At 40.0% G+C, this 72,089-nt stretch overlaps 1 pseudogene across 1 annotated transcript; it reads right to left on the bottom strand.

The window, feature by feature from the left end:
• Positions 1-14,332: 14,332 nt before the first annotated feature.
• Positions 14,333-47,902, bottom strand: LOC307114123 (protein SET-like; annotated as a pseudogene). The gene is made up of 3 exons: positions 47,849-47,902; positions 14,875-15,547; positions 14,333-14,677 (listed from the first exon to the last, which is right to left on the bottom strand). The product of its transcript is annotated as a protein SET-like (transcript).
• Positions 47,903-72,089: the final 24,187 nt, after the last annotated feature.

Here is a 72,089-nt window from a genome sequence, read left to right as displayed (position 1 = left end):
TTAATCTAAGAGAGTTCATCATTTTTACATGTTTTATGCCAAAGAAGAACATGATTGCTCTTCAGTGTGTAGAGCTAACGTGCTGACACCTGAAGTCACAAATAATGCTTATGTTTTGCCTGTTCATTTTCCTTTGGATAAAAATATTGAGTCCAGGCCTAGGGATATTGGACTAAATTCCTTAAAGTCAGAAATGGACTATCCTAGAATGTAAGGTTCTCAGACTTCCAAAGCAGGACTCCCTAATTTATCCATTAAGTTAAACCTACTAGAAATGTAACTCATTTGCCTGAAAGAAAAATAGATTGGTTGAAATCTAAGTCCAACAGACTCTACTAGAAAAAAAGGATCATGTCTAGAAAACCTTTAACAGTTATCTTGCCCCATTTTCACTGGCCAGTATGGTGATAACAAGCTGTCAAATCTGGTCAGTGTGCCCTAACAGAAGACATCCTACCAACTTCCCTCTGCAAATAACTACCATTAAACAATCACTTTAATTATAGGTAAATATGTATAAAATATATATAAAATATAAAATATTAATAATAAGATATAATTAGTTATTATACTCTTTACAAAAATTGGACAAAATCATTGTTTGTTGGGACCACCAAAACACACTGTAAGGAGAACATAGGAATACCACATGTGGGTGTCAGGAAATTGGTAGGAGTTGAGAAAAGAGGAGCCTCCTGCATTCACGGAGAATGGCATTTGCTAGGACACATTGCAAACATCATCTCATAAAACTCTCAACACAAATCGTAGAAACAAGAAATATCATGTCATTCTACAAATTAGATAAATGAGAATCTGGGCAAATACATTTTCAAGTGTATTTGAGCTCTTCAACCTTCAGCCACACAACACTACTTCTTGTTAAAATATCAATTTACAGCTTAGGTGGTTTTTATCTCAAGAAGAGTGAAAGCTTCAGCTTAATTATCAGCTCCTTACCCTGGCTCCATTGTCAAACGAAAATGGGGAATCGCTATGACTGAATTTGGAATTAGCACTATTATCATGTTCTTATTCCCCCCAAAATGCAGAGGACTTATTATTCTACTTCCTAAATAAGTCATTAGTAAGTTCTCGTTCTATGTTACCACAGACTTTGGATTAGATTTTTCTCTAATAATTGTTTAGATACCACTGGCTTGAATTATATTTCTTTTTTATTTCTCATTACATTTGACTGTTACCATAAACAGAAATTTTATTTTGTGTGTTTTGCCAATGGAATAAGAAATATAAAGTGAAAAATGTTTTCTGAGTATTACGTTCTCTAATGCTTCACTCCGGCTGAGAAACCCCTATTGCTTACTCAGGGGTAATTTGCTTACAGCTTGTAGAGCACTGTGCTGGACAGTCCCTCCAGGTTGCTTGTGTCCCAGTAATTAAATATTAATATTTTAGCTCTGCTATAGTGACAGACAGCCATGAACCCTTAAAATGGAAATATTACTTCATATATGTTTGCAAAAAATTAAAACCATGTACATATAAGGATTTGAGTCTTGCATAAAAATCACTGGATACTGATAAACTTCTTTGACACTGAATTCTATTTATTTGCATGAATTCCCACCCCAGTTCTGCTACCCTAGCTCTCTGAGCAGACTTGTATTTTAATATAGGTACTGGCTCCATTATGTTAAAAGCTTCTATTTACTTACATTTATTGTCTCCTGCTTTTGAATACAAGTCCCTTTGGAGTGAAGACTATTTTACATTTCTTTGTGTCACTAACGTTTAGTCAAATACCTTGTAGTCACATTGCGAGCACTCCAAAACTATGTTACAAGATTGATTAAGTGGATGAATGAATGATTATAATACCAGGAATTAGCATTTTGTATAAAAACTATGACCTAGAAAAGCACAGTCATTGATGCTAAGCACAGGGGACATTAAACCACAACTATTATACTAGTGACATGAATTTACTGTGACTTTGATTTCACTGCTGCTTTCCTTTTGCAACTCAGTCTTACTGGACCCTTGAGCTGCCTTCATTCTTCTTATAAAGTGGCACCAGTCAAGAGAAATTCTGGAAGTTTTATTTTTCATCACTTACATCTTAGTAAAATGAATATTCATTCTGAGTCCCCTCCCCTCGTTGCCTACTACAAAGGAGAATCCACTTCTTTTCAGCCTATTTAGTGCCCTGCACTAATCCCAATTCTATGCTTTTAAAGGAAAGTTCTACTCACTCCACTCCTAAATGACAGGGTAGGATTTGAAGGGTTTAGGAGGATCCTGGACTGTTCTGATAGAGCATTGTCCCCAAGTCTGAATGTTTCATGGGCAGTGACTTAGCATCCAGGCAAGCCCAACCCCACTCCTGCAATTTGTCAAACAGCTGTCAGACAAGTTTTCCATGCAAAGGCAGATTAAGAATATATTATGCAAATAACATATTAAAATAATCTTATTTTTACTGTTGGCTTGAATTAGGGTTTCTTCTAATTGAGCATTTCTTAGCTCTTCTCTTTTTGTACTCAGATAAGATTTCTACTCTGTTTAACTCACATTGGTACTTACTACCTCTTCCCCTTAAGAGTTTCATTAGTTAGCCACTTGCTATAATTTGAGTAATATTATATTATAAATCCTAGAAAACAATTTTATCATATTTTCTGTTTCTTCCATATACAGAGAAACAAGGTAGAGATTTTGTTAAGAAAGTGGCATCCCATGGTGAAAATACAGTTCAGATCAATGAGCTCAGCAACACTTTTACATCTTGAAATTGAGTTTCCTGCAGAGTAGTTTTCCATCAGTTTTGTGCATCAGCATTAAGCTCCTTGAAAATTTCTGCAGTGTTTCAAACTCTAAAGAAGTTTTATCATTTGGGGAACTAAGTCACTCATTGATCATATTTGAAAAACAACTCAAGCCATGAACAGACATTCAAGAAATTACCCAGCCCTAGCCGGTTTGGCTCTGTAGATAAAGCATTGGCCTGTGGACCAAAAGATCCAGGGTTCCATTCTGGTCAAGATCACATACCTAGGTTGCAGGCTTCTCCCAAGCCTAGGCCCTGGTCAGGGCATATGCAGGAGGCAACCAATCTATGTGTTTGTCTCATATTGATTTTTCTCTCTGTCTTTCCCTTTCTCTTCCACTCTCCTTAAAAATAAATGAAAATATAACCTTGGGTGAGAATTAACAAAACAAAACAAAAAAAACAACAAAAAAAGAAATTACCCATTGTGGATAATTTCTGAGGGCTGAGCATGTACTTAAATTCATATCTAAAACAATTTATAACACTTTAAAATGGTTATATACTTTAAATATTTTGTATTGATATATAATATTTATTGTCTATCCTATCTAATAAAAGAGAAACATGCAAATTGACTGTACCTCCGCTACATCCACAAGCCATGCCCACCATCCAATCAGGAGAGAGTATGCAAATTAACCCAACAAATATAGCGGCGGCCATGGAGCTGGAGAAAGCAGGAGGCTTGGGTTGCCACTGGCGATGGAGAAAGCCAAGCATCCCGCTCGCCCTGGCCAACGCTGGCCTCCCCTCAAGGTTACAAAGTTTTAATTATAGAAGATAAATAAACCCCATATACCAGGGCCTCCACTTGGGTCGCCGGAGGGGTGTGGCTGGCCTGCAAACCACCACAGGCCCCTCGCCCAGGCTGCCTCACTCCCCAAGGGAACCCGCACCCTGATCTGGGACACACTTCAGGGCAAACCAGCTGCCCGCCACCCATGCACCAGGCCTCTATCCTATGTAATAAAAGAGTGATATGCAAATTGACCATCACTCCAACACACAAGATGGCTGCCCCCATGTGGAAACAAGATGTGCCGCCACAAGATGGCCATCAGGGGAAGGCAGTTGGGAGGGACCAGGCCTGCAAGGGAGGGCAGTTGTGGGCAATTAGGCCAGTGGGGGGGGGAGGGCAGTTGGGAGGGACCAGGCCTGCAAGGGAGGGCAGTTGTGGGTGATCAAGCCTGCAATGGAGGGCAGATAGGGGTGACCAGGCCAGCAGAGAAGGGAAGTTGGGAGGGACTGGGTCTGCAGGGGAGGGCAATTAAGGGTGACCAGACCTGCAGGGGAGGGCAGTTAGGGGCAATTAGGCTGGCAGGGGAGCAGTTAGGTATCAATCAGGCTGGCAGGGGAGTGGTTAGAGGGTGATCAGGCTGGCAGGCAGATGCGGTTAGGGGCGATCAGGAAGGCAGGCAGGCGAGCAGTTGGGAGCCAGCAGTCCTGGATTGTGAGAGGGATGTTCATGGTGTATTTTTACACCAATATGTTGAACATCCCTCGAGGGGTCCCAGATTGGAGAGGGTGCAGGCTGCGCTGAGGGACACACACCCCCGTGCACAAATTTCTTGCACTGGGCCTCTAGTTTTTAAATAAAAATCTTAGCTTTAAAATGATATTACATGCAAATCACTGCACTAATTGCTTTATTTATTTGGCAAGGTAGTGTGTGTGTGTGTGTGTGTGTGTGTGTGTGTGTGTGTGTGTGTTCATGTGCACATGTGTGAAGTTTATCAACAAAGGCTCAATCCTGTAGAATTACTACATGGAATATGATTTAGCAATTCATGGCAGAGGGAACCATGGAGACACTTTCATCATGGGAAATACAGGAGATGTGATGAAAAAAGTGATCATAATAGGATAATAGGGAAACTCTTCCTTCTACTCAATACAGCAAGGAGAGACATGGAAAAGTGGGCAAGGGGTGGGAACCAAAAGCAAAGAGAACAAGTAACTAACAAGGACTCACAAGGAGGTAATAGAGGAAAGACAGGTTCCAAATAGCCTACCATGAAAGATTTACATCTGCTGAGACCAAGAGCCAAAAGTGAGAAGACAAAACCAATAGAAGGTCTCCTAATGCCAATAAATAATCCATTCATTGACCCTCTGGTTGACTCAGTACAGTTTGGAAGAAACTATTGAAACCTAATACTAGTATAAACTGCATGCATTCTATCTTACTCCACATATGTGCTTGCTAGTAAAATTTTTAAATACTAGACAGGGCCCCTCTCTCCTGAGATATCAGCATAAAAGCAATGCAAAAATCATCTCATTCCCCACTGCTGACAATATAAAGAACTGAGCTTTTCATTACACAGATGAGAAAATTGAAGCTGTTAATTAGAACAGGAAATTGAACTCAACTCTCTCTGGTTCAAAGACATGCCTTTCAAAAGTGATATTTTCTGTTTAATTTTTTGGCTAGGCATGTAGCTTCACTACACTGAGCTTTAGGAAAACAGGAATTGTGCCTATGTATTAGCTTTATGGGACTAAAATAAATGAACACAGACTTAGTGGCTTACAACAAGAGAATATTATTCTCCAGTAATTCTCGAGGCCAGAAGTATAAAATCAAGGTGTCAGCAGGGCCCTGTTCCTCTAGGGGAGAATCCTTCCTTGGCTTTTCCAGCTCTTGCTGATCGGATGGGCCTTGGTATGGGTGTGTGATTCCAGTTTCTACTTCTTTCTCCGTATTGCCTCGTCACCCCTCTGTCTGTCTTCTCTCTTCTTTCTGTGCAACTCTCCCCTTGTCTTTCCCTTATGCAGTCACTATGCTCTGCCAATCCTGGATGGCTTCACCTGGAGATACTTCCTTTAGTTACATCTTCAAAGACCTTTTCCAGATATGGTTCCACACATAGATTCCAGGAGTTAGAAAGTGGACGTATATTTTTGGGGTGCCACCTTTCAGGCTATGATGCACTCACTGGGTAGTACGGGCACAGATGGAAGGGCCATTACAAACTCTCACATTGTCACTGAAATGGTAACACACTAGAGGCCTGGTGAACAAAATTTGTGCATGGGGATAGGGGGTACTTCAGCTCGGCCTGCACCCTCTCTCAATCTGGGACCCCTTGGGGCAGTCGGACATCCCTCTCGCAATCCAGGACCGTTGGCTCCTAACTGCTCTCCTGCCTGCCTACCTGATCGCCCCTAACCGCCTCTGCCTTCCTGCCTGATTGCCTCTAACCACTCTGCCTGCCTGTCTGATCACCCCTAACCACTCTGCCTGCCTGCCTGATTGCCCCTAACCACCTCTGCCTTGGCCCCCGCCACCACAGCTTCATCCAGAAGGACGTCCAGAATGATGTCCAGAAGGTCGTTTGGCTGTCCAGTCTAATTAGCATATTACTCTTTTATTATTATAGATGACAAATTCCTACTTCATCACATTGGTGTCAGGCTTGGTGTAGTTGTACCTTCAATGCCATGGTGTATTTTTACACCAATATGTAGGAGTCATAGTGACTTGATATATATTTTTATATAGTTATTACGATGAAATGTATCAGAATAACTACATCAAGATGGAGAAAACCGGTGGTTATGGAGAATTGGATTTTACTTAATTTAATGTCAAACACCCTGAAATTGTTTGCTTTGTAGAAACAATAAAACTTTTTATAATAATAAAAAGATGCTTATTATAATAGTGACATGATTATTATTAATGATGATCAGTATCATTAACATCATAATTAGTTCTTTAATCTTTATGTGTGAAGGAACTCCACAAGCATAGCACCCAATACTTCACCACAGTAATGTTTCCAGGTAGGTCTTTGCTCAGTTTCCCTTAAAATTAAGTTGGGGGGTCATGTGACTTATTTCTGCCAATGAATTCTGAAACATAAGCTACTTTATAATGTAACCTTGAAAGCAGCCTTGCACTCACTACTCCTAGCCTCCTTTCTCCTTCCCAGTGACCTCACAATTATGGCTTCCTTATTGCATCACTACTTCATGGAAAGAGACACTATTGTTAGATTTCTAGAAGAGCCAAAGATGGTGTTTTGTATTCCTCTGTTTGTGGCATGCATGACAGATACATTTTTTGTTGCTGTAAGCTACTAAGATATTGGGATTTCTTTATTGCTATATATAATCTCACCTATGTTTATTAAAGGAAATACTTCAATAGAAAACTGCTTGAAAGTATATAGGAGTAACTCACAATAGACCACTGATCCAAAGTATGTCTAGCCTATATTAACATCTCTCATTCCCATTTAGAAAGCTTTATAATTTGTATTTTTAATTGATTATGTTCCCCTTCTTTGTCCATGAGGATTAAAATCCATGAGGGCTAGATGCATTCTCATCTTGTTTACCAGTATATTCCCAACACTTTAAAAAATTCATTTATTAAAGCCACCATATGCCTTCATCATGTAAGGGGGAAAAAGGCTTGAATACCAGTTTGCAGGGTAATAAAACATACCTCTGGGAAGAACTATAGATTAACCACATTGAATTTTAAAATGCAGAAGGGCTGCAAAGTGCTGAATCTTTAATCAAAATATGCTTCTTGCAAAGGTTTGCTCTTATTAACACCAATGGGGAAATAAAATATTAACTCCTGCCAGAGAAGTGAATTATTGTGATCACAATTCAAAGGAAATGAAAACCAGGCAATACCAGTTGCACAAGCATAGGAAAAATTACTCAGGTGAATTCCAAGAATATCTGGAGGCATACAGGCATTTGGATCCTTAAAAGAAACGTGTGATGCAAACATTAAATGTTAGGAGCTGCTGTGGATTCAGACCATGACAGACAAGAGTTTTCACATGTTATTTAGACGTATTAATTACTACATGCAATAAAGACTTCTCCTTTTTTCTCCTCTGGCAAATGAACTTTTATCCTACTTTTTACATAGTCTTTCAATTAATGCTCATTATTGAGTTTTTGCAGTGTGCAGTAAGTTAGTTTCTCTTTTCACTATAATGTCACATAAAATTACAAAGTTACCAATATTGATAATACTTCAATATTTTAAATGTATCATTAACTCTCAAAAGAAAGGGTTATGGTATGCTTTTGAAAGCTACTCAAGACCTAAATTCAATATATACATATCAGACAAAATATGGAAATGTGGGCTTCAATATATTTTCAAATTCCCTTTGAAAATAAATTTATCCAGTGATCCTCAGTATCTGCTTCTGGGTCCCAAAATAAAAGTTTCAATAGTTATCAAGATAATAACATCTACAGAAAAGATATAATATGTACAAAAAGGTACACATCAAAATTATTTTTATTGAATTTAATCTGTATGTTTTAAGTCTATCAGTCTCCAAATTCTGTAATGAAACTGCCATGCATCCAATTGCTCAGAAAAGAACTCCAGTCATTCTGGATTACTTTCATTCTTCATCCACATATGCAATGCACCAATAATCACAGTTGCCTTTATTTACAAAATACAACCCTAACCACTTCTCACCATATACACTTTTCCCCACGATTCAACACCAACATGAATTTTCATTTCTCCAATAAAAAACACTCTGCTAATTGGTCTCCCCTCTTCCCCAATCACATTACAATCCACTCTCCACATACCAGAATAGGCAGCATGGTCTTCAAAATAAAACCTTAAAAGCACGTAAGATCATTTCACTCCTATGTTAAATATTTCAATAAATGGTTTCCAAAGTTATAATAAAACTAGTAGCCCGGTGCACGAAATTTGTGCACATTGAAAGGGAATTAATTAGATGAAATATTTTAATATTGCTATTTGCCCTTTCTCTATAATAAAAGTGTGAGAGATAAAAGGAAATGAGTACAATGCATAGGAAAATAATACATAATTTTATTAATAACTAAACAATAACAAAATGATATAACAACAATAACAAACTCATAATATAAAAACAACATTGATGCAAATAATGACTGATAAAGTGATTAAACTTATTCTAATATCTCCCTGTATACCACATTAAGAGTAAAAACACTTTCAGAGTGCTTGACTAATTTCCCTTGAGATAAAGTATTTACAACTTTAACTTTAACATAACATGCTCTTTGAACTCAAGAGAAAGCAACAGCCATAACTGGTTTGGCTCAGTGGATAGAGCGTCGCCCTGTGGACTGAAAGGTCCCAGGTTCGATTCCAGTCAAGGGCATGTACCTTGGTTGCTGGCACATCCCCCATAGGAGGTGTGCAGGAGGCAGCTGATCGATGTTTCTCTCTCATCGATGTTTCTAACTCTCTGTCCCTCTCCCTTCTTCTCTGTAAAAAAATCAATAAAATATTTTTTAAAAATACTTAAAAAAGAGAGAGAGAGAGAGAAAGCAACATTAACTGACCATGTCCAAAAATGGGTTCAGGTAGGAATATTCCTACTCTGTCTAGAGTTTGTCCTTGTGATTTATTAATAGTCATCACAAATGCTGGCATAACGGGAAACTATCTTTGAATTAATTTAAATGGGTGGCCAGTGTCAGATGGGGACAAATCAATTCTTGGAATCAGAACAATCTCTCCCTCTGCAGATCCTGTTAATATTTCAGCTTTGATAATGTTAGGTCGCAATCTTTTGATAATAAATCTGGTACCATTACAAAGACCCCATTTACTATTAAGATTTCTCAATAGCATGATGATTGCACCCACTTTAAATTTTAATTTATGACATGGCATTCCAGAAGGAGTAATACTATTAAGAAATTCAATAGGAAAATTTTCCTTTTCAGCATCATCTGTTGAGTCAATGGAATCATCACTCAAATAGGTGTGAAAATCTCCATCAAGTATATCCAAAATTTCTTCATTTAATTTTTGAACGTGCTCATTTCTTGAACAAAGAATTGCACGTTTAGATATATTTTTAATATTATCTATAGATATACTATTTCCAAAGGTGGCTTTAATAATAGATCCATTAAAAATCATTTCATGGGGAATTTCAATAATATCCATTCCTAAATGAAAACTGCTATCAAGTTTGCCATCTCCAAGTTTTACTAACCATTCACTATAAGCAGAATCCTCTGATCTCATATTTGTTTTAAGAGACAACTGTCTGAAACATCCCCAAACACTACAGTACTTTAAAACTTATTTGTACTATGGCCAATCGTATAGCATGGTGGCACAAAAATCCCCTCTGAAAAGAACTTTCCCACCAAATGCAACATTCAAAGTAGCGCCAGCGAAAGCTTTATATGTATGGCACGTGTGCGAATCAAAGTTTATTTTTAAATTTCCAGTGTGCGTCATATGTACTGGTTGGTCAGACAGATGGACAAATGTCGGTCACTTAGCCTTTTATCTATACAGATTATGAGTCATGATTTTACCTTTTTAAAAAATTATCCTTTAATACCTCCAAAGCACAATGAATAAGAATCTGAAGGTTTATGTGGCTTCTATTTGGTTTCTAGGACAAAGTTCTTTCCTTTACCCACCACTCACTTCTCTCCTTTTATTCTTGAATGTTAATTCCAACATAATTTTTGTAACACCTCTTGAAAAGGATCCCACCAAGTTTTTGATAGTCCACATGCTAAAACTTACAGAAAAATACAGCATGAGACTTTCATTCTCTCACTAACTTCTTCATATAACTGTAATTCCTCAGTCTCTATAGAATGAAAAAGGAAAATAAAAGTGCCTTCTCTCATTCCAAGGCCTTTCTCAGTCAGGAAACCACAAAAAGAATGAGCCTACAATTCATGCCATGTAATCTCTATCAGGCATAATTCAAATCAAATCCCATTAGGCAAAGTCTGGGATAATTAAAATGTATAAGAGAACAGTGGTGACCTAGGGGAGAACTTATGAAACCTTGTCTCCTGCTTTTGCTGAATATTATTTTTGTTATGCTAGACTCCAAGTCCCTATCGGGGACCTGGTCAGGCAGCTTCCGGTGCTAATCCACGCCGCCTGCCCTGGTCTGTCATCCATGATCATGGAGCTGGTCAGGCGGCTGCGGGCGCTAACCCACGCAGCCTGCCCTGGTCAGTGATCCGTGATGGCGGACCTGGGCAGGCGGCTGCCGGAGCTAACCCACGCCGCCTGCCCTGGTCCGTGATCCGTGATCGTGGACCTGGGCAGGCGGCTACAGGCGCTAACCCACGCCGCCTGCCCTGGTCCGTGGTCCATGATGGCGGACCTGGGCAGGCGGCTGCCGGCACTAATCCATGCCGCCTGCTCTGGTCTGTGATCCATGATCGTGGACCTGGGCAGGTGGCTGCCGGCGCTAACCCACACTGCCTGTCCTGGTCAGTGATCCCTGATCGGGGCTTCGAGTCAGCCGCCACCAGCCCAGGTCCGCCATCGAAGCCCCTATCCAGGACTTGGTCAGCCAGCTGCCGGCACTAACCGCCTGCCCCAGTCTACCATCATGGCTTGGATCCTACCGGCAGCGGGCACTGCCCCCTCCCCGCGCCATCTTTGCTGGTTTAATGTGTATATTTGGTCCTGATTGGCTTGTGGGCATGGCTGGTGGGTGTGGCTTATGGGTGTAGCGAAGGTATGGTCAATTTGCATATTACTGTTTTATTAGGTAGGATTCATATTTTTATAATGACCCTACGGGACTCAACAATCTATTGCCTGCTTGTCTCTCCAGCCTCATTTCTTATTATTCTCCCCATTTCAATCAAGATACTCCCACCAGCTGTGTGTTTTCCTTCTGTTCCAGAATGACAGCCCCTTTGCAGCCTTCATCCCTTCAGCAAGGGCTGGTCCCTGGGGTTCTGCATGGTTCCAGGATTATGTGTATCTGATCTCAAAGACCATGTCTTCACCAGAGTTTCATCTGATTGCCATAACTAAAGGAGCAGTAATGTCACCCTTCATAGGGATTCATATGAAAGCCACTCTTGCAATCTGAAAGGATGATATTTCTGTTTTTATTTTTACTATATCTTTTCTCCTCCATGGGGAATTGCATAGTTTATCACTGTATTTCTCAAGTGTAAAACAACCTGCGTGTTGTCAACATTTAACAGCTGTCTATTGAATGAATGAATTTGCTAATGGAAGTATCTTAAATGCTAATGAACTTCTCTATGATTAGTAAACACATAAGTTGACATTATTATTCTTGTGAAAATTGATTCAAACAAATAGGCAGATTTTGTGCCAATCCAGGCAGATCTCTACTGTCTACGCACATGGATGAGCTCAGTGTTCAGGAGACAGACTAAATGAATAATCAGTATGTGTAGAATTGCCTTAACTTGACTTTAGTCTTAGAACACATTGTTTTTATCTTGTAATTTATTGTGCTTTATTATCCTATTTTATGTCTTTGTCACAAGTCAAAACTATGTCACAAAACTATGTCAAAACCAATGATGATATGTTACTAATAACCAAAGCCTCTACCTCTTTATTTTTTATTTTAACAGACTTCTGTTTTTTTAAATATATTTTTATTGATTTCAGAGAGGAAGGGAAAGGGAGAAAGAGACAGAAACATCAGTGATGAGAGAGCATCATTGATCTGCTATCTCTTGCATGCCCCACACTGGGGATCGAGCCCACATGCCCTGACAGGGAAACAAACAGTGACATCCTGGTTCATAGGTCAATGCTCAACCACTGAGCAACACCAGCCAGACAGACTCTCTGTTTTTAACAGAAATCAGAAAGAAACAATTGATATAAATAGGTCACATCTTAAAAGTTGAAAGGAACGGGTATAAATGTTTCCTTGAAGCACACGCATTTCCTGAATGGGAGGTTAAGGAAGTAGGTGCTCCCCATCTGTGCTGCTTCACAGTTCTGAGCAACAATAAGGAAACATATAACAGGGAATGCAATGTGTCTGTCAATCCCATGAGGATTTATCTTCATAACAGAAAACAATAAAGGCTCCACATGACACTCTCAGAGAAACCCAACACTATCATTTTTGTCTCTACTGTCTACTAACAAGGATGAGCATTAATATCTGACCTTGAACTATAGAGTTTGCCATTTTAATTTCCTCCTTTGGAAAGTCTACTGATTGTTAGGCATCAGAAATGACAATGACTTTAATCAGTCAGACGTAAACTCAGAAAAAACTCCACTAGAAAGGGAAGAGAAATAAATAAGGAGGAGAAGAGGGCAAAGAAACAGAGCATAAATTCAAAGGAAGAAATAGAAATCCAACGAAAAAAGAAGGCTATGATGAATTAGGGTTAGTCTTGTGATAATTAAAATTAGATCATTAAGTATATAAGTGCATTCTCATCTTCAAATTAAAGAATTATTTGAAGATGTGGATTCAAAGAGCTACATAAATATCATTCAGTATTACTCATTCAACAACAATTTACTAAACACTCTGATGTTCACTCTTCTAGATTCTGGGGACACAAGGGTGAACAGACTTGGGACAATATCCTGTTTGGATAGAACTTATACTTTATTGGGATGAGACAGATAAAAACAAACAAAATAATTCCTGATAATAAATCTTCAGGGAAAATAGTATATACAAGCTGCTACAGTTGATAATAACCGTGATTTCTATAGTTTGGCTGAGTACTGCTTTTGTTAATCAATAATCCTATCAGTGTTTAATACTTCAAGCAAACATAATGGTAATAATAATAATAATATATGAACAACCTGAACAAATTATCATGAGCAGCAATATGACAGATATTCAACCAAACAGTCTATGAAAGTTGATCCTAAACTATGGCCATAAAATACATCTTCTATTTTATTTTTATTTTTTTGTGCGTGTGTGTACACATTTAGTTTTATTGTAACAAAGCAACTTGTACACTTTTAACATTTACAACTGAGCATCATCTTTTCTTTCCAGTGAAACAAAAAGAAATTTTAAAATAAACAAGAACAAAAATTGAGAACAATAGAGAAATGTCAATTCTGAATAAGAACCTACAGGTTCTGCTTATTCTTCCATCCAGTGGCAGGGCTCACTCATCATTAGGAGAGAATCTTATTTTAAAAGTTTCATCTTAGACTGCAAGGATGTCTGTTAAACATCACAATTAAACATGCCAAGGGAGGAGCCATGTTGTCAAAATGCCCACTTAACCCAAGCAAACAACTCAAATATAGCCTTTGCTGACCTTCTATACCCCCCTTTTTAAGTTTTTTATTTCTTTTTGAAACAAGAGAAAGTAGACAGATACATGTTGGTAAATTCTATCTGTCCATATTCACATAGAGACACAGTATAATCACTGAGACCAATATAAAGAGAAAGGAGGATAAAGCTAGACTTCTATGTACTCCTACACAGAGGCCTAGCAGCCTCCAGCTCCCAGCTAAGGGAGCAGGCTGTTCTTTTTCCCCACAGAACACAGTGGTGTTGACTCCATAAAGTTTTTCTTGAGACAGGAATGGATAAAAATGAATTTGGAACAGAAAGATTCTACTCTAGGTATACCCATCCCTCCAATAAGGTGAGAACAACGATGTAAAGGAGAGACCTCAAAAATAGGGTGACTGAGTACAAGTGGGGAAAAAAAAAACTGCAACTTGCTCCCAGGGACTGGGGAAAATTTAAAAAGGTTGGAATCTATCAGTGTTCATTAGTCATCTTCTCTTTCATCTTCCTCTCCTTCTTCCCCCTCATCATCATGTTCATCTTCTTCACCTTCCTCCTCATCCCCTTCTTCATCAATATCTTCCAACTTTTCCTCCTCTCCTTCTCCTTCTCCTCCTTCTCCTTCTCCTTCTCCTTCTCCTTCTCCTTCTCCTTCTCCTTCTCCTTCTCCTTCTCCTTCTCCTTCTCCTTCTCCTTCTCCTTCTCCTATTCCTACTTCTGCTTCTTCTGCTTCCCCTTCTTCATCATCCATCTCAGGAACCAAGTAGTATGTAATGGATTTGGCCAAATCTCATCTTTAATGACTTCTCCTAACTCCGTGGTCAGCAAACTGTGGCTCGCGAGCCACAAGTGGCTCTTTGGCCCCTTGAGTGTGGCTCTTCCACAAAATACCACGGCCTGGGCGAGTCTATTTTGAAGAAGTGGCATTAGAACAAGTTTAAGTTTAAAAAATTTGGCTCTCAAAAGAAACTTCAATCTTTGTACTGTTGATATTTGGCTCTGTTGACTAATGAGTTTGCCGACCACTGTCCTAACTCATCTGCACCTGCATCAGAATGGTCAGTAAGCCAGGTAAAGAAGCTCTCTGATTCCTCATGCTCTCTTCCTGCTGCCTTTGTTCTGTTTTGTTTTTGTTTGTTGGTTTGTTGGTTTTACTTGAATGTTTCCTCAAATCCTTTCCAGATTTCCATTTGATTTTAATAGACTTTGAAGATAGAGCACCACTCTCATTCCGATGAAATTCTTTGGAGAGAACTTTATTTTTGAAGTAAGAGTTTTCATCGAAATAAAAATGTATTCTGTAATCTGACTTAATATCTTAAAATTCTGTCCCTTCAACTCTTGTCAAATAATGCAGTGCCTTTTTATCCTCCTCCCCAAGCAATGCAAACACTTGTGGATGGTTGATAAATGTTGTTACCCAAAAATGTGAGATTTTGGTGATCAACTCTGACCTCTTCTGAAAAAATGGTTGGTGGAGTTTGTTATATTTCTGTTCTACTTTAAAAATCTCCTCACTGGCCTGTTCATTAAGTCTGTCTATTTAATTTTGTACTTCATCAATATGTTCAATTGCTTCTTGCTGTTCTTTTCCTCCTTTGGCAAGTCCCGAGGGATTGACTTCCCTGACTAAGGGACAGGAGGTAATTTTGGTTTCTTCACTTGAAGTGGGAGCAAAAGCTGGCTTTCGGGGGCCATGCTGTGAGGAAAGTCAGAGTCTCTGACTGAAGGGAAGTAGCTGGGCTAGAAGGCACTCTGAGAACTGATGTTGTCTTCTGTTTTCTAACCACAGCACAATTAAGTTAGAAAGTAGCACTCACCTCGAAACTAGAAAAATTCTCATGTTTTATGAATTAGTAAATATACTATTAACCCACAAACTAAATAAGCAATCATAATAGAAATATAAAACTACTTAAAATGAAATAACACCACTCATACTTCCTATCAAAATATAATGGAATTAAACAAAATACAAATATAAAATTGAAAGAATGGGTAAAAATATAAAAGTAATTCCTTGAAAAATCAAAACTTAACAAGTTTTTGATGACAGTATGAGTAAGAAGAACAGAGAGAAAGCTCAAATAAAATGAAATTATAAATGAAAATACAGAAATATCTAGAGTTGTCACAGAGATAAAACTATGACAATATAAGTTGAAAAGTTTTCTGGCAACATAATTTTTAAATAATCTATATGTAGATACATTACTAGAAAATATATTTTCACACTCACTGAAATAGTAACACACATAAACGGCCCCAAACTTAAATTAATAAGTCAATCATTTTAACAGAGTCATAATAACTCAAATTATTAAATACCTTGAAGGTTCAATAGTAAAGCTACTTCAAGCATCTAGGTCAATCAAATTTAGTTTCATATTTCAGCTTTTCAGGTTTTCCAGATGTGTAAGATCTTATAAAAATTATGCCATTTTTCTGCACCTGTTTTCTGTCCTCAAGATGTCAATAATATAAATACATCACAAAATAGCTCTTCAGCCTAACTGTGAAAATATAAGTAAACACATAATCCAGAACATGCAGTAGCCCCATGATAAACACTATACTGTTCATAACTCTTCCCTTACACCCTACTCATACAACTAATTATACGTAGGAGACCTTTAAAGGTATTTCGTATATAAAAAGGAAATATACTTTTTATTAGAAATTACTAGGTTTGAATCTGAGATCCCTGTTTTCCATTAATGGTCAAACACATAATTTAGTTTTCATATTTGAAACTCACTATGGCCATCTTCAGAAGAACAGCAATAGTTAGCACCTAGAGTTGTCATTAGATAAATGAGATAATAAATATACAGTACTTAGCACATAATAAGTGTTTAAAAATAATGTAATAGTTCTATGCTATGGTATTTAGAATGCCAATGTCTACAAGAGACTTAAGGAAAACTTTCAAAATTCAGTCATCAACTTCATCTCAGAAGGAGAGAAAAATCAGTCTTAGGTCGTCAGGAAGAATCACCCACTAAAAATAAAGCTGCAAGTTTCACTAGACTGATTGGCCTGGCTTTGGTTACCTTTTTGTTTGTTAGTCTGTTCTAATTAAGGTCATAACTGATTAACTGTGCTAATCCCAAATTAGAGATGTATGCAGTTGTAATGCAGCACGCATAGTTCCCTGTTCACTGAGATCCCTGGTTTAAATTATGCCATCGGATTGGATGAGTTGGCTTTGGGAAATGTCACAGGTTGGGAAATACATCCTGGTTTACATGTTGGAATTACCACTTCCTACTGTGTGAGCTGCAGAAGCAGCTTTACTTCCCTAAGCCTGTTTCCTGAAATAGAAATGAACTTTTCAGATCATTTTGAGAAAAGAGTGAGCTAGTGTTGTGAACAATTAGTTTAGTGTTTGGAATACTTAGTGATTGGAACGATAGTAAGAAGGTGATATTTTCAAGAGCATTACAATATGAGAAGTGAAGTTCTTTGCTACACTGCTACTCATTTTATCAGCAGAGTTACAAAAGCAGGTATTACCAATAGAAAAATAAAATGTGACCTCTATTTCCAGAGTGGGGTATGTTATATATTCCAATCTTCCCACAATCATATCCTCTCACCCCAAAAGTTAAGGAGTACTGCTGGAATCACATTACATAAACATTTTGATTTTTAGATGAGCTGCTATGGAACAAAAGCTTAAATGGGTCCCACAGCCAGGTTAATGATACACCTTCCTATCTGTCCCAGCTGGGTACTAGAAATATTAGGGGAAACACTTTGGAAAGTGTATGATTGTCTAATCACTATGCTGTACATCTAATACAAAATAATCCTGATGTAAACTGTAATTCAAAAACATTTTAAATTAAAAATGTAAAAAAATAACCCTATACACACAAACACACACACACACACACACACACACACACACACACACACACACACAGAAAGAGTATGTGCCCGTCCAACTTACTTGCCATTATTCTAAACTCCTCCTGTTTTTCTACTATTTCTAATGTTTATCATTAATGTTCATAGTCCAATTATTCTTTGCATATTCAAAAGCTACTCTGAGGAAAAAAAAATGCTATGTATGGAATATTTGCTTCTTATTCTCAATTTCCCTCTGGCTTCCTGTGTCTTCCTTGCCTGGGAAGAGAGGTGTTCCCACTCTCCCAGCTGCAGAAACGATGTTCTCTGTGGGCTGATTCCATGGAGTTGCACTGTTTAATAATACTGTTTACTTCAAGGTGTTTCTTTGGAAAACCTCCTAGGAGTTTCCTGGCAGCCTTTGATTACACTGTTATCTACTTAGGAATATAATCACGTTCCTGGAGTTTTAATAGAGAATATGCATTTAGGTGAGCTCTGAGTAATGAAAACTCATAGCTGTCTCCAGACAACTAATCTGGTTTCCCTTGTCAGCTGTAAAGAGATATTGTTCTATGGTAGGAAGGCCAGTAAAACCCATTAAGACTAATGACTTTCATCACAGTTGAGATAAAAATTTCTTGCAGTAAAAATGCTTTCAAATAAAAAAAAATACACATATTGTAAACACATTGATATTGCACATTGAAGACTCAGAGAAGGTTCCAAAAATGTTTAGAAGTTAAACATTTATCCAATTTGGAAAAAAAATATTTTTAAAACTACCAGAATGAAGTCTGTAGAAGATGGCATGTAATCTAACCAAATATTTACACTCACAATGGACATCATTTATTATGGGAGAAGTTAAAGTATTTATTTAAAATATTAGATATATATTTTTAAAGGTCTAAAATAGTTTAAATTCCATATGTCATCATATATTGAACATTGTCAAGAATTCTGTATCAACTAGAACAAACTTCATTCCAATATCCGAAGTGAATCCATTGAAAGAATTAAGAGATAAACATTTACTAAAGTTTATGGCAAGGTCAAAGGAAATGAAAAATGTCAGTTTTGTCTCTGAGCCTCTTATATAAGCCTCTTAGGAATTATGAAAAGGACAAATCTTGAAGCAACAGAAAAAGGAAATATTCATTTACACAAAATACAACCATGAGAATTTATGCAAAGAAATGTAATAAATAAAGAATGCATCTGCTATGAATGTCCTGATCACATGTATATGAACATTTTTTCAAACAAGTTTCTATTTATTTTGTACTTATATCTGCTTTATCTCAGTTAATTCTAATGAGTATAGGGCTAACAACACCATTTTAGAAAGGAGAAAAATATTAACACTTTTTTTATAAACATAAAAATATTAACATTTTTTAAGTCTCTTTTATAAGAGACTTAAAAAATGTCATTAGTTCACTAAATATTTCAAATATTAATTCATATAAAAATTCAAAATAACATGCTGAAGTAGCTATAATTTCTTTCTTCATATTGGGGATGAGAAAATGATATTCAGAACATTTACATAACTGGTTCATCTTCCATGGGTGAGCTGGCCATCTCTGTTCTTAGCACTTCTAATTCTCTGCCTCTCACAATTTAACCTTTAGGGAAGGACCACACCCAAGATTACACTAATGGCTAAACGGTGGTCAGCAAACCGGTTCGAGAGCCACATGCGACTCTTTGGCCCCTTGAGTGTGGCTCTTCCACAAAATACCACGGCCTGGTGGAGTCTATTTTGAAGAAGTGGCGTTAGAAGAAGTTTAAGTTTAAAATATTTGGCTCTCAAAAGAAATTTTAATCGTTGTACTGTTGATATTTGGCTCTCTTGACTAATGAGTTTGCCGACCACTGGGCTAAGACATAGATCAAGAATTCAAAAGTAATATCTGAAACCTGGGTACTATTGCCTCTGGATTTAATATCTTATCTATTTTCTATCTACATCAACCTTGGGTAACCCCATTCTGTACCATGACTAGATCCAGAGTTTCATTTGTAGCTCAAACATTTCCCTTGAAATCAAGAAACATATACCCAACATCCTACAGAGTGTCAGTGCTTGGATGTATATGGTATCCAGTAACATTGAGTTTGGTGGTTTTTAAGGGTAGATTTATAAATAACTAGTGGGAATACGAATTGAAGCTTCACTCTGTGTGCTTAGAAATTATGTTGGACAATGTAGTTAGACTTGCTAAATATCAGTTTTCTCATCTGTAAAACCTTAAAAATAGCATCTCTCTCTTAATATTATGTGGCTTAAATAGATTCATATATGAACAATTTTTTTTAAAAAATGTATTTTAAACCTTGAAGAGAGAATAACAATAACAACAAACATAAACAAACAAACAAAAAAGGAAAGAGAAAGCCAAAAAAAGAGAATGAGAGAGAACACAGACAGAAGAGAGAGAAGCATCAGGGAAGCAAGGAAGGACTGCTAATGTGGATTCGGGTTGGATTATGGGTGTTAACCTAAGGAGTCTATTTTGTGTGTTAGACACAGTAAACTGCTACAACGCTTGTGTGTCATAGAGTGAAGGTTGTGACCAGAAGTGCACTGGGGAAGTTTAATGCAGAGGCTGTGTAAGAACGGGCATGGGCAGGAATGAGGAGGTCCCTGGTCATTGAACACATGCTTGGATCTGTGTGCCCTGTGTGTTGGGGGGTGCTGTTTTTTTAAAAATATATTTTATTGATTTTTCACAGAGAGGAGGAGAGAGGGATAGAGAGTCAGAAACATCGATGAGAGAGAAACATCGATCAGCCGCCTCCTGCCCGCAGCCAAGGTACATGCCCTTGACCGGAATCGAACCCGGGACCCTTGAGTCCGCAGGCTGACACTCTATCCACTGAGCTAAACCGGTTTCAATGGGGGGTGCTGTTTTGATCTAGGATGTTATCATGGAGACTGCAGGCTAGAACTGTTACAGGCTCTCTCTCTCCAGTGTTTGTTTTGCCCCCCTGACCCTCGCTCACCTGCCCATCTCCCTGCCCTCTCACCATGCCTTATTCCCTCCGAATACCAGGCATGGATCTGGGACAGGGAAGGAATTTTCTATTTTTCTAAATATATATATATATATATATATATATATATATATATATATATATCTTTCTAAATAGAACCTTACATCTAAAACCTAGGGTCTGATTTGAAAACAAAAAACATTTGGAGTAAGAGGAAATTGAACGGCAGGAAGACATTCAGCAAATATCCATTGGTTTGCTCCTCTTCTATGATAGATGCCCAGGGAGACTTCCAGACACAATAAATTTGGAAAGACTACAGTTTCTAAATTTGCTGCCGAGGGGAGGTAAGTGCAGTTGGTAATTCATCGATTCTCTCCCGAGTTCCCTTGATCCCTGGTTCAGTCTCCCTCTGAGCAACCTTCGTCTTACATCTTTGAAGAGCTGCCTCATCCTGGCACAGGTAATCAGAAGAGCAGCAGGCAAGCCGTCCAGCCAGTAGGTGGTCACAGGTCCCCTGCCTATTCCTGCAAACATCCTCTTTCAAAAGGCCACCTGGCCATGATGAGCACTGGAGCAGGGAGGAGAAGTGAAAAAGCGGTGCTGAAAGGAATAAAGGCGAGACAGGGCGAGTCTCTGTTACGGGAATATGTGTTTAAGTGGTGGTGTGTTTAAATGGATTGAACTGATAGGAAAGGGAAGGGGAGGTTCAAGGGCAAAAGATCCTCACGTCCAGGCACATGAAAGAGTGTCCGCAGGTGTGGTGAGAACTGGGGACTACCGCCCTCCAACTCCTAATGGTTCCAGGAGAAACCAAGTGGCAAGTCGATTATAACGCTCCTGGCACTCTGGCTGCAGAAGTTTAAGGCATCTGGCACCCTGCTCAGCAGAGAAAGTGGGAACCACAGCAGAGGAAGGAAATAAAATGTCTTCGCTGTGTTTACTAAACCCGGGAGGCAGGGGGAGTGGAGACACAAAACACGGCGTCTCATAGAAAAACAGGGTACTCTCCATCACCAGGACACAGCCTTCAGGCGCTATGATATCTCTGGCCTTCCACACTGCTACTGATGCTACGTTCTCTTGCTAATGAGAGATGGAGAGTATGGGCGCCCTGACTTTCCCATCTGCCCCGAGCCTGGGTATCAGTGGGTTCCTACACTACGGATGGAGATACTCAGATATGATTAAGGCTGGGGCCAGCAGCATTCCAAACTCCGGAGGAAAAGATGGGTGGGCAAGGTGGGTGCAGAGGTCCCAGGCAAGGTGGCCACTCCCATTCATCCCACCCAACTTCTGTGCCAAGACAGGAAGGTACGGATGCGGAAGGGTTTGGACAGCAGTCATAGGGCTTGAAAAGCACACTCTCTACCATCAGTAATGATAGTCATAGCTACTGAAGATGCACTATGAACAAGGCACTGGGCTAATTAGTTTATTCACTTCATTGTATTTAGTGTTAAAATGTACATATCAAGTAAGAACTATTATCCTGCAAACAGGGCCACTGATGATCAAAGAGGAAATGTCCTAAAACTGGCACTCAAACCCAGGCAGTTGGACTTTCATGGTTTAAAACACTTTGTTAGTCTGATCAAATGAGTGTGGATCCTTTACATTATTGTACTAAAACTAGGCCACAGTTCTGCAATCGTGCTGTTTATTTTCTCTATTTTATGATGTCCTGGCATTTTAGGACTCCCTACATCCAGGGAGGGACTTATTCTCTCAGACTTAGTGAATTCAATTTTGTAGATAGAAAATAGTTTGCTTGTGAGTAAGGCTTTGATAAGCAGCTATCCCTAGCCCATTCTCCCACCTGCAGGTGAGAGCACTGGCCTGAGTTACCAAGGCCCGGCACTGAACACTGAGGGAAAAACACTGTAGAGCATAGAAGGCTGCAGTTATTGAAATCAGCTTGCTCACTCTCATGCATTCCACAACACACAAGTAACCCCACATTCATGCTATCCTTCATTCCTGTCACCTCCTGACCTTCCCTGGGGCCTCTCCAGGGGCCCTGTGTGGTGTGAGACACCCATCCCTCCTCCTTTTTTTTAAAGGGCAGTTGTCTCCTGATCTAATTGCTTCACTGTCCCTGATACATTTCAAAACATACAGATAGATGATGTGAAGATAAATTTTAGACTTTTTAAAATCAGTTTGCCACACACCATCCTCCTGTCCTTGTCTCTCTTCTAACCCACAATGATGGTTATGGCAATAATAAGAGAAGAACACTCAGCCAGGATTTTAGTACTTTAAATTACCTCACTTCTTTCTTACAACAATCCTATCATTTAGGTAATCTATATATATAAAAGCCCAATGACCGGAATGGTGGAACGACCAGAACGACTGGGACAACTGGTGGCTATGACATGCACTGTGGCAGCCAACAGGTGTGATCCAGGCCCCAATCGTAGTGCCCCCCAGGCTGGCTCCACCCCCAACCGGCCCCCAACACCCTGATGGGGGGGGGCAGCTGGCCAACCACCTGCAGCCCCTCCCCTCACCAGCCTGGCACAATGGGCCCCCATCAGGGAGGGCTGGCCGGACCCCACCCATGCACAAATTCATGCACCAGACCTCTAGTAGTATAATATGACAGTATCCCAGTTTTAAAATATTTTAAGAGACATTATCATTCCTTTGAGACTTTTAAACTTGAAGGCACTCTTTTGCTTATTGTCATTGATGAAGCAAGTCGTTATGTTGGAAGGCCCTCCTGGCAAGGAACTGAGGGTGTCTGCCAGCCAACAGCTCACTAGAAACTAGCCTACAAGGACCTCATTCCAATGGCCCTATAGGAACAACAATCCTGTTCACACTATCCTTCTTCAGTCAAGCCTTCAGGTGAGACCCATCCCTGGTCAACCCTCATTTCATCTGCGTAAAGATGCTGAGGATGCAGAACCAGCTAAGCCACTTTTGGTTTCCTAACTGCAGTAGCTACGAGATAAACACGTGTTTTTTAAGCTGTTATGTTTGTGGTAATTTGTTATTCAACAACAAATTACAAATACAGGACCTAACACAGGAAAGCTCACCTTTATCTGTACAGCCCCATTATGCCATCATAATGATGGAAGGTACTGCGTTCCATAGGCCTGTGTTGGTAAGTGCTAGCATTGCCCAGGAAAGTGACTGAAATGGAGACAAACCAGTAGTCAAAAGAGTTCATGCCTCATGCTGTATCTAAGCTCGACCAAGTTGTGCATACCAAAGAGCAAACAAATAAAACAAAACAAAACTAGGATATAATTATAGAGGGGTGTTATTGTTATGTCAAGATATATCATTGGTTCTATACTTTGCAACTGGACTATAACAGGCCCAGTCCTCAAAGAATACTGGCCACAGAAATGTCCAGAGAACTCAGATAGCCGATGCCCAGTTCTGTTTCGGTGAATGTCTCATGTTACCTCACAAAACTGTTTCCCCGGAGCTGTGGTTTCTGTCCCTAGGAAGCTCCTCTAACCACATCACCCATGAAGATGCACAACTCCAAAGCTCACAAACACAGACTCCCGGAAACAAAAGCCCAGCTGCAGGTGCCTCTTCCCAGTGGAAGGGCCTGCACAGGGCTGCTCAGAGCTGAGATGCACTGGACCACGCCAGGCAGGCCAGGCAGACCTTCCTCAAGGCTATGGCAACAGGGAGAGAGGCAGCGCTGAGTCGGACTCAACTCTGCTGACTGAAAGCAGGAGGGCTTCTAAAGAAAGGAGTGAGAGGCAGTTTTTGTTTTTGTGTTTTAGATATTTTTAGGAGTTAGCAGGACTCTGAATTATTTCTATTGCTGCACTGCAGTCCCTCATCCTTGTCACCGAGACTCATGTCACCTCTTCCTAAGCGTTCTTCCCACCAGTGTAAACAACAAAATGTTTACGGTTCACCCAGGATGGAAACTTAGGGACTAACCTCCCCCATAACGTTTCATCTTCCCACATTAGTTTCCTGCATGACAGGGTTTGACGTGAGGTTTTCCACGGGGAGAAATGGGTTATGAGTTCAAAGGGGAAGTAGAGGGTGATTTTTTACCTGCCCTAAGTCTTTTAGCAAATGGTTGTCTTTTGGTTGATATGTTAGAAAGCTGTTATTTGAAGAGGGTAGGATACCAAGGTGGGGAGTTTTAGGGAGAAACAGAGGATAATATTCAGTCCAGGAAAATGATGCCTTTGAAGGATGTTTGCTGAAGAAAAGCAATATTAATAATGGGACATAAACTACATTTGGAAGAGTAGGAAGGATAGTTATAAGCACACACATGCCCTGTGTGTGTGTGTGTGTGTGTGTGTGCACGCACACGTGCGCATATGTGTGTCTTACTTCAAATTTTAGCAGTCAATAAGCATTTGTTGAGCCTGGGATATTACAGGTACGAAACTAACCATTTATTCAATAATGGTTAATTAATGAATAACTAAACAATACCAGGGCCATTAACAATGAATTCATGTAACAACTATATTACATTGTGCACTTCCACTTAGGAGGCTAAACCAGGATCAAGTACTTTTTAACGGATCTCTATTCTGTTTCTGAGTGGACAAAACGCACACCTGGGAGAAAAATCACAAAGATGTGTCAGTTATTGAAGGCCTACTATGCACCCAGATTATGCTAACTGCTCAGACGCCAGGCCAGGCGCATCTAGGTTTGAATTCCCCTTTTTACACTGTCTAGATGTGTGAATGGAACAATTTCTTTCTTTCTGCTGAAATTACCAGATATTTTTGAGTATCTAACTATTATTGGAATTTAGAAAAATCAAGGTATTCTGATAATGCTAAAGAGTCACTATCACTAACACCCTGTTTCTGACCTGAGAGGCTTATAAAACCTATGGGTTCACATTTCAAATGCATCTAAAATTTCATTAGTAGTTACTACTTGAAAAATGGCTCATTTGTGTTCACAAGATTTTTATAATTAATGCAATGAACACCATGAGAGTTCTTTAATTTTAAAAATGATGCGAAACAGAAAAATGCATTTTAATAAATTTTTAAAAAAGTATTACACACCTGTCACCTATTTGTTTAAACCATGTGCCCACTCCTAGATTTGCAAACATTTTATAGATACATCTGTCATTATTATAATTATGTAGTCACAGTTTATGTAGGTTTAGAGCCAAACAACTTCTAATCTGGTTAAATATGTTAGTGGGCTGCATATCTGCAGTTGAATATAATCCTCCATATCTGCTGAGAAAATCAATTTCTTTCCCACAGCAGGGATGGAGAGCCACTTCTCCTCCGAAGCTTACACAGACCCCTGCTTCTCCTTGCCACACAAGGAGAGATACTCACATTCAGTGATCCCATCATTTCAAGTAGATTTACTGTACAAAATATTCTAGGCCCTAACATTTCCATCCTCAGATAGCGAGGATTTAGATAGCAAATGTGACAATTATACTAGGGTCCAGCTTTTAAACCTGATGTTAGTCTAACACTCAGTGTTAAAGAATAAAAAATATAGTGTACAACACCCCTGATCCATGACTGTCTCTGTAATCAGGCATTCTCCCAGTATCCACACCTGCCGCCAAAGGGCACCTGAGGAAGAATCGGGATAGTGTGAGGAATTCTAGCAGAGCCCCGTTTTCAAAGGGTAATTGTTTCTGTTGTATTTCATAGCCATGTGGCTCTTCATCTAAATCAGGGTTCCTCAAACTTTTTAAACAGGGGGCCAGTTCACTGCCCCTCAGACCGTTGGAGGGCCGGACTATAGTTTAAAAAAAAAAAACTATGAACAAATTCCTATGCACACTGCACATATCTTATTTTGAAGTAAAAAAACAAAACTGCAAAAACACCCGCATGTGGCTCGCGGGCCTTAGTTTGAGGACGCCTGATCTAAATGATTGACAATTAGGGGGTTGCATATTGAGTAATTTCTACAGACTTACTGCTACTGAGAGTTGGATCATCTGAAACTCTAATGATCTTGTCCAGTTACCTGGGGATTACGAGGAATTCGTTAAATAGACCAAGAAGGCCCCATCAGTGAGAATGTCTGCTCCTTGAGTAATAAGTTATCAACTTCAGTGAAACAGCCTGAACCCCTTTTTAAAAGTAATTGGAATGCCTGGTCTTTCTGATTCATGACAAGGGAGGAAACACTGTCTTATGTAAGAAGAATAACGAAGTCCCATCTTAGCCCCCTAACAGTGTCCTAGTTATTTATTGTTGGTTAATCTTATACTAAAAAATATTATCTCTAAATTTTTAGCTTTCACTTTTATCCTCATTAAGAGTCAAGATGGCTTTTTGAGTTTGGGTTAAAGAAGTAAGGACACACTTTTTCACAGAAAGGAAGTTTGAAAAGAATCCCAAAATGAATTGGAATTTATTCAAAGCTCTTTGGATTAAAAACTGCTGTGAAAAAGTTCAAACTTCCACCCTAGCCGTTTTTGCTCAGTGGTTAGAGTGTCAGCCTTCAGATTGGAGGGTCGTAGGCTACAGGGTCAAGGGAACATACCTGGGTTGCAGGCTTGATCCCCGGCCCCAGGCTGGGGTGCCTGAGGGAGGCAACCAATCCATGTGTCTCTCACATGGATGTTTTTCTTTGTCTCTCCAGCTCCTTTCCACTCTCTCTAAAAACCAATGGGGGAAAAAATATCCTCCAGTGAAGATTAACAAAAATTAGTTCAAACTTTTAAGTTACACATTGAAGTTCCAAGTTTCTCCTATTTAATCTCAGCTAAAAATGGTATCATAGAAACTACTGAAAGATATAGACATAAACCAACAATAGAGGGCAAAATATTCAATTAAATTTTGGAAACCCAAATGTGAGCTAAATTTGGGGAGCCAGACTTGAATTAGATATCAGAAGCAACTTGAAATTTTCTCTAAATAGCTTTCAGAATCAAGATTGTTATTCACTTTATTCATTAAAAAAAAATAAATAAACACAGAGAGAGAGAGAGAACATACTTTATTTTGAACTTTAACCCAGAAATAAAAATAATGAATAATGTTATTTTTGTCACTATCTATAAGCCTATATGAAGTAACTGTTATGGAAGTAATATGAACAATTTCAAATGAGGAGTTTCTGTGTTAAATAACTAGTATACATTAGTTTTCCCAAGTATCTTTAAAAGTATTTGAAATATCATTAACCAACAAGCAGTAACTGACCATAAATTTATCTCAGAAAATAAGCAAAATATAAGTGATTTTTTAAAATATGCAGAAAATTATACCTATAGAATTTCTTCTGTAAAAGCTTCCTTGTTATGAGATAATCACTTATTTTTTAAAAATTATCCCTAAATCAAATAAATGTAAATATGTTATAGTTATCTTGATTAATAGTTTTTCCTTAATACTTGTTATGGCTATATGGAAGCTACAGAAAATAAAAAGAAAATGAAAAAAAAAGATAAAAGGATATGCTTAGAAATTTTAGAAATTCAAAGAGAACCATGGCTGGGTGGCTCAGTTGGTTGGAATGTTGTCCCATGCACCAAAAGGTCTCGGGTTCCATTCCGGGTCAGAGCACATACCCAGGCTGCAAGTTTGATCCCGGTCAGAGCGTGTGCAGGATGCAGCTGATGGGTCTGTTTCTCTCACATGGATGTTTCTCTCTGTCTTTCTCTCTCCTCTTCACTCTCTAAAATCGGTAACAAAACAAACAAACAAACAAAAAAAATCCAAGGAGATAGGACTTCTGCAATATGCAGAAGGATTCAAACACAAAATGTTTATTTGATAAAATAAACATTAGATAAAAATCAATACACCTTGTAGATAAAAATCAACACAACATTGGCCAACATATTAATCATTTCCAGAATTAGATGTCAAACAATTGTATCTGTAAGGTAAAAAACAAAGTATCATAAAAATGTTATTTATAACTTTCATATTATATTTATTTAAGTAGTAATTAAACATATCTCTCAACTTAAATAAATAAAAAACAAACACAAATATTTAAAAGCTACCTAACATACTATTTTAATGACCAATTATTGATTATAACTACTTTTTTATTCTATCAAAGTTTCTTTTTTTGTCAACCAAAGCATTTACTTACTGAAGCATTTGTTTTTGTTTTCCCTGAACTTTCACAGCCTCGTGTATAGTTCACGTCATTGTCCTTGACATCAGGAATTTATATTTTAAATGGATTTCTGTGATTTCAGAAGTCAGAATCTTAGGTTTCAAAAACTTTCAAGAAACTTACCTTGAAGAATCTGAAAAATATGGAGGACCTTCTAACTTTCCAATGGTGTCTGAAAGGTGACTTGGTAGCTACAGGATAAAATGGGAAATAAAAGTTTGCAATTGATTATAGATGGAATGCTTTATGTTTTTCTTACTATATACATTTTCTTTTATTTTTACGATTTATCAGGTATGTATATTATGTGCATGTCGTCAAAATTATTAACTATTAAGCAATATATATCTCTTTGGAAGAAAAAAGTATAAGACAAAATCCTTGTATTCAATGAACTTTAGTTGCACTCCACAAGTAAACACCTCTAAGCCATTAATAACATTTTTTTTCATATCACATAAATAAAGGTTTATGCAGTAGTGTTTTTTTCCAAGGAATTTTAATTTTGATCCAATATCAGGAATTAAGCGAACCTTCTAAAGACCTGCTGTGTGTATTTATTCTTCATTTTCTGGTTAAAAGTAACTTTGTAGTTTTCCAGATTATGAGGTATTAAGTTGTAATTAAAAGGGCCATATCTTTATAAGCCACTGTTAAGAGAACCACTGTCTGTTTCTAATAACAATGAGGCAGTGATATGCTTTCAGCTTAATATAAGTACAGAGGAACAACAATACCTGTTTTATCAACATTTCCAATTTTAAAAATATATCACTCAATATGCATTATCAAATATACATGCCCCGCAAAATGCCAACAATGTCACTGAAACTCAATATTTTATTCTTATAGCTTCACCAGACATTTCAAATATGCAGCACAAACTGGTTTGCAATTCTTTATTCATATTACAGGAACCTAAATAGTAAAGTTCATCCTATATAATAAAAGCCTAATATGCTAAGTGTCTGGTTGTCTGGTCAATCAATCAAAGTGTAATATGCTAATGATATGCTAAGGCTGCTCAACCACTCGCTGACCACCAGGGGGCAGACGCTCCAACCAGTAGGTTAACTTGCTGCTGGGGTCCAGCTGATCAGGACTGAGCTAGACTGGCCAGCCGTGCCCTGGAGCCCTCCTGCGGTCCCTCTCCAGCTGTCCAACCTCCTGCATCCCTCCCCGGCCCCGATCGTGCACTGGTGGGGTCCCTCGGCTTGGCCTGCACCCTCTCACAATCTGGGACCCTGCAGGCCAGGCCGAGGGACCCCACTGGTGCACGGATTCATGCACTGGGCCTCTAGTTTAATTATAAGAAACACTGTATAAATCCTTCTAACTGAGCACAAACAACACTTAGCCTGGTTTTATGACTATTGCTAATAATTTGAAAAGAGAAGGTATAGTAAAACTTGCTTATATTGAAATTGAACACACCAAAATTTAAGATATAATGAAATAATTTAAACATTTGAGTTTGTGAACTCACATCTGACCAATACATTAGTATTAAACAATAATCAATAAGGTAAACTTCCAAATTCCCTTAATGCTTTCAATATTGAACTGAGTGGGGAAAATGTTCCCAAGATACAGGGCTGTTCCTATGTCTTCATGTTTTCTACTGTTTTCTTAACTATCCAAGCTCTCTGAAGGTACTATTTTTTATAAGCTAAAAGTTGACTGACACATACACAAACAAAAGGAAATCATAGTTTTTCATTGAAATATTTTTGTGATGCACACCTTGTCTATGCTTTTCTGAGCTGTCACTTTAATCCTTACTCTTACCAAAGCATTACTGGATCCACCCAATACAGGCTGCTTTGGTTAGTGTGAAGCATTGCACAGCCACCAAAAATGCTGAGCAGATAAAAAATCAATGAAAGGAAGCCAACAGGCTCTCACACTGCCAAGAACATGAGTCATCAACAGTGTGAGAATTCAAGGAGGTGAAAGCAAAATCCGTCAATAAGGGCCCTTCGCTGCTCTGGTTTCTTTCTCTGTTTTATTCCACAGTGACATCACCCAGTTTCCTCAGACCCTTAAACCATAGTCTCTTTGTTCGCTGATGAACTGAGCTGTGCCTCTGTCGTGAAAGTTTACCTGCACATCAGCAGAATAACATCGAGTGGCAGGAGGCCCCCGATTATATTTATCGGAAATAAATTAGCAACAGCTTAAAAATGAATGAAATCCTGTTGGAAAATACCACAAGCATGGATTATCAGATCACATCATAACAAAAGTAGGAAAAACTAGAGATTATAAAAAATAATGAAACAGTATATCATTTTCATTTTGTTGCTAATATCCCAATATCCCAATTTGTTCATAAGTCCTCAACAGAGAAAACTACATATGAAATACCCATTTGTATTTTGTTTAATACATAAAATAATGAAAGACAATACATAAAAAATGGACCATTTGGGGGAAACAAAAGCTCATGAAAAAGGGAAGTAACAGTTGTACTCTAAACCTCCTGGTAGCTAAAGCAATGATAACAATATGAGAATTCCAAGAATCACTGCGTTTCAGAGACTGCAAGCATTGCCTTGGTTCCTGACAATAATATCCCCGTTACCATCCCTATAGTTTTTATTTTAAACCCTATGTGATGTGAGAGATAGAAGCCATTGTTTAGAATCAGAATCACTATGTTAGCTTAACTAAACACATAAATATCCCCTCCTTCTTAGTCATGTAGCAAGTCCCTTTCCCTTTCTCATCAATATGCCTTGTCCTCTCCTCCTAGTTGGGGTTCTCCTGAATCAGTGCTTCCGCAATAGCTGTTCTTTTGGATCTCAAATAAACACTTGTTGCCTCTCACATTTATATTATACATATACATATGCATGAAGGTATATATTTTGGATGATATTGATTACTGACTACAAGTGGAAAGAATACACTTCATGCAAGGACAAGCTCTTTGCCAATGACTGATAAATCTTTGCAGGACGAGGAGTGGGTATGGGTTGGTGCTTAGAATATGGCGGAATGGAATAAAGGGGAATGTGTGTGGGTTGAATGCCTCTCCACCTGCTCTCGCTGCTTTCGGCATTTCCTGTCATATTGTATTCTCTCTTCATTTTACGTTCCTCACACATGAAATCAAGACCTTATTGAACTCTCATGTCAATCCTCAGAAATCACAACATTTCGTAGCTCTTAATAGAGGCTCATAAATATCTGTGGATTACTTAATCAATGATTTGTTTGATGAGTGTAAAACCAGATAATACCAGCATGGAAAATTCATGACAAAAATACATTAGGAATGCAGTGAACAAAAACTTTTCCCTTTTTATTCCCCAACTAATTATATGGAGAGGGTCTCAAAGTATTTTAAAGTACTTATAAATTATTAGGAAATGCTGTCTTTAATTTTTAAAAAGTAAGCACAGATCTGGTTTGCATTAAGAAGGTATTTTAAAATAATTAAAAATATTTTAGGAGCAGATACCAGGAGTGAAAGGAAACTTAATCACATTTGGGAAGGACATGGCCACGATAGTGAATATAAGCACAGAATCAGGTCAATACCGGGTCTTTTGTATAATTGTTGCAGAAGAAAATTGAAAAATAAACTTCCACAACTTCTTTACTTGGGACTGGCTTTATAATATATCTTCATATTATTGCACGGCTATGTTGCCTTAATGGCTTAATTGCGAATACTATCATTCATCATTTACAGCTTTTTGAGCTGCAACATGAGAGAAATCAATGCACATGAAAAAGGAGAACCATAAAGAATGCAGTGAACACAAGCAATTAAAAACTCAGTGATAGATTACCTTGTTCCCACCTCATCTTATCTTAGACCTATAAATAAGCATGGTAGTGAATAGTCTTTTTTCTCTGCATTTTTATCCAAGTAAAATGAAGAGAGAAGTTCACACCATATTTTAGGTGGATCCTGGTTTACTTTTGGACATATTTGAATGAGATTTAACTACCTACCTTTCACATTGTGGCTCCTTTGAACTTGTCAGTTCTTTTGCAATAACCTTGAATATGCTTGTGTATACAGAGAATTAGAACCTGAACAGAAATCAATAGGCCACTTGAGAAATTAAAGTAGGCAGGGGGTATATTTGAATTTAATACGAATAGAAAATGAATTTGGCTATGGATTTTCCCTCACAAGGAGTCTCCATGAGAACAGGAATGGTAATCAGTTTTGTTTACCACTGCATTCCCAGTGCCAGCACCGAATGTGGCATTTCAGGAACTCCGTAGGTATACACTGAATTAGTTTTGAGAGCTGTCAGCACAATGAAGACTCTGGATCACCTACAGGCCAGGGAAGTCGTCTGTGAGCAACTTTCTGGTACAAATAGAAGAGAATGCATTAGACACTTTTACAAAATATCTGCTCTATGGGGAGTTTTAGAATGTAGAGAATAAATACACTCACTCTGTGATATGAAATGGAGCACTTTATTTGTAAGTCAATGGAAAATCAAAGAATGCAATGTGAAAAAACAGAATATGATATGGAACAATACAGTAGTCTTATATCCTCACTTGACTTATACCCTCCACATACCTTCACTCCTCAACCTCTTGGCCCTTCTTGACTCATTCACAAGCCTTGTCAAATTTTACTCCTTGAAAATGCCTTTCTTCAGAGAACTGCATGTACTTCCCAATGTTCTTGAGTTTCTCTTGCCATCTCTACTTTAGCTGGCTGGTCACCACTAGGTTATTTTCATAAGTCAGTGTATTCATTGTGTTCTCTCCCTAATAAAACCTCTTCTGAGCATCCCCATTGCATTTTGTATAGCATTTTTCATTTCTAGTGCCATTAGATAATTATCAAATTCTGTTGTATATTAATTTTCCAGATGGCTGTCACTATACCTTAACTGTAGCTTCTTAAACAGGAGCCACTGTTCGTTAGATGCTTTATGGGCCCCACTAGACTTATTAATGTAGTTATCACTTATTGCAGAATTGCTGTTCCATGATTATCTTGCCAAAAAGAGTAAAATGGGTAACTTATTCTCATGCATTTGTTTATAACATCCAAAAATAAGCTGTATGGAAATTTCCTGAGGTAGTCTGCATTAATTTTTTTTATTTCTCAGAGTGAAGAAAAAGAGAACACATTTCTCTGGGCCATATGATTTAAGGGAGGGGGTTTAAAAACATACATACAGAAATATCTATGACTTAATTATCTCATCTATATATTATCTTAATCACTGTCTTATATGTTATCTTCAAAATTGACTGTAGTGCTTCTAGCAAAATTATTGGACTGTTTTCTATCAATGGGTGCCCAAATTATCCAATTTATACTCATGATTATCCACAAGCCACTTTTTGGTCCTTTTCCTCCCATCTAGGTTGCATGGTTGTTCTTAATGGCTACTATATGTGTTCCATGTCTCAGGACTGAGGTCACTTGTTGGAATCATGGATGTGTCCTTGCAGCTGAGCTGTGCAGAGATCAATCCTCTTGGCCATTGCGGTTGCCCCTTTGAAATCTTCATCATGTCACAGCAATTTTAGCTCCATGTGGAACCCACTAGAAGAGATGACATCTGCTCACCTGCTCTCTCCACCTTTTTCAAACGCCGCCCCCCTTTGTAGCCCACATGCAGACATCTCTGGATTCAGATCTTTAATTAAATTCCCCCCAGCAAGTTGTCAAAAATGCCAAGTCCTGAGTTCTACCAAGATGATTTTGGTGTAGGTATTCCATGGTTTATACAAAACAAATCTAAATTTAAAAAGCAATAACAACTTAGCATGACTTGTTAATTGACCTTTTAACATGTCATTTAAAAACATACCTTTCCCTAGTCTAGTCAATCCAGAATCACATTATATCATGCTGTGGTGTTCATCTCATGTTCTGTTAATGAAACTGCATAATCATTGACTTATATTCTAAGAGAACATAATTGTTGAACATGTCACTAAACAAATGCAAAAGTAAAATTTTTAAAGATTAGTGACATCAAGACTTTTAAAACTCTATGTGTTTGGCCTTGATTACTTTAGCATCAACAAAAATATAACTTTTTTGCTTTGTATTGATCATGTTCCTAGAAAATTTCAAAAGAAATATACAATAAAAACTTTGAGGAATTCTTAGAGCACATTCTGTGGTAGGATAACTCTTTTTTTTAACATTACTTTATAGCATTACCCAGTGTCAATAGGTATATTTTAAAGGTACTTTAATTGTGGTAGTTTATAATAATTTAAGGAGATAAAGCATCTTATTAAACATTGACAGTTATTAACCAGAATCAAATATTTTTTGAAAAACAATGCATTGATTACTTCACCAAGATTAAGGAACATGCAGCTACAGAAAATATAATTAAAACTAGATAGAGTTATTGATAGCAGCTGGAATTTGTTCTATTTTTCACTACAAATCATTAGATCTTATACTTTACATTCCTCATATCCCAATCCCAATAGCTACATTTTTAGAAAAGCCAATACTTAGTATTTGTTGCTTAAGGAAGTCATTAAAGAGAACTTTGTCTTACTTTAGAAAAACCACTTATTCTAACCAACACTGTTCAACAACCTCATAAGCATTCTTACTCTCAATATACTTAAAATATTAATTGAGCATTCTACACATACCAAAAAGCAAGTGTTCACCCCAAAACATGCATTTTAGACAGACTCTTCTAGAGAAGACTTCTCTAAATTTAGCTTGCTTCAGAGTATTACTCAACTTCAGAGGTTGTTTCCATTGACTATTTTTCTTTCTTTCTTTTTCTATATATGGCCACATTATATTGTTTCTGAATCTCTTAAAGTTTTGGGCTAAAATGGGATATTTTAAATGTTTTATATATTGATTGATTGTAGAGAGAGAGAAGAAGGGAGAGAGAGAAGCATTGGTTTTTTGTTTCACTTCTTTATGCATTTATTGGTTGCTTCTTGTATGTGCCCTTACCCTCTGGCTGGAAATCAAACCAGAAACCTTGACATCCCAGGAAGATGTTCCAACCAACTGAGCCACCTGGAAAAAGCAAAATAATAATAACAACAACAACAACAACAACAATAAGATTATATATATATATATATATATATATATATATATATATATATATATAATTTGAAGGCCTTGTGTGGAAATAATACCCAACCCCTGGAATTTGCTGTTTTTGTTGGTGTTGCTTATTATTGCTTCAGTGACTCCGTTGAACTAATTCTGTACATTTTATGATGTGTAGCCTCTAAAGTCTCTGCTCAGTTAGCTCAGTGATTTTAATTAGCATCAGGAGATGCTGAAGAAGTTAGTATGCAGAACACAGTCTTCACCAACTTCAATCATTCTGCATCCAATTTTAATTGGGTAGATATTTAATTGGATTGATAACTGGGTAGATATTTCCTTAAATGCCCCTATACAATGCCTTCACCTTTTGCCAAGAGGCCTTGGTGGATACAACTCCAATGGCTCAGCCTTCATTTCCACTGAGCACAGAGCCGGGGTATCAGCCAGAAGTAAGACAGTAGGGCCTTCCAGGATCTTCCTGGTCATGCACACAGCCCTGCCCCATGAGCACAGCTGGCTAGATCTTCAAGAACATGCTAGAGCCTGTCAAGCCCCATATGGCATATTTTCCTTTTCAGGTATTGGCCATCCTTGTGTTTGCTCCATCCAGCATTGAGGTCACAGTCAGCACTGTCACTACAAAGCCCTCGGTGAAAAGATTTGGTCAGGCAATAATCAGGACCAGCCCTGTGAGTAGGGATTTTCATGGGAGTCATCAGACAGATCAAATTGTGACAAATTTTCAGGAAGGGGACATTTTGTGTTGTTCCAAACCTACCTGGCCCCTCCCGAGGTTGCTGGCTGCTGATGTTCCCCAGGACTTTGGAGCTGAATAAGGGTAAGGCATTAAACATCTCAAGCTCACTGTTCTACTGAACGAATTTTGAATGAACTCTCTTCCACTTTCTGCAAGCCCTTAGTTAATATACAGAGTTCTGAAAATGTTGATTTTTAAAAGCTTTCTGTTGTCTTTTGTGTTTGTTTTGTTGGTTGGCTGGTTTTTGTTTGTTTTTTTGTTGTTAATCTTCACAAAAGGATATATATATATATATATATATATATATATATATATATATATATATATATATATACACTAGAAGCCCGGTGCACAAAATTCGTGCACGGCAGGGGGTTGTCCCTCAGCCCAGCCTGTACCCTCTCCAATCTGGGACTCCTGGAGGGATGTCCAACTGCCCGTTTAGGCCCGATCCTGGTGGGATTGGGCCTAAAAGGGCAGTCGGACATCCCTCTCACAATCCAGGACTGCTGGCTCCCAACTGCTTGCCTGCCTGCCTTCCTGATTGCCCCTAACCGCTTCTGCCTGCCAGCCTGATCACCCCCTAACCACTCCGCTGCCAGCCTGGTTGATGCTTAACTGCTCCCCTGCCAGCCTGTTTGCCCCCAACTTCCCACCTCTGCCAGTCTGGTCACCCCTAACTGCCCTCTCCTGAAGGGTTGATCACCTCCAACTGCCCTCCCTTGCAAGCCTGGTCCCTCTCAACTGCCCTCCCTTGCAGGCCGGGTGCCTCCCAACTGCCCTATCCTGCTGGCCATCTTGTAGTGGCCAGCTTGTGTCCACATGGGGGCAGGATCTTTGACCACATGGGGGCAGCTATATTGTGTGTTGCAGTGATGATCAATCTGTATAGTACTCTTTTATTAGATAGGATATATATATATATATAATTTTTTAGAGAGAGTGGATGGGAGAGAGGGAGGGAGTGAAAGAAACATCTATGTGGGAGAGACACTTTGCTTGATTGCTACCCGCTCACAGCCCCAACTGAGGTGGAGATGAACCTGCAACCCAGGTACATGCCCCTGACTGGGAATTGAACCACTATCTTTAGATGGGCAGTCTGACGCTCTTACCACTGAGCAACACCAGCGAGGGCTTTCTGCTGTCTTTTTTATTTTATAGGAGAGAGGATTTTAGGAGATGATTTCTACTTCATGTAGAAGTGCTTCTGTATTTATTATTCTTTCTGACTTCTGTGCTTTATCTTTACTGAATAGTAACAGGAGCTACAGGAGCAGATTTTAATTAGCATGAGGAGACCCTGAAGACTTTAGTATGCAGAACATAGTCTTCATCCAACTTCAATCATTCTGCCTCCAATTTTAATTCATGAGCAAAACAGTAAAAAGTATGGACATCAGACATTGAGCTAAGTCTGATGAGAATCTATGATACTGAAGAAAAATAAAAAGATAATGGAGCTACAGGGAACATCTTACCAAAATACTTTTTTTTCCAGACAGATATGGTTAATTGATAGTAGTTCAAAGAGCCAAAAAGTACTCTGAACATTCACTCCAATCTCATTTTCTTCTTACAACTTGTTCTTTGGCCAAAGTCTATGATCATGAGCGTCAACATTTTGAGAAGCTAACATCCTGCACTGATTCTGGTTCTGTTTGCTGACTCTCTAGCGGGCTGCCCTTATTCCTGCCCCATCCATCCAATAGAACAGCACATGGCAGCCACTTCCTCTTCACCTGTGACAGGATGTCTTATTTGGAGGAAATGTACCTGGGTTTAGTTTAGACACAGCCGAGAAGTATGATAGGGGACAACTGCTTCCCACACTGCTCTGCGATGACAGTAACGATTCTCTCCAGGGCTCCTAGAGAAGTGTGCAGAACCACAGGTGTCAAGAAAGAACTGGAAAATAGAAGGTATTTTTCAGAAATCAAGGAGACTCTGCTTCCCTCAGTGTTCCAGACATTGGGGCATTACATTCTCCAGGAAATCTACTCTGTATGAAAGAAAAGAATGCCAGTGGAAGGCTATACAACCTGCTGATACTTGTATTACTGATTGTGGAAACCAGCTGCTTAAAAATTCAGCCTTTTAAATGTCCCCTTCCCTGTGGGTGAGTAGAGGGCTATGTGGCTGGTGGAGAGGAGCAGGTGTTCTGGGAAGAAAGGGAGCAGGCAAAGGGGAATCCCTGGGTAAGAGCATCGCATAGATTCATGCAACGTGGTTTGGTTTTTCTTCTCTTATTAGCTGAAAAATCTTGAGTTTCAGTGCCTCAGCTTCAGCCTGGGGAAATTTAGAGCAATGCATACAGTTGTGGTAGTTAAATGAGACATCACCTCTAGAGTCCTAGTGCATCCCTGTCATATGTAAGTAGAGATAGTAGCTCTTCTACTGATGTTTGGCTCTTTCTTGGTCTTGGTCATCAGTTGGAGCATTAACTGTTAAAGTAACAGAGCCAGTACATGAGTCTGGTTACTTTTCTTTCTCATTGAAGGGAGAAAGTGGCGTTAGAAGAAGTTTAAGTTTAAAAAATTTGGTTCTCAAAAGAAATTTCAATCATTCTACTGTTGATATTTGGCTCTCTTGACTAATGAGTTTGCCGACCACTGTCCTAACACAAAGGGACAGTTTAGGATTTGGACCACATTAAATGCAACTCCAGACCAATGTTAACTTCTATTCTTTTAACGAAGCTTTCCCCCTTACCTTTGGCTTCATTTCTAGATATCAACCATCCTGACATCCCCCAATCTCCCCACTCACAATCTCTCATGTCTTTGGGCTCCTGTCCAAACCCTCCTCCAATTGTATAATTTCTTTCCTAACTTTGATTTGCCAGGACTAGATTTCAGCTGTGGGATCACTCAGTTTTGTGTTGTTGGGACTGTTGTTTGTCCTTAATCTCATGTACATCAGCAGGACTCAGTTTTTCTTTAGAGTGATGTTCCATTGTATTAATATACTGAAATATGAGCATTTCCTAATGCATAAAAGTTGGGGTTATTTCTAGTTTGAAGATGTTATGAATAAAGCTGCTAATATATTTTTTTAGAATTTTTTCTGTGGACAGGTGTTCACATTCTCTTATTATTTTATTTTTCAAAATATATTTTTACTAGAGGCCCGATGCACAAAATTTATGCAAGAGCAGGCCTTCCTTCCCCAGGCTGCTGGCACTGGCTTCCCTCTGGCACCTGGGACCAGGGCTTCCCTCGCAGCCCTGGCTTCGTCCGGAAGGTCGTCCGGAAGGATGTCCAGTCTAATTAGCATATTACACTTTTATTATTATAGATTGAATTCAGAGAGGAAGGGAGAGGGACAGAGAGATAGAAACATCAATGATGAGAGAGAATAATTGATTGGCTGCCTCTTGCATACCCACACTGGATGGACACAGAACACACAAGCATGTGCCCCGAATGGGAATCCAACCACGGCCTTCTGTTCAACATTCAACCAGCGAGCCACATCAGCGAGCCAACATCTTAGAACTACACTCATGAGTGAAATTTCTGGGTTACAGGGTAGGGGTATAGTTTTATGTAAAACCTGTCAAATTTCTAGTTGTACCTATTTCATCTCACCAGTGATGTATGAGTTCTGCTACAATACATCCTCACCAACACCTAGAGATGTTAAGCTTTCTATGATTTTTCCAAGCCAGTGAGTAAGTGGAGGTATATAATTGTGGTTTAATTTGTATTTTCTTAATGCATAACAATATTGAGCACTTTAAAAAATAAATCTTTATTGTTGAAAGTATTATATGTGTCCAATTTTTTCCGAATTGACCCCTTCTAGCACGCCCCCATCCTCCACCCCAGGCCTTCACCATCCTATTGCCTGTTTCCATGGGTTATGCATATATGTATACACATTCTTTGGTTGATTTCTTTCCACCCACCCACCCACCCCTACCTTCCCTCTGAGATTCATCAGTTTATTCCATGCTTCTATGTCTCTGGATATGTTTTGTACATCAGTTTATTTTGTACATTAGTTTCCACATATGAGTGAGATCATATGATACTTTTCTTTCTATGCCTGGCCTCTTTCACTTCAAATAATATTCTCCAGATTACTCCATGCTGTCTCAAAAGGTCAGGGATCCTTGTTTTTATTGTGGTATAGTATTCCTTGGTGTAATTGTACCATGACATTTTTATCCACTCATCTACTGATGGGCATTTGGGCTATTTCCAGATCTAAGCTATTAGAAATTGTGCTGCTACAAACAAAGGGTTTATACGTCCTTTCTGATGGGTTTTTCTAGTTTCTTAGGATATATTCCTACAAGTGGGATCACTGGGCCAAATGGCAGGTCCATATTTCATTTTTTGAGGAAACTCCATACTGTTTTCAAAGTGGCTGCACCAGTCTGCATTCCCACCAGCAGTGTACTAGGGTTCCCTTTTCTGACATCCTGGCCAGCACTTGTCATTTGTTGGTTTGTTGATGGTAGCCATACTGACAGGTGCGAGGGGATACCTCACTGTCGTTTTTATTTGCATCTCTCAGATGATGAGTAACTTTGAGCATTTTTTTCATATGTTTCTTGACCATCTTGTATGTCCACTTTGGAGAAGTATCTATTTAGGTCATCAGCCCATTTTTTTTAAATGGGCTGTCTTCCTTTGGTTAAGTTGTATGAGTTCCTTATATATTTTGGATACTAACCCTTTATCAGATGTATGTTCCCCCATAGAGTGGGCTGCATTTTCATATTGTTGATGGTTTCATTTGCTGTGCGGAAGCTTTTTATTTTGACGTAGTCCCATTTTTTGTATTTTCTCCTTAGTTTCCTTTGTCCTATGAGATGTATCCTCTCAGTACCATTTGAATCTATCAGCAATCCACAGCTTGTGGCTCTGTCTGCTAGGGCTGGATGCCTTTGAAAAGGACCAAGATATGCACCAAGGTATGCTTTTTCCTAGCCTTGTGCCCTGAATTAGATCAGGCAAAGACTTTTGGTTTCTAGATATCCTACCCTGCCTTCAGTCTTATTATTACTAGCTTTGACTAGTCTCAGGCTATCAACCACAGGGAGGGGAGTGACATCTTCCAACAGGGTATTTCAATTGCCTTCTCTTCAGGCAAAAACCACATGGATAGCAAATGCTTACAGGGGAAAGATGTCCTGTGCTATGGGAGACAATGACTCAGCACAGGAAACCGGGGTGGCTGCCTTCTGAGCTCCAGCCCCAGAGCCCCCAACCCTGGAATCTCCTCACACAGCTCCAGTCTGCTCTGCCCTCCCTCTATCTGAGGCTAAGGTGAGTTATTGCACACCACATTATTTGTAATGGTCCTTTAGGAGGGTGCCTGCATTTTCAGCTATCTCTTGCTGGCAGACAGCATTTCACAGCCAGATGTATAAACCCCTAGGGAGCCCAGCTAGGGGTTTATACCCCATATTGCTCAGTGGAAACTCCCCATATCTGAGATATCCCTCTGGGATTTCACCTGCTGTCTGTAGTATCCCTGCCAGTCCTTTTACACCTCCGCACTTCCTACCAGCTTCTATGAGATCTCCACTTTCCATCCTTGCTTATCAGGGCTCTCTCCAGCTAGTCCTCAGTTGATTTTTCAGGGTGGTTCTTCTGTATTTTAGTTGTATTTCCAGTTTGGTCCTGGGACAGTGTCAGTGTAGCCTCCACTTAAACCAACGCCATTTTGGAAGATCCAGCACTTTTTTATGTAATCATTTGTCATTCATGTATCTTCCCTTGTTTAGTGCATTTTGCCCATGTATTTTGTTTTGGGGGTGATTTATTGTGTTTATATCTTATAAACTCTGGATATATGTTATTTATGGGTCTGTGTATTATAAATATTTCCTTTGGCTTATATATTCATTTTATAAATGGTACCATTTGAAGAACAGAAGTGTTTGAAGTGAAATCTAATGTATCATTGTTTATTTTGTGGTAAGTGCTTCCAGGGTTCTGTGTGAAAATTATTTTCCTATACCAAGTTCACAAAGCTACTGTCCTTCATTTCCCATATTTTCTTTGGAATGCAACTTATTTTACATTTAGGTTTATGACCCATATCAAATTAATATTTGAGAAGGGTTTTAGATAGGTGTTGATGTTCATGTTTTTTTGATATCCAGCTCCATTTATTCAGAAAGCTTCTTTCTCCATTGAACTGTAATGATGTACAAACTTCACTTCTTTAACATAACCACTTCTCCTTTCTTTTCTTTTGATTCACACTGGCCTCATCCAGAATCCTGACTCACCTGCTGCTGTAAGCCACTGCTTGCCAGTTCTATCATTGAACCAAGGAACGTGGAAGGCCGATGGACCTTGGGCGGTAGCAAGGCTAACGATAAGCACCTCATCTGTTCATTTAGTAGTGGCTCAAGGCAATGCTCTAACCTGATAATCTTTTTACTGTTTATCAAACTTTACCTTTGATATGCCTGTATGCATTGCTAAAGGGTAGATGTGTATTCAAGTAAATAAATAGCGGACCAGGCCAGAAGTTGGTGTGCCTCTTCAAGAAAGAGGTCTCCACCTGGCCCCCAATGCCTTCTAAATTCATATTTCTTGTATAGTATTTTCATTTATCCATCAATCCCTCCTTCAGATCCTAATCCCACTGTGAAGTAATGGCAACTTGCCTCCCTCTCCCTTTGCACATCCACTCCCTTTATCATGAAGCACTTGGAACAATGAGATTCTGACCATCATCAATAACCTTAGGAACAAATTCTGGAGTCTATTGACCACAGAGATAGAGTTTCAATCAAACTAAAAGTAACATCTGGGCCTCAGTTGTGTTTCAGTTCCAGACCCAGAAAAGCAGTGAAACCAGATCAAGCGACACCATGGTTGACATCAGGACCAGATGTAATGACTAATGACCCCTACCCTAGCACTGGCAAATCAATAGAGACCACTATTCTAACTCCCTTAGTCACCATGACTAATTATTTCCCTCTATATAACCTATCCCCCAGAAGCCATCCAGGAGCCAGGTCTTAGAGATGTTAGTTCACCTAGTCTCCAGGTGTGGGTTCTTTCCTAAAAATAAACCCTTACTGTCTTTGATAAAAACTCCCATTCCTGTCTTATCAGGGCTAAGATATGTACAGTCACAGAGACCTCTTCAATTCTGTAACAGAACTGCTTTGGAATATTGGCTGAAAATTCATTGCACATATATGTTTTAGGTCTGTCAGGATTTTCTCCTCTGGTCAATTGACCTATTAATTATTCCTAAACTTTAGGTCCCTGCCTAAAGGTATTATGGCCCCATTAAGGAGGGAAAAGGAGAGTTATGTAAGCAATATGGGGCTGAGATAGCTCTGTCATATTTCTAAGAATTCTACCAATTTAAATAATACTTTCTCTATATATTTATGTTCTATTTTATGCCAATAGAATGTAATGTCACTTTTGTTTTTAACTTTAGCTAGGTATTTGTGTGAAAGCTTTCTGGATTTTTCTTATTCAGTAGCATTCTTTTTTTTTTATTTTTTATTGATTTCAGAGAGGAAGGGTGAGGGAGAGAGAGAGATAGAAACATCACTGATGAAAGAGAATCATTGATCGGCTGTCTCCTACACACCCATACTGGGGATCAAGCCCGCAACCTGGGCATGTGCCCTTGACTGGAATCAAACCTGGGACCCTTCAGTCCACAGGCTGAGGCTCTATCCACTGAGCCAAACCAGCTAGTGTATTCAGTAGCATTCTGATATATTTTTATACGGAAACTTGTTTTAATTTAGTTTGGCTCTAAGACTTACTGTTGTATTCTTGTCTTACATGAATTAAATATCTTTCTCCACTGTGTTTCCTATATTATTTAACAACTGTAAACACATGGCTATGTGTTACACACTTTGTTTGATAATGGTATTGAACCCATATCTTTATAATATTAATTAGATATTAAAATATTATTTGTTCCTGCTTTTGAACCCATTGACCAATATTATTTTTATTTCAACTTCTTCCTTTCTTAAGCCTATATTTTCTCCTAAATTACTAGAACCTGCTGCAGAAAATATAATTTGCTTCCAGATATTTTGGCCACTTGGATAGAAATTGGAAGCCCACAATTATTAAAAATTACTAATCAGTACAGATATATCCACTAAATTGGCCACAGTGACAGAGTCTGAAGATCTGGTTTAAATCCCAATTGAAACAATGTTGTGTTATATAATTTAATAAAAAATTAATTTAAACTCATTGAATTGTAGTTTCTTTCAACAGTAAAATGGGGATACTATGGGAAATATGTACCCTCCCTACTTAGTGTTACCTTGAGCATCAGATGGTGTGATATGTAACTAGATAGCACTTCAAATTGCTTCTCTCAAGGAAGGCACTTATCACAAGGCCGGGTGATTACCTTCTAACTCATCCTTCTCTCCCTTCTAAAGCCTTTTCTCCTTGAAGGAAAGAAGAATGAATGAAAATGCAAATTATAAGGTCCAGAGCCAATAAGAATATTATACTATGAAAAATTAAAAAGATTTTTACCACTTGCTGGGCTTTTAACATCTTGTTGCTTCTTGCATAAATTTAGAAACAATTTATATAAATACAACTCCTGTTTCTTTTGCTTGTTATTTTCTTAAATATAAAATGGCAAAGCTTTAAAGAGAAAGCATATGATTATAAAAACTTTTCTAAGTAGACAATGGAACATATATAAGAGAATATGTTCTAACTACTTAGGAATGGAATGAAATGTTCTAAACTTTACCATTTTGTTGTTGTTTACCTTATTAATTTTTAAATTAAAATTGTAATTTTATATTTAACAGTAGAGGCCTGGTGCATGAAATTTGGGCACTGGGGGAGTGTCCCTCAGCCCAGCCTGCACCTCTCCAATCTGGGACCCCTCGGGGGATGTCCGACTGCTGGCAGTCGGACATCCCTCTCACAATTCGGGACTGCTAGCTCTCAACCACTCACCCCACAGTCAGTGACCAGCAGCAGGGGCAGGGGGCAGGTGGCCTGGGGAAGGGAGGAAGTACCCGGCCAGCAGCTGGCAGCTGCTAGGGATCCTACCAGTGCACAAATTTCATGCACTAGGCCTCTAGTGTTGAATAAGAGTGGTGAAAGCAGACATTCCTGTCTTGTTCCTGTTCTTAGCGAATATGGTTTTAATTTTGCCCATTAAGTATGATGGTAACTGTAGGTTTGACATTATACTCAATTAATATTTGACAAAGGAGGCAAGAGCATACAATGGAGTAAAGACAATGTCTTCAATAAATGTTGTTGGGAAAATGAACTGATACATGCAAAAAGATAAAACTAGACCACCAACTTACACCATACACAAGAATAAACTCAAAATGGATAAAAGACTTAAATGTAAGCTGTGAAACCATAAAAATCTTTAAAGAAACCATAAGCAGCAAAATCTCAGACATCTCTTATAGCAATATGTTTATAGATACATCTTCTGGGACAAAGGAAACTAAGGAGAAAATAGACAAATGGGACTATATCAAAATGAAAAGTTTCTGCACAGCAAAAGAAATGATCAAAAAAATGAAAAAAGTGCCCACTGCATGGGAAAACATATTTGCCAAGGATACATCTGGTAAGTAGCGAATTTCCAGAATATATAAGGAACACATACAACTTAACAAAAGATTACAAACAATCCAATTTAAAAATGGACAAAGGACCTAGATCAGGCGTCCTCAAACTACGGCCTGCAGGCCACATGTGGGTGTTTTTGCCATTTTGTTTTTTTACTTCAAAATAAGATATGTGCAGTGTGCATAGGAATTTGTTCATAGTTTTTTTAAACTATAGTCCGGCCCTCCAACGGTCTGAGGGACAGTGAACTGGCCCCCTCTTTAAAAAGTTTGAGGACCCCTGACCTAGATAGACAATTCTCCAAAGTAGAAATACAGATGGCCAAGGTAAATCTGAAAAAGTGCTCAAAGTTGCTAATAATCTGAGAGATACAAATTAAAATGACAATGAGGTATTGTCAGAATGGCTACCATCAACAAGCCAACAGATGATAAGTGTTAGCTAGGATGTAGAAAAGGGAACCTTAGTATACTGCTGGTGGGAATGCACTGGTGCAGCCACTATGGAAAACAGTATGGAGTTTCCTCAAAAAATTAAAACTGTATTTGCCATGTGACCCACTTATCCCACTTCTAGAAATATATCCTAAGAAACCTGAAAATGCCAATCAGAAAGAATATATGCACCCCTATGTTCATAGCAGTGCAATTTCTAATAGCTAAGATCTGCAAACAGCCCAAATGCCATCAGCAAATGAATTGATAAAATTGTTGTAGTATATTTAAACAATGGAATACTATATGGCTATAAAAAGAAAGAACTCTTATCATTTGCAACAGCCTGTAGTGATTGAGAGATTATTATACTGAGCTAAATAAGTTAGTCAGAGAAAGATAAGTATTACATAATATCACTTATATGTGGAATCTAATGAACAAAATAAACTGATGAATAAAATATATTCAGAGATAGAAGCATGGAACAGACTGAAGAATTTCAGAGGGAAGGCAAGGGGTGGGGTAGTGGGTGGGAAGTGATGAACTGGGGAACTTATATGCATACTAGGGCCCAATGCATAAATTCATGCACCTTGAAAGGAACTGTGGGCCGCGAGGCTGTGATGGGCACAGGGTAGGTCTCAACCCATCCTTCGCACCCCCCACCTGGCCCCTCCTGCCATGGCCCATGGTCTGTCTGCTGGCAGCCCCACTCCTGCCACCGCCGGTCCCAGGAGTTGATGGTGCCAGCCCCACTCGCACCCGCTGACGGCACGGAGCAATTGGAGCTGGCGCCATCAGCGGGTGCAAGTGGCAGCTGCTGCCCCGATCGCCCCTCAGGAACAGGGGGAGGTGGAGAATTCTTTAGCGGTGATAGAGGCCACCAGCCACAGCTCACACCCACCCACAGTGCTGAACTATTGGGACTGGCACCTGGCACCAGCAGCAGGTGTGAGCAGGACCTTCGCTGACAGTGGGTGCAAGTGATGGCTGCTGACCTCAATTGCCCCTCAGGAGGAGGGGGAGGTAGAGAAGCCCTGAGGGGCAATTTTGGCTGGCAGCCACCGCTTGCACCTGCAGACAGCACCTGAGCGACCAGGGCTGGTGCCAGGCACCAGCAGTGGGTGCGTGTGCTGAGCAGGACCATGGCACACAGGAGCAAATAATTTTCAGTAGCCACCAGAGGCTCACTCCAATGACAGTGACCAGAGCCCCGCCTTTGTCTGGTGCCCCCACTCACCTGCTCCACCATACCGCCGAAGCCGATGCCTGCAATGTTCCATGTGCACGTCATAGCGACTGCTTGTTCAGTTGTTCAGTTGTTTCACCTTTCGGTCTGTTTGCATATTAGGGTTTTATATAGAGAGATATGCATAGCCCATGGAAACTGATAATGGAGTGGTGAAGTCCTGGGAGGAGTGGGTACAGGTTGGAGGGGTTCCATGGAAAAAACACACAAGCAATCCAAAGGGACATCTGTAACACTTTCAACAGTAAAGATAAACTTTAAAAAATAAGTAACTAAAAGTTTGTTGAAATAGCTCATTGCTTAGAATATATGGTTAAGGTATTATTGTTAAACTTGTGGCCTCGTGCACAAAATTCGTGCACTGAGGGGGGTTTCCCTCAACCCAGCCGGCACCATCTCTAATCGGGGACCATTTTGGGGACCCCACAGGGATCGGACCTAAACTGGCAGTCAGACATCCCTCTCGCAATCTGGAACCACTGGCTCCTAACCACTCACCGGCCTGCCTGCCTGATCATCCCTAACTGCCTCTGCCTGCCTGCCTGATCACCCCTAACCCCACTGCCTGCCTTCCTGATCACCCCTAACTGTTCCCCTAATGGCCTGATCGCCCCTAACTGCTCCACTGCTGGCCTGATTGCCCCTAACTGCCTCTGCCTCACCCTGCACCCAGGACCCGGGCTTCCCTCCCTCTGGCCAGCTACAGGCACCCAGGACCCAGGCCGGCTTCACTCAGGCAGGCCTCAGCCACAGGGGACCGTGGGCAGGCGGCTTCACCCAGGCTGCAGCCGCAGGCACCCAGGACCGCAGGCCGGGCAGCTTGTCCCTCTCCTGGGCTGCAACCTGGCTGGTCCCCATTCCTCTATCCCCAGTGTTGAGTGTCTGAGCCGTGATGGCTTGATGGCATGAGGGCATGATGACTATTTGCATATTAGCTCTTTATTATATAGGATTTTAACTTGTCATGGTCTATCTTCAAGTGGATATTATACCACTTCACATCTTGTAGAAACTTCACTGTAACAAAATTTCATTTTTCCCGGGCAATCTTTGTGCTATTGTTGTCATGTATTTTACTTTCACAGATGTTATAATACTGACATTACATTATTATTTGTTTAAATAGTTAATTGTCTTTAAATATATTTAAATAATAAGAAACTTCTATTATATTTCTTCCTCTGCATTTACTGTCTTTGGTGTTTTCCATTTCTTGGCATAGATCGTTATTTGTATCTGGCAAAATTTTATTTCTACTTGCAGGATTTCTTTTAACATTTCTTACACTGCAAATCTGCTGGTGATAAAAAAAAATTCAATCTTTTATATATGAAAAATATATTTTAACTATTTTAAAAAATACTTTCACTCAGTCTAGAATTCTAAATTGAGAGGATTTCCCCCCCCCCCCCTTGTGAGTACTTTAATGATGCTGCTCTACTGTCTTCTCCCTTACACTGTTTTTGATGAGAAATCTTTTGTAATCCTTATGTTTATTCCTGTTATAGTGTGTCTCTTTTCTTCTGACTACTTAAAAGATTTTTCTTTTCATCATTGGTGTTGAGCAATGTGATTTTTATGTGTCTTGATGTAGCTTTCTTTATGTCCTGTGCTTGCTATTCACTGAGCTTCTTTGATCTGTGGGTTTATACTTTTTGCTATATTTTGCTAAATTTGGAATTGTTTGAATCATTCTTTCTCAGATGATTATATATATGTAAGTTCGGGTCTCTCGAGGGGGCTGGGGAGGAAGAGGAGTGAACCAAACTGTAGAATCAGGACCTCGGCAGGCAATTGAGTGTGGGGAGGCCAGCAGGGCCATCCCTGCAGTGGCCAGTTCATGACCAGCTGCCTGAGACTGGCTCGTTCCTGGCTGGGGGGTCTCATATATCTGTTCCGTGTGGTCCGGCAGTGCAGTGCACGTCGGGGCTGTGCGTGTCTTACAGGGAAGGCACGGCCTGGGGAGTCGGAGCCTTGATCCCATGCAGTAACCAGATCTGGGCATTGGGAATGCAGCCAGTTCTCTGCATCCTGAGTCACCCCACTGTTGCGTCCCAGAGCAGTCATGGTGCCTTCTTCCATCACGGTCCCTTAAACTCATAGCGATGAAGGTGTGCTGTCATAGGTTTGGGTAAATGGAACATGGAAGACCCATGGGTGATAGCAGGTGCCGGGTGATGGCTGGGGAGGCGGTCGTGTGGGTTTGTGTGAAGCGCTCACAGTCACAGCTTTGGAAGCCTCTTTCTTAGTTTCTCAGAGAGCTCAATGGTGAGGAAATGCAGGTCTCGTCCTGCTTTGTGGTTTCCATGGGAAACCTCACCATTGGGAGTGTCAGAGGGGTTGGCCAGGAGCGCCTGCGGCAGAGAGACACCCTTCTCCCGTAACCTCTTCACAGGCGGACTGGTTGCTGGATGCCCAGGAATGGCTCAGTGGATCCCTGCTGTTCCACAGAGTTCTCTGAGAAGTCGTCCATCTTCCACAGGAAGAAAGGTGTGTTCTTGTGCAAAGTCACAGCCCGGTCCTGGGCTGGCGGGGGCACCCTGGCCCCAGACATGTTCTCCCGCTGGGTTCACAGAGGTTGGACAATTGTGCAGAATTCCCTTGTTTAACAAAGAAAGTTAAGTTCCCAGTGAGGCCCCTGGTTAGAAAGGGAGAGGATAAGGGAGAGGAGGAACCGAGCTGCTTCTTCCCCGCCTTCCAGAAGGCATGAAACCCAAGGCATGATCTCCAGCCTGCTCACCTGCCCTGGGAGGCTGATTCCAGAGAGACCGTGAATGCCGGGCTCTGCTCCTGTGTCCTGGTGGGTCTGAAAAGTAGAAGGCAGAGCCGTGCTCTCACCTGGGCCTCAGGGCAGCAGCCTCCTGGTTCTCGGCAGAGATGGTGGCCCTGGGGTCTGATTGCTCCTCAGTGATTGGAACTGCTTGTAGAAGCCACCAGCTCAGGCATGCCCCTGGGAGGCAGATACAACGGGCAAACCATCAGACCTTTTTGCCCAGGCGACAACGCCAGTGTCCTGCCCCGCCTGCAGCCGCTTGGTTCCTGCATGAGTGCAAGCTGCCCACAGGCCCGTCATCTTTATGGGGCTAATTTGCATACTCACCCCTGATTGGCTGTGGTCAATTTACATGTTTGTCTATTATTAGGTAAGATTTGATGTTAATGAAGTCATTGACTAATTTAATTTTAGATTAAGTAGTGATTTATTCCAGAACCTGGTAGGAAAATTCTTATTGAATGAATAAAGTTAGTAACACTATAATCACTTATTCTTTCCATTTGATTTGGGCCAGTACTGGAAGAATTAATCCTGGGAAGAGTTTCTGTCACTCAAAATAGTGTTACAGCAGTTTTGAGTGGGAAGGTATATCTTCTTTCATTGAAAATTGTAACTTTAACAAAAGTAGGGGGTCACTAAATTTTCACAGAGACCTTAGCTGGTAGATGTGAATAATAATAAAAGAACAATTGTATGGAGACACAGCAAGCAAATCATCTTTCTGGTGTCTCATTTGTGAAATACTCATTGAATGTATTTGTTATAGTAATAGTGATAAGAATAATATAGAATAAGTATCAAAGTGTGGAATTATGGTGTGATATTAAAGTATGATGTTAAAAAGTATTGAATGTAATGAAAACAGGTTGATAAACACCCCTGAGTGGCCTGTATGTAGAAAATAGATAAAGTGATCTGTTCCCCATATGTAAACCAGATATGCAAGGCTCCTGGGACCCGCTGATAAGACACACTGAAGACGCCCATCTAGGCACATAAAAAGAGGAAGCCCCAGAGGAAGATCAGAGAGGCTTCTCTGCTACTCCACAGACGGTCACTCTCCACCCCCCCTCCTGCAATCTGCCCAAGCTCTGCCGTGGACTGTGAGTCCAAACAGTGAGCCGGAAACTGAGGCCTCAAGCAAGACGCCGAGCTGCAGCTGCAACATCCAACGTCCAGTGTGTGTGTCTGTCGGTGCGGATTCCCGGGTGGCCTGCCGAGGTCTGGAAACCACCAGGACTCTGTAAATAAACCGTGAGTGATTCGTGCATTGCATGTCTGTCTCCTGTGTAATTTATGCTCGGCCTATATTAAGTAAGTACCTTGGGTAGTACGTGTCAGTATCTGTTTAAAGACTGGCTGAGGCACCCTTGGTCACCTGTGCTTACGTCCCTAAAGGAGAAATTGGGACAGTATTTTGTACCAAACACTGTGCTAGACAGTAGAGCTCAAAGGTGAACACAAGTATTGTGAGAGCATCTCATGGATGCTGAGAATTTAATGAAGTTAGGAGGTAGGGTGAGCAAACTCAGTTTGTTAGCAAAAAGAGCTAGTTAGATATTAACAAAAGAGAAGGAAGAGAACTGGCTACGCCTGATTAAGTCAGGAAACTAGTTTCACAGACGTTCCAGGCAATAGCGAGCAGGAAAGACTGGCTTTCCAACCACCCAGGGAACAACTGCCAGCTCTCTTGGCTTAGTGAGAAGGGAGAAGTGGTTAAGGGAGAAGTTGCTTTACTGAGTACATGTGCTAAAGGAGCCAAAATAGTGGCCATGAAGGGGAGGAGGCAGATCTGAGGAAAAGAATGGATAGGATAAGGACACAAGCCCAGGAAAAGTCAGGAAAGAGATTGAGTAGTTTGAAAGAAAGCCTGCTCTCTCCCAAGCCCAGGGAAATATAGGGACGCTCCACACAGGCCTGGTCTCTCTAGCAGCCAAGTGGGCTGAAGTGCAGTGCTCACTGCAGGCTGGGCAGGATCAGAGATGGAGCTGGTCTACTGGGCCTTGGGGCCAGGCTACCAGCACCACAGCTCTGGACCGTGTTGACCCTCCTGTGCCTGGGGGCTCAAGTGTGGGCCCGCTGCCCCAGAAGCTGGGCTTCTTCAGTGAGATGGAGCTGAACCACTTGGTTGAGGATGAGACACGGGGTGTGGTATACGTGGGGAGAGAGAATGCTCCTATCAGGTGCATGCAGGGCAAGTGCTTCCTCAGGTCTGACAGCCTTTTCAAGAGCGCTCTGATAAATCTTGCCACTGTCACTCAAAATCCTCCTACAAGTGTGTCCCCGAATATCCTCTCCTGCAACACCAGGGAAGAACCTACTACCACACTGGTCTTCTTCTGGTAAAAAGCTGAAATTGTGCATAGAAAGAGTTTACATTTCGAACACCAGAGTGCTGGATAGGAGCCCAAATCTTCTACTGGCAGGTCTTCTGATGTATGGCAAGTCATTCTACCTCTCCGAAATTTTTTACCAGCAAATTGTAGACAAAAACATTATCTTCCTTATGAGGATACTGGTAATATCATTTGAAATAAAATAATTGAAAACTTTCTATCCCAAATGCTTAATTATTACTATAGAAGAGGAATTAGGTATAGATTGTAGATCACAAAATCTAAGTTGTCAACAAATTTAAAATTCAGTCCCACCAAAACAAATTATTTTATTTATATAAAGTAAATTTTGAACTACAGTCCATCACTTTTCATGTATATGGGATCCCATCTTCTTATTAAGAACAGCTAGGTAGTCAAAAACATCAGTTAATGTTAAATTTGCCTAAATTTTATACACATATTCGTCAGAAATATAGTCAGAAAGAATATACTATGCTATTCTTTTGAAGCTTAAGCAACAGAATGAGCTGGAGTTTTAGATCCAACATTTTGTATATGTCCTTAGAAAAATTTAATAACTTCAAGTCTCAATTTTCTCATTTACAACTCAAGTTTAATAATGTTACTTACCTCATGGTATTTTTGTTGTATTCTTGTGTGTTTGTTTTAGTCAGTGAGATGTGGTTCGCTATACATCTCCTGGAAGAGTATTGGAACAGAGAAGATACTCAAGGAATATAACACATTTTCTACTATTGCTCCTATTAATATTCTCCTCCTATCTTACCACAGGCAAGTAAGTAAGAAGGGAAGTCAACAGGTAACCTGATGAATACAGAATCTGGGCACAAGTAATTAGAGCAGCTACATTAATAAACTTGACCCTCCTGCATGTCACTGATTGACAATATCAACTGGCATTCTACCAAAAAAGCAGGAACTGTATCTGTAAAGTGCATTTATATAACCCTTAACATTGGGTGTCTTTGAAATTTGATACTAGTAGTTAACATTACACAGTAATATGGAGCTCACCCCTGAGACCATAGAGCCCAGGTTGTTTCAATTTGGGCACAGAATCCAGTGACACGACTAAGAAAGTAACATAATTTAATGTTCCACCAGGTTGAGGAGACTCTCCAGTTAGAATTCAGTGTGTAAATTGCTCTTCTGCCTGTAGACAGATAATATAGTTTATACAACTACACTTACTCTACAACTCACAACAGAGACAGAAACAATTTGCAAATCAAACATGGCCAGATGTCCTTTCAGCAAAGGTAGTGACCATCAGGAGGCCAAAGATCTCAGAGGTCCGTGTTGCCAAGAAGTAGGTGGTAGAATGTAACCAGGACACAGGAGTCATCAAGGTGTCATTCCATGCAGTGAAATTCACATATCTGAGGAACTGCTCAGGGAAGCTTTATGTGTGTTAAACCACTACCCAGTTCGAGATAAAAAATACTTCCTTGACCATACAAGTTGACTGTTTACGTTTCCATTCTATCCCAAAGGTAACCACCCTCCTCATTTCTTTCATCAGAGCTTACTTTGCCTGTCAGTGAACCTCATAAATTGTACTAATGTATGGCTAAATAAGGATTTTAAATTAGGATACATTTCCACATTAGATTTATTGTGCTTTGTTCAATGTATTTGTGGTATTAATGGCATGGATTCAGTTATTTTCCACTAACCGATCCTTTCTGCTAGGATTTTAAACAATATGCACAATATTTATCTGTGCATCATTGACACATAGTGACAACTGCAGGCAAGGCCATGCTTCATCCACGCGGGTAGACTGGGCCAGCAGTGGTCATCACATAACCCTGGCTGGTGCTTGAACAGACTGCAGGAGCCATGCTGCGGTCAGTCCCTGAGGCTCCCCTGTGTGGTTGTTTCATTTGACACAATACGACCCCATGAAATAGGAGGGGCATGAATATCTTTCTGCGTTATACTGAGGATTATGAGTGGTAAATTCAAGGAAGTGATAGGCTTGGCCCTTAAAAGGAGTCTTATCTGTCTGCGAAACTACACTCTTCCCTGTTGTTTGTAATGGTTATGAGCATTCTGTTGAGGAGTGATTTATTATACCATAAGCCTTGCATGTAATATCCTGTGGTACATGGCTCCGTTACAGTTTCCTTTATCTTCTTCCCTCTTACAAGCATTGTTATGGGTAGATGAACAAAGTGAAGGAATGTGCTATTCCTAGGGGAAAATAAAATAATCAGAGCATTGGAAGAATAAAAGGCAATGAAGAAGGAATGTGACACAAAATTTTGAGCACTTGATCTCATTTAACAACTACAAAGTATAAGTCTGGCTGAGAGTCCCTAATTCCTGATGATGCTCTCGGGACGAGCATCAGAGTCCCCTTCATTGAGTACTTTCCACGCTTGAGGGATCTCTGAGTTCAGAGCTTAGGTTTAGGACACGTGTGGGTTAGACCCATCTTTTACAGGAGCTTTATGTTCCGTCAATCTTAGTAGGAGTTGAGAATAGACTATCTTACATTTTAACATTTCTTCTAGCTCAGGGTTTTATTATCCTTTGGAGATTCATAATTCCCAGTATCTATGACATTCCCAGGTATTAAGCTGGGTTTTTCTAATTTACTGCACCACACTGAATGGTGCCCTTGTGGTCTGAGAAATGAATGTACGCACCCAACCCTAAAGACTATGTTTAGTACACTTACCCATATTTCTCTCTTTTTTGCATATTTCCTTCCAGGCTTGTCCCTTGTGAGCAGGAAAAATCATTGTCAAAAAGCACTATCAATTGAATCCTATGTTTACCTCATATGACCTGTAGAGCATAGGCCCACTTTCCTCACTGTAGAAAGAGGGGAAATTATATATGTCTTCCAAAATGCTAAATGAAGCAAGGCAGATAAAACTTCCACCAAATATCTTGGAAATATAATAAGGATTTCTAAATACAAGTTATATATATATATATATATATATATATATATATATATATATATATATATATATATTAGAGGCCCGTTGCACTGGGGGGTGTCCCTCAGCCCAACCTGCACTCTCTCCAATCTGGGACCCCTAAACGGGCAGTCGGACATCCCTCTCACAATCCGGGACTGCTGGCTCCCAACTGCTCGCCTGCCTGCCTGCCTGACTTATTGCCCCTAACCGCTTCTGCCTGCCAGCCTGATCACCCCCTAACCACTACCCTGCCATCCTAATTGATGCCTAACTGCTTTCCTGCTGGCCCAATCATCTCCAACTGCCCTCCCCTGCCAGCCTGGTTGCCCCCAACTGCCCCCACCCCTGCATATTCCCTCTTTATTAGATAGGGTTTTTTCCTTAACATATTGGACAGCCCTAACCAGTTTGGCTCAGTGGATGGAGTGTTGGCCTGCAGACTAAAGGGCCCCAGGTTCGATTCCGGTCAAGGGCTTGTACCTTGGTTGCGGGCACATACTCAATGGGGAGTGTGCAGGAGGCAGCTGATCGATGTTTTTCTCTCATCAATGTTTCTAGCTCTCTATCCCTCTCCCTTCCTCTCTGTAAAAAATCAATAAAATATATTAAAAAAAAACATATTGGACAGTGTACCTGCCGTGGTCTTGACAAACCAGTAAAAATGTAAACCCAAACTAAAAGTGTTGTAAGATAAACTCCTTAAACAGGAATTTCATGAGACCTTGAAAAGGTGATATCATGTGGTTGTTTCTTCCTTTTTTCCTTCTCTTTCTTTTTCTTGATGTTTCATCTTTTGTCCTTTCTTTCTTTCCTCCTTTTATTCCTTTTCTGTCCTCTCTTTCTCTTAACTTTTCCGTTGGTAGAATCGCCAGTACTTGAATCTGTCTTGCTTTCAGAAGACGAAGAAGAGGGAAACTCACCGTCATCTGAACAAAAAGATGATCTATGTTGGGATCGGTGGTGTTTCTGGTTTTGCTCTTTTCCCAGTTTGTTTGTCATTTCTGCCGGCCCCGGCATCTTCAGGACTTGTGTGGGCACTTCTTATTCATGTCTACAAAACCTCCCTGCCTTGGTGAAAACTGTAGGGGAAAAGGCCTTCCTAGGTGGGCTCAAGCCCTGCCCGAGGAGCTGAGGAACCAGGGCAGGGAGCACCCGCCACCGCTGCTGCAGAGCCCAACCTCCAGACCACGGGGTACCCTCCAGTAATGTAACTGCAATGTCCCTGTTTGCCTTCAGAAATCAGTTGTAAGTTCCTTCTGATGTGAAACCCTACCTCAGACATTTCCTTTGTGGTCTGTAAAGATTTTAAACAAAACCCACTTACCTCCCTAACCCGGTCAGAAGTTTCTACCCAATGGGAGAGGTTTGCTGGGCAGCGTCACCCAGATACGCCCCCTCCCCCCCCCCCCGCTCCAATCACTGGGCTGGGGGCAAGGGAAGTCCAAGGCGGACTCCCTTAGGCTGCCAGTGGGACAGGATCACTCGCCCAGGTCGCAGGCGCTTCCGAGGCTGAGACCCTAAGGCTGCAGGTGTGTGTGTGGGGGGGATCACTCTGTGGGGAGTGAATTTGTTTTTGTTTTTTATAAAGGGGCAGGAGGGCCTCTAGGCAGCATTCCACCAGGCCGCTTTCACTGCCCACTCTCAGTGGTGGCCCTCTCCAGGACTGGGGGACTCCGGTGGGGCTGAGAGGACTGGGGACCGCCATCTTGTGGCTATGGGAACCGCCATTTTTGTCATGGAGTGATGGTTAATTTGCATATTATTCTTTTATTTTATATATATATATATATATATATATATATATATATATATAATAGGTATTATTTATATATCATCTCTCTTATCCACTAAAGTTCAGTTCTGAACTGACTTTTAGATTTGTTCTCTGATTTATGAGCCTCTCAGTTTCCTCACCTGGCATAAGCTAGTACCCTCCAAGCTGGTGTTCTCCTTATGGCTCGTGCTGCCAACGCAGTTTCCATACCTGTGATCTCTGTCCAAAAGCCTATAATGCTGAATTCAGTCCACTTAGCAGGGCCACGGCCCATCACTATCTCCCTCAGCCTGCACCCAAGCTTGGGTCCTTCAGCCTCTGTATTTCTACTCACACCGTCTCCTGCTGACATCCTGACAGTATCCGCCTACTGACCTTTCTTCTATTTTTTTCCAGGCATTTTTGTTTGTACAAAAGTTCATTTTTAAAAATTACTGAATTTATTGGGTGACATTGATTAATTAAATTATATAGTTTTCAGGTTCTCTGAGTTTGGAGGCTTGGGTTTAGGTGCAGTTCTATCATACATCATCTGAATAGGCATTGTGCATTCACACCCAGAGCCAACTCTCCTTCCCTGACCTTTATCCCCCTTTGCCCTCTTCTACGTCCCCCCACCCACCTTCTCCTCAGGTAGTTGCCATACTGTTCTCTGTGTTTATGAATTGTTATTTTTGTTTGTTTGTTTGTTTTTGCTTAACTCCTTCACCTTTTCCACCCAGCACCACAACCCCCTTCCCTTGAGTAAGTTTCTGTTTTGTTTATTTTGTTCATTAGTTTCCACATGTAACTGAAATCATATGGTATGGCATTCCTTAAATAAGCCAAGGATGTGGGCTCTGGCCTCACCACTTCCCGGCTGTGGGTTTTCCACACCATAATCCCTGATTCCTTCTTCACACTTAGATAAAACATTACTTAACTTTAAAGTTTAAAAGTTTAAACTTTAAACTTTTAGGAGGTCATTCTCTTTGGGGCTCCAGGGAGTACTGTCCAGGTGGCTGGTGTGATGTTTATAGAATTATATAACTACTAGAGGCCTGATGCATGAAATTTGTGCACTTGTGGGGGTGGTCCCTCAGCCTGGCCTGTGCCCTCTCACATTCCGGAAGCCCTGGGGGGATGTCTGACTAATGGCTAGGCCCAATAAGCCATCAGTGGGACATCCTTAGCATTGCCACAGAGGCGGGAGAGACTCCCACCACTGCAGCTGTGCTCGCCAGCTGTGAGCCTGGCTTCTGGCTGAGCAGCACTCCCCCTGTGGGAGCACACTGACTACCAGGGGGCAGCTCCTGCATTGAGTGTCTGCCCCCTGGTGGTCAGTGTGCATCATAGTGACCAGTCATTCCACCATTCGGTCATTTTCATATTAGCCTTTTATTATATAGGATACACTGTAGATGAGGCCCCCTAGAACCATAAGAAATGCAAAAAATTCACTGTTAACTTATTCTTGAATTTCCCCCACTTAAAACCAAATTGCCCCCCCCCCCCTGTGGGGCAGGTGCTGCACCTTGGAAATGACTGAGCTTGACACCTTTCCTCTCTTAGCTTCATTTCTGAATACATACGCATATACCATGGGAATTGTAATCTCTTCTCCGCCTACCTCACTGGGTTGTCATGAGGAGGTTCTGAGCTAATAAACCTAGAAATATTTAATCAAGTAAGTGATGTCTAAATGGGAAGGGATTGTTATTTTTAAGCCCACAGGTACCTTTTCGGGTAGCAGGTGCTGATTAGGGGAGGAGCGCAGGATTGTTTCCTGGGACTGTAGCTATCGAAGCTTTGCAGAGGGTTCCGCAGGCCTCGGAGAGCTGGGCTCTGGCCAGCAGCCCTGTAGCAGTGATCATCCCTGGCCTGGGTGGGGTGGTGCTAGGGGGGCGCTAGGGGGGCGGCGAGGCCAAAAGGGGAGTAACTGTCAAACCTCCCCACTTGGCGCCATTCTTTAAATTGTATGTGGCCATTTCACAGCTGTACTTGCTCAGGGTGGGGCTCCAATCTCCTGGAGTGGGGTGGGAGCTGGGGAGGTAGAGGGGTGATTGGGGCCGGGCCAGGGTGGGGCCAGGTGGGCTAGGAGGGCGGGTTTAGCCACTGCCCCCAGCGAGGTTCAGTGGGCTTCTGCTGCAGAGATAGTGCCACTGCTGTTGGGGGGAATGGGTCTGACCCTGGGGGGCTGCTCAGGCCTGCTTCTACCTGGGTCTGGAGTTGTAGGGAGAAGAGGCCCGACCCCAGTGGAAGGGGCCCAGAAGTGGTGGGCCATGGGCCCCGGGTGCCTTGGGGGCATTGATGGGTCCTCGCCGCAGTGCTATTGTTATGGGCACCCCTGGCAAGGGTGGCAGGGGAAGAGATTGGGAGTCAGAGGTGCGGGCTGTGGCTACCCCTGAGGCTGGGTCTTTTCCCCAGCCGGTCAGCCTCCCTGTCCCCCCGGGAGTGCAGGGGCTGGGGTAGGGTGTCCTTGCAGGGGGATTGGAAGAACTCGCCGTGGCCAGTTCCTCTTCCTTTTTGTAGTCCAGGCTTCTGTCAGGCGCTCTCCTCAGACCCCTGGGAACTTGGCTCCAGCCATCCTGCCCCTCTGTGGCTCCCTGCTGCCCACCGCCCGAGTGGCTCTCACTGGCCATCTGCCTGTCAGGAGGCTGCTGGGGTGCCCTGCTGTGGGCAGCATGGTCCTGGGGCAGGGGGTGGGGGTGTGTGGAGCAGCTCCAGTAAAGTTTAGTAAACCCCGTGTCCGCATCAGGATTCGGCTGTGGGGCCGCGGGGGAGTCTGCCCGGGCGGGAGAAAACCGCGTGAGACTAGAGTCCTGCCCCGAGGCCCTGGAGCCCCACCCACCCTGCTGAATGGTCGTTACATGACAGCATCCCAGCCAATTTGCATATTCCTCTATTATTAGTATAGATTCATTGTTTGTGCTGCACAGTGCATCACAGTGAAAGACAGGTGACATCTGCAGAAAACAGTGTGTGGGGCCAAACGCTGGCCACAGACCCCAGTGTCTCCTCTGTGCAGGCAGCGCACACTGAGTTTACTGTTATTCTTCTGAAACTGCCTGATTCTTGGTCAGCTCTCTGACTGTTCTAGGTCTGTGAGCTCACATATATTCATTTATCTATCTATCTCTTTATTTATACATTCATCAATAAGCCTAGGGCTTGACACAGAGGAAACACACCATTAAAGATTGGTATTTTTCATTTTCATGTACAGAAAAATACAATGTAGCAAATCCCGATAATATATTGTGTGCTGCTAACTGAGCTCACCGGATATCAACTTCAAATGGGTTGGTACGAAAAAGAAAGAGGAGAAAAGACCATCTGAACACTGCCCTATAGAAATCCAAGCCAGCTCTTGGATTCCTAATTTACCTGTGACTCCGCCACTGCCTCCGTGTAACTTCGCCTGTCAACTGTGCATGCACATCGCTGTACTATACCCTCGCCAACTGTGTCCTTGCCCGTTTGAATTTGATACACTTATTCAGCTTGACTGACATGGGGACTGTTTTTGGCCTCGTCACTCTCAGTTCCTGGGCATCGTCTCTCAGGCATTCTGAGTGGAGGGGGATGGAGTCAGTACATTCATATCTCTGCCTCTGTTCATACATTGAGCCTTTCAAAGTCTTCAGTGGTGCCTGGCTCATTATCTGTGTCATTCCATACATTACACGTGTTCTGAGTACTCACTTCATCTTTGGTGGCTGTCTAGGACACATATTGCTCCTGTCACTCATAGACAGTGAACTACAACACAGCGAACTACAAAGTACCCACTATTATTTCCATTTGTACCAGGTATGGAAGCTAACGTACCCTGGATTATCTACACCAGCACTCTCGGCTGGCGAGTGGGGACCCAGACAGAGAGTGGCGCATATGAACAGGCATGGTGCACCGAGCGGAGCCTGGAGTGAGTGGACCTTGTTTTCTAGAGGCTAGAATGGCATAGAATACAATTTAAATGTATGTGAACATAAGGTATATTCTATATCCAGCATAGTAAGAAAAGTCGTTATTCCTCAAAAATAGTCCAAGCCCTTCTGTTTTTCTCCTTTCCTTTCTTTCTCCTTCCATTCTATTTCTTCCTTCCTTCCATTCTTTTGTCCTCTTTTAAATTTTTATTTCCACCCTTTCATTTCAGGTATTTAATAATATATTTATGTGAAAAATATCACACTATGTATACCTGTAGGAAATACTGATTTAAACAAAATTAACCAACAAGCAGAAAAGCTCAGGCCTTCAGGACCAGCTGCCAGGTACACATGTATATGCATGCCATTGGGGCACAGGTGGATTTTTGGGAAGAAAAGGGAATGAAACAAAAAAATATCTGTGAGGAGATCTTCACAGGGATGGTGAACAGAAATGTGCTTCAAGGAATGTTCTAAGCACTGCACATCCATCATCTATCCATCACTGTAAAAGGATTTTATTAGGGTCATAAAAGAGACACACTTGGGGTTCCATGGCCTTAGATAGGAAGGAATTATATTTATTTAGGGACAAGATTGTGAAATGTTTCAACAAAGATATCACATTTGAATCTGGGATTAAAAGATGTGTAAATTTGTCTGGCCAGCATGGCTCAGTGATTGAGCATCAATCTATGAATCAGGAGGTCACTGTTCGATTCCCAATCAGGTCATCCCTGGATTGGGGCTCAATCCCCACTAGGGTGTGAGCAGGAGGCAGCTGATGAATGAGTCTCTCATTACTGATGTTTCTATCTCTTTCTCCCTCTCCCTTCATTTCTGAAATCAATAAAAATATATTTTACAAATAAAAGATGAGTAAGTTTGTCCTGGCTGGGTGGCTCAGTTGGTTGGAGCATCATCCAGCATACCAAAAGGTTGAGGTGTTGAATCTCAGGGAATATACCTAAATTATGTGTTCAGTCCCACTCTCAGGACATCTATGAGAGGCAATCAATCAATGATTCTCTCTTACATAGGTGTTTTTATCTCTCTCCCTCTCTCTCTAAAATGAATAAACATATCTTGGGGTTAGGCTTTAAAAAAATATGGCCCACTCTGGTGTGGCTCAGTGGTTGAGCATCAACCCATGAACCAGGAGGTAGCTGTCTAGGACATGTATTGCTGCTGTCACATTCAGGGCACATCCCCAGTAGGGGGTATGTAGGAGGCAGCTGATCAATGATTCTCTGTCATCATTGATATTTCTATCTCTCTCTTCCTTTCCCTTCCTCTCTGAAATCAATAAAAACATATTTTTAAAAAATGCGTAAGTTACGGTGAGAGCAGTGGTAAGTAGGTAAGAAACTGGTGCTCAAACTAGAGGGCACATAGTTATTGCTGGGAAATTTCTCGTAAAGATTGGTATATCTTTATATCAGAATCTCAGGGTGATTCAGTAGTGAGGAACATGGGGAGAGACCGAATACTTTCCGTGTTAACAAATAATCTCAATGAAGCAAGCAGGTCAGTGATGCTTACAAACCTCTGGGTTAGGAAATCACATGAGATAAGATTGACATGGGCTGGGATCATAACTAGTTGGAACAATAGTCTCATAGATACGTATAAAGTGAAAATGAGTTATGTATCTGAAAATATAAGTAATGTAGAGAATGAGGTTCCTGAATAAGGTTAATGCTTCTGGTATTTAAAACTTCGGGGAGCCCAAGTGCTGTCCAAGGCTTTATGAACCCAGTAACGATCAGGGTAGATATTTATTCTGTGGAGTCACCATTCTAGTTAAGACAAACAATAAGCAAATAAAAAATAAGCAAGATTATCTTGGACACCGAGTGCTATAAAGAAAGACTGGGCAGGACATAGGGTCCTGAGGACATCAATGTTTATAGAGACCTTAAAAATGAAAAGAAACAACCCATAAAAGACGTGAGGGCAAGAACATTCCCAGGAGGGGAACGGAAAATAGAGGTCCCAAGCAGGTCTCTGCTTGGGCATGTTTGTGGAAAAGAAGGCACTGATGCAACTGGTAATGAGTTGCCATGAAATACATTCATGAGGATTGATGTTATTATAATCAGGTGCAATATAAAAATTGTAAAGAGCAAGGAGGATATTAGACAAGTCTAGCTGAAATTTACTTATAGTGGCTAAAGTAATAGGCAATAAAGTCCTTCCTCAAGCGAATGACCCTAGGGCTAGCGAAGATATTGACAAGCATTTTGAGGGAAGTTTTGGACATGGAACCAACAGGCCCTGACAACTGAGTAAAGTGAGCTACCCAGGTGGAGAGGAAGGTCAAAACTGGATTCAAAATTGTGGGTACCTGTGATGTCCCTTAACTGCACAATTAAAGATATTTGAAAAAGGAAGCAAATGGAGAGATTTACACATTTTGTTCTGATTATGTTCACTCGGCCACCATATTTGTTAGGCTTTACTTTATTGGACCTGAAGGTGTACTGATTTGGCAGGTTGGAAACCCTACGCCCTTGCTGTGTATCCGGCTCTAATTGTGCAATCCTGATCAACTTGTTTTTCAGATATTCAATATTCTGATTATAAAGGGAGAAATGAATAAGAAGTCTTGCTTATTCCAGCTCTCTAAAAATTTACAATTTTATTATTGTTTTGATATTTTAGTTAACCTACAAAAATGTTTTGTCTTTAATGTTCTTAATTTAAGTATAAATTAATTGCCTTTTCTAAAGCATATATTTATTCTCTATCATTAGTAATTAAGTCCTTTCAACAATGTCCAAAGACACAAAACTAAAAATTAGTGTTAAAGACCAGGAAAGAGATATTCATGTGGCCATTCATAGATATTTTGAATATTTTAAGACTATTTTGATTAATATATAGTAAACTTTCATCACAGGCAATCAGTGGTAGAGTCAAGATGTATAATCAAGATTGGTGTTATATTTAACGGCTTTATAGGGGCTGCTGTTAGCATTCCTCATATATTTTGGTATTCTAGACTCAATATTTGTGTCTCTCCAAAATGTGTGTGTTCAACTGAGGTGATGGAAAATGAGTAGGCAGGGCCATTGGGCGGGCGGTGATAGGTCATGAGGGTGGAGCCCTCCTGAGTGAGATGACTGCCCTCGTTTATAAAAGAGGCCCCAGAGAGCCAGCGCCTCTCTGTCCACCACGGGAGGACACAGGAGACAGTCCTCTATGGACCAGGGAGGGCGCCCTTTCCAGACACTGACCCCGTTAGAGCCTGGGCCTTCCACTTCCCCGCCTCCAGAACGTTCTATTGTTGCTAAGACGCCCAGACTGCCACATGATAAAACCTTTTGCACTGGGATGTTGAGTGTGACTGGACACGGTTAGCATCAGTAGCAGCTCTTTTTATACTCTTTGAATGTATCAATAATTTGAAATATAAAAAATCCAAATAAATAAGTTTGTATGAAAAGAAACTCCAGTTTTTTATTCTACTGCCACACTTTGTAAAATCTGGGGTATTTAAAAAATTAAATCCCGATTAGAATAAAGGAATTGAGAAAAAAGCAAGCGAGTGCAAAGGGTTAAATCCTCTGAAAAAGACTAAAACACTCAGTTATACCTTTCTTTCAGGTATCATTAGATTGCGGTGACACTATTTTAAAAATTAATTCATTCTTTGGAAATATTGGAAGAAACTGTTATGTAATTGCCAAAGAGCAAGACAGGATATCAAAAACACTCTGGTCTTTCTTCTAACGTCTAAGACTTGAGGTAGTAAAAGTGTATAATGCTGACCCAGGACTAAGAACAACTGCTGTAAATTAGAAAGTTGAGGCTAATTCTAAACTCTGCCGAATACCTGGGGCAAACCATTGATTTCATTTCATTCTCCTAAAGGTAAAACAAGGATAATTGTACCTGTCTCCTACCAACTGCACAGTGAAATTAAGAGGATTAACGATTCGGTCCAGTGCTCTGAGGTCCTCAGGGCATGGCACTACTAGGTCAAATGCGCCATCATTAATTGGGGCCTGTGGCATACATCTCACCTCTCTTACCTTTGCTCCCTCATCTGTAAAATGGGGGATTAATAGCCCCCTGCCTGACCTAATTACTCCCTGTGTGGATTAATTAGTAAGTGGTGGCTTTATATGGCCTGATGATGGGGGGTGGGGTCACATTACTGACTGCATTACCCACCACAGGATCCAGTTTTGTGAGGAAATGCTCAGACCTGTTTGTAATGTAGGTGTGCCTTGTACTGTAACAGTTCATGACCACACTGCTTAGTATTCGACAATTCATCCATGTGCACATGTATCAAATTCTTAGAAAACTATTGAAACCAATGTCTCTTGCTGTTCATTCTGGATGAATGAAAGATCTTTTCCCCAGCTTCAGTACACCACTCAACAAGAAAAATGCAGGTTAAACATGAGCTCTTAAAAGTTCTCATCACAACAGGAATAGTAACCATGTATGGTGATGGATATTAACTAGATTTATTGTGGTGATCTTTTTGCAATATTACAAATATTAAATCATTATGATGTATACCTGAAACGAAGATAGTGTTATAGATCAGTTATATTTCAATTAAATTTTTTCTCTGAATTTTATATTATTAATAGTATTTTAATACTTTTTGCTTGTTAATCCAGTTCACAAATTGTACTACTACAAGTATTTTACATTTTCTAAAATATGTATTCATGTTTATATGCATTAATATAAACCAAAGAGCAATAACTATACTAAAAATTAAAAATGAATAAAAGTTGTATGTATTTACACGTTATGATATAAACAACATATTTTAATAGTGAAACATCAAGTAAACAAGTCTACAGAACTAGTAGTCACTCATGGATGTACTAACCACCCAGACGGAGAAAATGCGTACCTTCTGCCAGGGTAAAAGAACATTTTTCCTGTTTCCTCTTCAAATATATCACACCTAAATAAAAGTTTTCTACATATTCAAATGATAAAAATAAAATCTCCATCATTTCCAAATAACTACACCTGTGCATTCTTGAAAAGGTAATTTTCAGTAATACTCCTATTTAGTATATAGGGTATCTGTTTCACTGTTCTCCTGAGATTATAAATCTACATGAATGTAAATCTACATTAAAATATTTAGGATACTATCCTGAAAAAGGTTTTAAAATTAGATTCATCTTAAGTTGCATTTAACCTTGTTGTTTTTCCTTTTGGCCTATAAATGAAACAGCCCACATCTGTTTTCTCTCTTTCATATTATATTGCGTATGTAAAAATTAGTGAAATTCCCTGGCTGTTATGGACTGAAACTTTTGTTTAGGCCAGACCATAAAACGGCTGGTTTCTGTTCCAAGTTTTTAGTACACCTTACAGGGCTGGATTAACCTGGAATCAGTTGGCGTTGCTGTACCTCACAGGGACCGATTTACTTGGGATAAAATGGTTTCTACAGGTTTCCTGTTGTGTTTCAACACTCACAATTAAACAACTCCACATCACCCTCATTTCATTACATTGGCTGCACAGAGTAAGGCTTTTTTTTTTCTTCACTTTCTGGATCCAAGGGGCAGAGTAATGAGAGAAACCCACTAGGCAGGAAGACCTTAATGGTGAAAATGTTCTTCATCTCTGTCAGAGAGTGTTGGCTGGTGCTATCAGGAAGTTTCCGCAGGATATAGAACAGCACTTCCGGCTGTCTCCCCACTCTGTGCCCATGCAGCTCAGCAAGGGAACGCGCCCTGACTCAGTCCAACCGGGCCAGGGTCAGGGAAGAAACAGGCCTTCCTGGTACCAAAAGTACCCAGTACACACGCTTACTTTTCAGTTTTGTCTTCTGTCAGTTCAGTAGCTAGAACAATCCTGCTATGCAACCAAAAAAAGGCAAAATCAATGTTGTTGCCCAAATCAGAGATGTGCTTCTATTTAATATTCAACAAATAAAGTTACATAAAACATTTAGTTCAATTTTAAGATTGTTTATTGCTTCCAAGAATGAGTGGATCTATTTTACCCATTGATGCTTTCCTGTAGGTAAAAGGTTTTTGTAAGGTCAGGATACTAAGATATTTGGTTACAAGAAACAGGTAATGATTCTGGTTAGTTTAGTCAACATGTTTGTTTGTGTGTATGTGTGTGTGCCTGTGTGTGCACATGTGTGTGTGTGTGTCATACACACCAGGGTCAGGAGTTACAGAATCTAGGAAAAGTTGAACAATGAAATACTGGCAATAGCTTGGGAGCCACTCAAAAAATAGGTTATTTCCCAACAACATTTATTGAAGGGATTGTCTTTACTCCATTGTATGCTCTTGCCTCCTTTGTCAAATATTAGTTGAGCACAATGGCATGGGTCGATTTCTGTTCCATTGGTCTATATGCCTCTTGCCAGTACCAGGCTGTTTGGATAATAACTTTGTAGTATAACTTGATATCTGGGATTGTGATCCCTCCAACTTTTTCTTCTTTCTCAAGATTGCCGCAGCTTTTCAGGGTCTTTTTTGGTTCCATATACATTTTTGGAGGGTTTGTTCTAGATCTGAGAAATATGCTGTTGGTATTTTAATAGATATTGCATTGAATCTATAGATTGCTTTCGGTAGAATGGGCATTTTAATGATGTTAATTTTACTCATCCATAAACCTGGTATATTCTCCACTTGTTTATATCTTCCTCTATCTCTTTCTCAATGTCCTCTAGTTTCCCAAATACAAGTCTTTTACCTCCTTGGTTAAGTTTATTTCTAAGTATCTTACTTTTTTTGTAATGGTAAATGGGATTTTTTTTCATTTCTCTTTCTGATCACTCATTATTGGTGTATAAAAATGTCATCCATTTCTGAGTGTTAATGTTGTTTTCTGCTACATTGCCAAATTCTTTTATTAACTATAGTAGGTTTTCAGTGAAGTTTTTAGTGTTTTCTATATATAATATAATTTCATCTACAAATAATGAGAGTGTTAAGACCTCCTTTCCAATCTTCATGCCTTTTATTTTTCTTTTCTGATTGCTGTGGCTAGGACTTCTTGTACTAGGTTGAATAAGAGTGGTGAAAGCAGACATCTCTGTCTTGTTCCTGTTCTTAGGGGAAGTGGTTTTAGTTTTTGCCCATTGAGTATGACTTTGGCTCTAGGTTTGTTATATATGGTCTTTATTATGTTGATCCCTCTATCCCCACTTTCCTGAGAGTTTTTATCAAAAAAGAGTGTTGGATTTTGTTGAATATTTTTTAGTCATCAATATAATCATGTGATTTTTTCTTCCAATTTGTTTATGTGTTGTATTGAATTTATTGATTTGCAAATATTGTACCAGCCTTGCATCCCTGGAATAAATACTAATTGGTCATGGTGTATGATTTTTTTTTAATGTACTGCTGGATCTGATTTGCTAATATTTTTTGAGGATTTTAGCATCTATTTTCACCAGGGATATTGGCCTCTTTCTTTGCAGTGTCTGTATCTGCTTTTGGAATTAGGATAATGCTGGCCTCATAAAAAGAACTTGGAAGTGTTCCTTCTTCTTGGATTTTTTGAATAGTTTGAGGAAAATAGGTGTTAGTTCTCCTTTCAATGTTTGGTAAAATTCCCCTGTGAAGCCATTCGAAACAGGATTTGTTTGCTGGGAGTTGCTTCAATTTCATCAGTAGTTATCAGTCTATTCAGGTTTTCTGACTCCTCCTGATTGAGTTTTGGAAGACTGTATTTTTCTAAGAATATGTCCATTTCATCTAGGTTGTCCAGCTTGTTGGAATATAGTTTTTCATAGTATTTTTGATCATTTGTGTTTCTGTGATGTCAATTGTTATTTCATCTCTTTCATTTCTGATTTTGTTTATTTGGATCCTCTCTCTTTAAATAAACTCAAAATGGATAAAAGACTTAAATGTAAGTCGTGAAACCATAAAAATCCTAGAAGAAACCAGAGTCAGCAAAATCTCAGACATCTCTCATAGCAATATACTTACCAATATTGTACATCTCCGAAGGCAAGGGAAACTAAGAAGAAAATAAACAAATGGGACTACATCAAAATAAAAAGCTTCTGCACAGCAAAAGAAACCATCAACAAAATGAAAAGGGAGCCCACTGCATGGGAGAACATATTTGCCAATGATACATCCAATAAGAGGTTAATATCCAAAATATATAAGGAATCTCTACAACTTAACAAAAGTATTACCAACAATCCAATTAAAAATTGGCAAAGGACCTAAATAGATACTTCAAAGTGTACATACAGATGTCCAAGAGACATATGAAAACATGTTTAAAGTCACGTATCATCAGAGAGATGCAAATTAAAACCACAGTGAGGTATCACCATTCACCTGTCAGAATGGCTACCATCAACAAATGACAAGTGCTGGCAAGGATGTGGAGAAAAGGGAACCCTATATACTGATGGTGGGAATGCAGACTGATATAGCCACTGTGGAAAACAGTATGGCGTTGCCTCAAAAAATTAAATATGGAACTGAGATTTGATCCAATGATTCCACTTCTAGAAATATATCCTAAGAAACCCAAAACACCTATCAGAAAGAATATATGCACCCCTTTGTTCATAGCAGTACAATTTACAATAGCTAAGATCTGAAAACAGCCCAAGTGCCCATCAGCAGATGAGTTGGTAACAATGCTGAGGTACATTTACACAATTGAATACAATGCAGCTGTAAAAAAGAAGGGTCTCTTACCCTTTGAGACAGCATGGTTGGACCTGTAGAGTATTATGCCAAATAGAATAAACCAGTCAGAGAAAGCAAGTATCATTTGATCTCACTTATATGTGGAATATAATGAACAAAATGAATGGATTAACAAAATAGACCCAGAGACATGGAAGCATGGAACAGACTAATGAATTTCAGAGGGAAGTTGGGGGAGGGGTAGCTGAGGAGAGATTATTCAGGGAATTTATATGCATAGCCCATGGACACAGATAATAGAGTGATGGGGTAGAGAGGGCCAATGTTGAAAAAAAGGGGGACATCTGTATTACTTTCAACCATAAATATATTTTTTAAGTTTATGTAACTGAGCAGGAGCATTTGAATTTGGCCAAGAAGGATTTACCAATGTTCAAAATAGGTTTCAAATGGGTAGTGATCATCTACTTGCATATTAAAGAGAATTTTTTTCCATTTCTTAAATAAAATTCTGCTTTTTTGCCAGTTTATTTGTTCAGTTCAAAACTGAAGAAGGTAAGCTCAATGTTAAACAGCCCAAGAGCCCTGGTCTTCCAAACACCAGATCCAGTTATTCAGACCCTGTCACCCAACTACAACATCAGATTAGCTGTGCACACCTGCATCAGAGCTCAGCAAAGGAAAGTGAAGGACACCAGGTCTATATAGCATGAGGATGTATTTATAAATAGCTGCAGTACTCAATTTGATTATTTACATGGCTCTAACTGATCAATACTATATTTTTCAATGCTAAGTGGAAATTCTATTTTGAAAATCCCATTATTCTTCATTATACAGTATATCTTTTTATTAAAAGCATAAACAGCAAGGCACTGATGAGTCCCCCTTGTGTGTGCTTGTAGGTCCCTGTAACACCGAAAATTCATAATACATTCTATCAATAGGACCTGTCCTGGAGAAAACTTTCACTTGTAGCATTTCTGTTGAAAACTTGATACTCTGGTGTCTACTGGGAATTTTATTCTGTGTATCTCATGCTGTCTTCCACTTACCTCCAAAAATCCACATAACTGCATGTGGCAGACTTTCTCTCTCTTACACACACACACACACACACACACACACACACACACACACACACACTTCTGTATTCCCCCTTGGGATTTGGGGTAGAGAAATAGAAAGAAGTGGTCATGTATATGCATATTTAGTCTATAGTGTTATTCAATTAACTATCTTATGTCAATATATAAATTTGACTTTATACTTCAGGTATTTGAAAGTCACAGAGATTTTAAGTGTGGAATGGCATGTATATTAGAAAAGCAATTAGGGCAATTTTGAAGGTTTGTTTGAAACACTTCAAGACTAGAGAAAGATAAATAGAAGCTCTGTAAACAATTTAAGTCAGAAATATCAGGGCAAACTTAAGGTAGAGTCACTTGTAAGGAGTCACATATAAGAAGTGGTTTGATTGCACAGCGCTTCTTAACTGGGTGTGCAGATGAAGAGAGAGGAGGGGTTTAGATGAATTCTGAGTTTCTATTTTAGATGAGAGAGTGGTTAGTGCTGCTATTCACTAAGGTAGAAGATATTAAAACAAGGATCAGGTTGAATTAGAAAGGTGACTTTTTGGTAATACATTTAAATTGCTTGGAAGACTTTGGTAAGAGAATGAATAGGGAGTGTATATAGATAGAACTCATAATTATTTGAAGGAGTTTGACGAATGAAAAAAAAAGATAGGCATTGTAAATACAAATTAGCATATATACTAATATATATTTATATATATATATATATATATATATATATATATATATATAAAGAAATATATAG

The sequence above is a fragment of the Cnephaeus nilssonii genome (assembly GCF_951640355.1).
Source record: "Cnephaeus nilssonii genome assembly, chromosome: 18".
NCBI lineage: Eukaryota > Metazoa > Chordata > Mammalia > Chiroptera > Vespertilionidae > Cnephaeus > Cnephaeus nilssonii.
The sequence above is the reverse complement of the archived record's forward strand: the minus strand, read 5'-3'. Positions and strand labels throughout refer to the sequence as shown.